Here is a 72,089-nt window from a genome sequence, read left to right as displayed (position 1 = left end):
ATCCAGACCACAGATTCAAGCCAGAACATTAAGAGTGTTTGCCAAAAATTATATATTTTTCATAAATTCTTTTTTTGTTTCTTAGGATTTTTGTGTGGTGCTGGTATTTTGAATAAAACCATGCACAATGTTTGCTTTCTACTTTAAACCCCTCTTTAGTGGGTTCACTTCATTTAATGTGTTTGGACCTCAGACTGTCTTGCTTTCCTTGTAGCACTAGAAAGCAGGGTGTGTTTGAAAAATATCTTTAATGCATCTGCTTGGATGGCTATTGTCCAAGTCTCTACAGAGGTCTACCTGAATGTAAGTAAAAGGGTGACTCAGGCTTCTGGTTTTTGCCCATTGTGGAAAACTAAAACTTTGGTGTCTTTTCCATATCCTTAATGTCACCTGTACACAGTTCTGCTAGTAATGTTTCCACCCATTATGTTTCTATTATAGGTGAAGGGCAACCACAAGCTTAAATGAAGACAAGTCAAAACAATGTAAACTGGTTTTATATTAGATATTTGACTTAAACTATCTCAATAAAGTTTTGCAGCTTTCACCAAAGAATTCTTCCTCATCTTTTGTTCACTTCCTTCCAAGGTATTTGATAATATTGAAAATCGTGGCTGGATGCAGTTTCCCATGCCTGTAATCCCAGCACTTTGGGATGCTGAGGCAGGAGGACTGCTTGAGCTCAGGAGTTTGAGACCACATGGGGCAACAGAGCAACACTCTCTACAAAAATAAAAGAGTGAATGTGAAAAGGGCCGAATAGGAACAGCTCCAGCCTCCAGCTTCCAGTGTGAGCAACACAGAAGATGGGTGATTTCTGCATTTTCAACTGAGGTACCGGGTTTATCTCACTGGGGCATGTTGTACAGTTGGTACTGGTCCGTGGGTGCAGCCCGACCAGCAAGAGCTGAAACAGGGTGAGGTATTGCCTCATCTGGGAAGCACAAGGGGGAAGGGAATTCCTTTTCCTAGCCAAAGGAAATTGAGACACACAACACCTGGAAAACTGGGTAACTCCCACCCTAATACTGCACTTTACCAAGGGTCTTAGCAAATGGCACACCAGGAGATTATATCCCACACGTGGCCCAGAGGGTCCCACGCCCATGGAGCCTCCCTCATTGCTAGCACAGCAGTCTGAGATCTAACTGCAAGGCGGCAGCAAGGCTGGGGGAGGGGTGCCCACCATTGCTGAGGCTTAAGTAGGTAAACAAAGTTGCTGGGAAGCTCAAATTGGGTGGAGCCCACCACAGCTCAAGGAGTCCTGCCTGCCTCTGTAGACTCCACCTCTGGGCACAGGGCATAGCTAAACAAAAAGCAGCAGAAACCTTGGCAGAGGTAAATGTCCCTGTCTGACAGCTTTGAAGAGAGCAGTGGATCTCCCAGCACAGAGGTTGAGATCTGAGAACAGACAGACTGCCTGCTCAAGTGGGTCCTTGACCCCTGAGTAACCTAACTGGGAGACATCACCCACCAGGTGCAGACCGACACCTCACACCTCACACGGCTGGGTACACCCCGAGATGAAGCTTCCAGAGCAAGAATCAGACAGCAACACTTGCTGTTCAGCAATATTCTGTCTTCTGCAGCCTCTGCTGCTGATACAGGAAAACAGGGTCTGGAGTGGACCTCAAGCAAACTCCAACAGACCTGCAGCTGAGGGTCCTGAATGTTAGAAGGAAAACTAACAAACAGAAAGGATACCCACACCAAAACCCCATCAGTACGTCACCATCATCAAAGACCAAAGGCAGATAAAACCACAAAGATAGGGAAAAAGCAGTGCAGAAAAGCTGGAAATTCAAAAAATCAGAGCACATTTCCCCCTCCAAAAGAATGCAGCTCATTGCCAGCAGTGGAACAAAGCTGGATGGAGAATGACTTTGACGAGTTGAGAGAAGAAGGCTTCAGTCGTTCAAACTTCTCAGAGCTAAAGGAGGAACTATGTAACCAGCGGAAATAAACCAAAAACCTTGAAAAAAGATTTGACAAATGGCTAACTAGAATAACCAATGTAGAGAAGTCCTTAAAAGAACTGATAGAGATCCCATAACATGAGAACTATGTGACAAATGCAGAAGCTTTAGTAACTGACTCGATCATCTGGAAGAAAGAGTATCAATGATTGAAGATCAAATGAATGAAATGAAGCAAGAAGAGAAGTGTAGAGAAAAAAGAGTAAAAAGAAATGAACAAAGCCTCTAAGAAATACAGAATTATGTGAAAAGACTGAACAAAGCCTCTAAGAAATACAGAATTATGTGAAAAGACTAAATCTACGTCTGATTGGTGTGCCTGAAAGTGACAGGGAAAACGGAACCAAGTTAACCAAGTTGGAAAACACTCTGCAGGATATCATCCAGGAGAACTTCCCCAACCTAGTAAGGCAGGCCAACATTCAAATTCAGGAAATACAGAGAACACCACAAAGATACTCCTCGAGAAGAGCAACTCCAAGACACATAATTGTCAGATACACCAAAGTTCAAATGAAGGAAAAAATGTTAAGGGCAGCCAAAGAGAAAGGTAGGGTTACACGCAAAGGGAAGCCCATCAGACTAACAGCAGATCTCTCGGCAGAAACTCTCCAAGCCAGAAGAGAGTGGGGGCCAATATTCAACACTGATAAAGAAAAGAATTTTCAACTCCAAATTTCATATCCAGCCAAGCTAAGTTTCAAAAGTGAAGGAGAAATAAAATCCTTTACAGACAAGCAAATGCTTAGAGATTTTGTCACCACCAGGCTTGTCTACAAGAGCTCCTGAAGGAAGCACTAAACATGGAAAGGAAGAACAGGTACCAGCCATTGCAAAACATGCCAAAATGTAAAGTCCATCAATGCTAGGAAGAAACTGCATCAACTAACGAGCAAAATAACCAGCTAATATTATAATGATAGGATCAAGTTCACACATAACAACATTAACCTTAAATGCAAATGGACTAAATGGTCCAATTAAAAGACACAGAGTGGCAAATTGGATAAAGAGTCAAGACCCTGGGGGGCGGAGCAAGATGGCCGAATAGGAACAGCTCCAGTCTCCAGCTCCCAGCGCGAGCGACACAGAAGACCGGTGATTTCTGCATTTTCAACTGAGGTACTGGGTTCATCTCACTGGGGAGTGCTGGACGATCGGTGCTGGTCAGCTGCTGCAGCCCGACCAGCGAGAGCTGAAGCAGGGCGAGGCATGGCCTCACCTGGGAAGCGCAAGGGGGAAGGGAATCCCTTTTCCTAGCCAGAGGAACTGAGACACACAACACCTGGAAAATCGGGTAACTCCCACCACAATACTGCGATTTAAGCAAACAGGCACACCAGGAGATCATATCCCACACCTGGCCGGGAGGGTCCCACACCCACGGAGCCTCCCTCATTGCTAGCACAGCAGTCTGTGATCTACCGGCAAGGCAGCAGCGAGCCTGGGGGAGGGGCGCCCGCCATTGCTGAGGCTTAAGTAGGTAAACAAAGCTGCTGGGAAGCTCGAACTGGGTGGAGCTCACAGCAGCTCAAGGAAACCTGCCTGTCTCTGTAGACTCCACCTCTGGGGACAGGGCAATAACAAACACAGCCGAAACCTCTGCAGATGCAAACGACTCTGTCTGACAGCTTTGAAGAGAGCAGTGGATCTCCCAACACGGAGGTTGAGATCTGAGAAGGGACAGACTCCCTGCTCAAGTGGGTCCCTGACCCCTGAGTAGCCTAACTGGGAGACATCCCCCACTAGGGGCAGTCTGACACCCCACACCTCACAGGGTGGAGTACACCCCTGAGAGGAAGCTTCCAAAGCAAGAATCAGACAGGTACACTCGCTGTTCAGAAATATTCTATCTTCTGCAGCCTCTGCTGCTGATACCCAGGCAAACAGGGTCTGGAGTGGACCTCAAGCAATCTCCAACAGACCTACAGCTGAGGGTCCTGACTGTTAGAAGGAAAACTATCAAACAGGAAGGACACCTACACCAAAACCCCATCAGTACATCACCATCATCAAAGACCAGAGGCAGATAAAACCACAAAGATGGGGAAAAAGCAGGGCAGAAAAGCTGGAAATTCAAAAAATAAGAGCACATCTCCCCCGGCAAAGGAGCGCAGCTCATCGCCAGCAACGGATCAAAGCTGGACGGAGAATGACTTTGGCGAGATGAGAGAAGAAGGCTTCAGTCCATCAAATTTCTCAGAGCTAAAGGAGGAATTACGTACCCAGCGCAAAGAAACTAAAAATCTTGAAAAGAAAGTGGAAGAATTGATGGCTAGAGTAATTAATGCAGAGAAGGTCATAAACGAAATGAAAGAGATGAAAACCATGACACGAGAAATACGTGACAAATGCACAAGCTTCAGTAACCGACTCGATCAACTGGAAGAAAGAGTATCTGCGATTGAGGATCAAATGAATGAAATGAAGCGAGAAGAGAAACCAAAAGAAAAAAGAAGAAAAAGAAATGAACAAAGCCTGCAAGAAGTATGGGATTATGTAAAAAGACCAAATCTACGTCTGATTGGGGTGCCTGAAAGTGAGGGGGAAAATGGAACCAAGTTGGAAAACACTCTTCAGGATATCATCCAGGAGAACTTCCCCAACCTAGTAGGGCAGGCCAACATTCAAATCCAGGAAATACAGAGAACGCCACAAAGATACTCCTCGAGAAGAGCAACTCCAAGACACATAATTGCCAGATTCACCAAAGTTGAAATGAAGGAAAAAATCTTAAAGGCAGCCAGAGAGAAAGGTCGGGTTACCCACAAAGGGAAGCCCATCAGACTAACAGCAGATCTCTCGGCAGAAACTCTCCAAGCCAGAAGAGAGTGGGGGCCAATATTCAACATTCTTAAAGAAAAGAATTTTCAACCCAGAATTTCATATCCAGCCAGACTAAGTTTCATAAGTGAAGGAGAAATAAAATCCTTTACAGATAAGCAAATGCTTAGAGATTTTGTCACCACTAGGCCTGCCTTACAAGAGACCCTGAAGGAAGCACTAAACATGGAAAGGAACAACCGGTACCAGCCATTGCAAAAACATGCCAAAATGTAAAGACCATCGAGGCTAGGAAGAAACTGCATCAACTAACGAGCAAAATAACCAGTTAATATCATAATGGCAGGATCAAGTTCACACATAACAATATTAACCTTAAATGTAAATGGACTAAATGCTCCAATTAAAAGACACAGACTGGCAAACTGGATAAAGAGTCAAGACCCATCAGTCTGCTGTATTCAGGAGACCCATCTCACACGCAGAGACATACATAGGCTCAAAATAAAGGGATGGAGGAAGATTTACCAAGCAAATGGAGAACAAAAAAAAGCAGGGGTTGCAATACTAGTCTCTGATAAAACAGACTTTAAACCATCAAAGATCAAAAGAGACAAAGAAGGCCATTACATAATGGTAAAGGGATCAATTCAACAGGAAGAGCTAACTATCCTAAATATATATGCACCCAATACAGGAGCACCCAGATTCATAAAGCAAGTCCTTAGAGACTTACAAAGAGACTTAGACTCCCATACAATAATAATGGGAGACTTCAACACTCCACTGTCAACATTAGACAGATCAACGAGACAGAAAGTTAACAAGGATATCCAGGAATTGAACTCATCTCTGCAGCAAGCAGACCTAATAGACATCTATAGAACTCTCCACCCCAAATCAACAGAATATACATTCTTCTCAGCACCACATCGTACTTACTCCAAAATCGACCACGTAATTGGAAGTAAAGCACTCCTCAGCAAATGTACAAGAACAGAAATTATAACAAACTGTCTCTCAGACCACAGTGCAATCAAACTAGAACTCAGGACTAAGAAACTCAATCAAAACCGCTCAACTACATGGAAACTGAACAACCTGCTCCTGAATGACTACTGGGTACATAACGAAATGAAGGCAGAAATAAAGATGTTCTTTGAAACCAATGAGAACAAAGATACAACATACCAGAATCTCTGGGACACATTTAAAGCAGTGTGTAGAGGGAAATTTATAGCACTAAATGCCCACAAGAGAAAGCAGGAAAGATCTAAAATTGACACTCTAACATCACAATTAAAAGAACTAGAGAAGCAAGAGCAAACACATTCGAAAGCTAGCAGAAGGCTAGAAATAACTAAGATCAGAGCAGAACTGAAGGAGATAGAGACACAAAAAACTCTCCAAAAAATCAATGAATCCAGGAGTTGGTTTTTTGAAAAGATCAACAAAATTGACAGACCACTAGCAAGACTAATAAAGAAGAAAAGAGAGAAGAATCAAATCGACGCATTAAAAATGATAAAGGGGATATCACCACTGACCCCACAGAAATACAAACTACCATCAGAGAATACTATAAACATGTCTACGCAAATAAACTGGAAAATCTAGAAGAAATGGATAATTTCCTGGACACTTACACTCTTCCAAGACTAAACCAGGAAGAAGTTGAATCCCTGAATAGACCAATAGCAGGCTCTGAAATTGAGGCAATAATTAATAGCCTACCAACCAAAAAAAGTCCAGGACCAGATGGATTCACAGCTAAATTCTACCAGAGGTACAAGGAGGAGTTGGTACCATTCCTTCTGAAACTATTCCAATCAATAGAAAAAGAGGGAATCCTCCCTAACTCATTTTATGAGGCCAACATCATCCTGATACCAAAGCCTGGCAGAGACACAACAAAAAAATAGAATTTTAGACCAATCTCCCTGATGAACATCGATGCAAAAATCCTCAATAAAATACTGGCAAACCGGATTCAGCAACACATCAAAAAGCTTATCCACCATGATCAAGTGGGCTTCATCCCTGGGATGCAAGGCTGGTTCAACATTCGCAAATCAATAAACATAATCCAGCATATAAACAGAACCAAAGACAAGAACCACATGATTATCTCAATACATGCAGAAAAGGCTTTTGACAAAATTCAACAGCCCTTCATGCTAAAAACGCTCAATAAATTCGGTATTGATGGAATGTACCTCAAAATAATAACAGCTATTTATGACAAACCCACAGCCAATATCATACTGAATGGGCAAAAACTGGAAAAATTCCCTTTGAAAACTGGCACAAGACAGGGATGCCCTCTCTCACCACTCCTATTCAACATAGTGTTGGAAGTTCTGGCTAGGGCAATTAGGCAAGAGAAAGAAATCAAGGGTATTCAGTTAGGAAAAGAAGAAGTCAAACTGTCCCTGTTTGCAGATGACATGATTGTATATTTAGAAAACCCCATTGTCTCAGCCCAAAATCTCCTTAAGCTGATAAGCAACTTCAGCAAAGTCTCAGGATACAAAATTAATGTGCAAAAATCACAAGCATTCTTATACACCAGTAACAGACAAACAGAGAGCCAAATCAGGAATGAACTTCCATTCACAATTGCTTCAAAGAGAATAAAATACCTAGGAATCCAACTTACAAGGGATGTAAAGGACCTCTTCAAGGAGAACTACAAACCACTGCTCAGTGAAATAAAAGAGGACACAAACAAATGGAAGAACATACCATGCTCATGGATAGGAAGAATCAATATCGTGAAAATGGCCATACTGCCCAAGGTAATTTATAGATTCAATGCCATCCCCATCAAGCTACCAATGACTTTCTTCACAGAATTGGAAAAAACTGCTTTAAAGTTCATATGGAACCAAAAAAGAGCCCGCATCTCCAAGACAATCCTAAGTCAAAAGAACAAAGCTGGAGGCATCACGCTACCTGACTTCAAACTCTACTACAAGGCTACAGTAACCAAAACAGCATGGTACTGGTACCAAAACAGAGATATAGACCAATGGAACAGAACAGAGTCCTCAGAAATAATACCACACATCTACAGCCATCTGATCTTTGACAAACCTGAGAGAAACAAGAAATGGGGAAAGGATTCCCTATTTAATAAATGGTGCTGGGAAAATTGGCTAGCCATAAGTAGAAAGCTGAAACTGGATCCTTTCCTTACTCCTTATATGAAAATTAATTCAAGATGGATTAGAGACTTAAATGTTAGACCTAATACCATAAAAATCCTAGAGGAAAACCTAGGTAGTACCATTCAGGACATAGGCATGGGCAAAGACTTCATGTCTAAAACACCAAAAGCAACGGAAGCAAAAGCCAAAATTGACAAATGGGATCTCATTAAATTAAAGAGCTTCTGCACAGCAAAAGAAACTACCATCAGAGTGAACAGGCAACCTACAGAATGGGAGAAAATTTTTGCAATCTACTCATCTGACAAAGGGCTAATATCCAGAACCTACAAAGAACTCAAACAAATTTACAAGAAAAAAACAAACAACCCCATCAAAAAGTGGGCAAAGGATATGAACAGACATTTCTCAAAAGAAGACATTCATACAGCCAACAGACACATGAAAAAATGCTCATCATCACTGGCCATCAGAGAAATGCAAATCAAAACCACAATGAGATACCATCTCACACCAGTTAGAATGGCGATCATTAAAAAGTCAGGAAACAACAGGTGCTGGAGAGGATGTGGAGAAATAGGAACACTTTTACACTGTTGGTGGGATTGTAAACTAGTTCAACCATTATGGAAAACAGTATGGCGATTCCTCAAGGATCTAGAACTAGATGTACCATATGACCCAGCCATCCCATTACTGGGTATATACCCAAAGGATTATAAATTATGCTGCTATAAAGACACATGCACACGTATGTTTATTGCAGCACTATTCACAATAGCAAAGACTTGGAACCAACCCAAATGTCCATCAGTGACAGATTGGATTAAGAAAATGTGGCACATATACACCATGGAATACTATGCAGCCATCAAAAAGGATGAGTTTGCGTCCTTTGTAGGGACATGGATGCAGCTGGAAACCATCATTCTTAGCAAACTATCACAAGAACAGAAAACCAAACACCGCATGTTCTCACTCATAGGTGGGAACTGAACAATAAGATCACTTGGACTCAGGAAGGGGAACATCACACACAGGGGCCTATCATGGGGAGGGGGGAGGGGGGAGGGATTGCATTGGGAGTTATACCTGATGTAAATGATGAGTTGATGGGTGCAGCACACCAACATGGCACAAGTATACATATGTAACAAACCTGCACGTTATGCACATGTACCCTACAACTTAAAGTATAATAATAATAAATAAATTAAAAAAAAAAAAAGAGTCAAGACCCATCAGTTTGCTGTATTTAGGAGACCCATCCAACATGCAGAGACACACATAGGCTCAAAATAAAGGGATGGAGGAAGATCTACCAAGCAAATGGAAAACAAAAAAAGCAGGGGTTGCAATCCTAGTCTCTGATAAAACAGACTTTAAACGATCAAAGATCAAAAGAGACAAAGAAGGCCATTACATAATGGTAAAGGGATCAATTAATCAGGAAGAGCTAACTGTCCTAAATATATATGTACCCAATACAGGAGCACCCAGATTCATAAAGCAAGTCCTTAGAGACTTACAAAGAGACTTAGATTCCCATACAATAATAATGGGAGATGTTAACACCCCACTGTCAACATTAGACAGATCAACGAGACAGAACATTAACAAGGATATCCAGGAATTGAACTCAACTCTGCACCAAGTGGACCTAATAGACATCTACAGAACTCTCCACCCCAAAGCAATAGAATATAACTGAATTGTGACAAGGCCAAATGAATGTCAGCAGTGTGTGCTGAAGATTTGTTTGCTGTGTGTGATGTAGGTGGATCACCTGAGGTCAGGAGTATGAGACCAGCCTGGCCAACATGGTGAAACCGCATCTCTGCTAAAAACAAAAATTAGCGAGGTGTGGTGGTGTATGCACATAATCTCAGCTACTGGGGAGGCCGAGGCAGGAGAATTGCTTGAACCCAGGAGACGGAGGTTGCAGTGATCCGAGATAGGGCCATTGCATTCCAATCTGGAAAATAAAGAGTGAAACTGTCAAAAAAAGAGAGAGAAATGAAGAAAGAAAGAAAGAAAAAAGAAAGAAAGAATGAAAGAAAGAAAGAAAAGAAAGTAAAGAAAGAAAGAAAGAAGTCCCTCTTTCCATATCTGCAGTCACCTTTAAAGGCACGTATGTGCCATGAACCTGGATGGGCAGTCATACTCTAGGTCTAAGAGGCAAGTCTGAAAGACATTTCCTGTTGACTTGACACCCTTCAGTCTTCTTGGAATGCATGCTCTCCCCAGGACACCAGCCAAACACCGAATGGCCTGACAGAGTTTGCATTTTTTTCTCATAGTTCTCCTTGGTCATTCAGATAATATAGGTTTTCTCTGACACACTTCTGTTGCAGAATAGAGAAGGTTGCATCCTCCCAGTTTTGACTGTTTTAGGTGCTGGAACCCTGAGAAGTTGCCATCTTGAGAGGATCAGCAGGCAGCAGTAGATTTTCAGGCGGGAGAGAGGACCCCCACAATCCCACCAGACACAGCTCTTCTTCCTGGTGCTGTTCTTGAGGCCCTGGGCAATTGCCTTTGACCACATATGATTCATCTTTCTTGTATCAAGGTGAATCTCACTTCCAAAGAATCCCCATTCTTGTAGGACACTCTGGGCTTCCTGGTCTCTCCAAGAACTGGCTAAATTCCATGTTTTTCCATCGGAATACTGAGACAGACAACCTTAAAGTGCAGTTTCTTTACAACTGTCTTCATCCGGCCATGGCATTAATTTCCCATTTGGTAGGAGGGTATGGTCTTATTTTCATCAGTATGTGTAGGGCCTGTTAGTGCACAGCATCAGCCCTACAGGAAGACTTCTACGTTGAGATGTGAAATGCATCAAAAGCGTATGTGGAGTTAATAAAACTACTCTACCTCTACGAGTGTCAGTTTCCTCACCCGTAAAATGAGGATCACAAGATGACTTCTTCAAGTTGTTGCCAGAGTTAAATTCGCCAAGATATTTAAAAGTACCTAGCTGCAAGGGTCCACATCATTAATAAAATAGCGTCAGATTTCAAAGTACACAAAAGGAATAAAGTACACATATCCTAAGATGAGATGAGCAGCTTTCTAAGTAGCCTGATGAACATCAGAATGAGATCTATATTTAAGCAGATTTCTTCGGAACCCTACGGAAGAGGACACACGTCGGGGCTCCAAGAAGGTAAGTACATGGCCATTGTAGAGGAACTGGTGTTGTGAGGGCGGAATCTGTAATGTCATTACACAACTGGTTCTCAGGGAGCACTGGAAGAAACCGTGAAACCCAGCAGATAATACTGGGAATTGGGTGAGCAGAGGAGGGTCATGGCCACAAATCTAAGTTAGAAGACACCAAACCACAAGGAGCTTCTGGCTCTGAAACAGCAACCGTGTTGGCATAAGGACAACTGAGATAGCTGCTGTGGGATTGCTGAGAGCACATGATTTTGCATCAATACACCCAAAAGCAGTGCATGTGAAAACAGATCAGAAAACTCTCCTCTCCATGCATCTTTGTTTTACGATGACCAATGATGGCTACCCTCGCGTTAGAACATCCCTACCAACACTTGTGGACAAGCCATTTAGAAACTCCCACCTAAATTGGGAACGCTCAGGAGTAGGGTGAGAATATTGATGGATGGGTAAGGGATGCAGGTTCTTCACTCCAACAAGAGAAGAGCCGTTGTGCTGTGGTCTCCCTATACTTCCTCATCTTGCCACATTCATAGGTGCCACATGGTTTTTTTCCCTTTATTTACAAAGGTGCTAATGAACCCATCAGTAATTAATCCTGAAGGAGGAAATTCTTCACAAAGTACAATAACAGGGTCTAACTTCCACGACCAGGTTTTTAATTTTTTTTTTTAATAGTAACCCACATTCAGGAATCACAAATAAAATGTGTTGGAATGTGTGATGTGAACAAGGTCTTATTTTCATGTAGACTAGCAATTAGGCTTTTATGGATTAGACATAAAAGCATGAAAGCTGGTACCATCCCAGGATCAAAGGAATGGTCCCTGAGGACATACGGAATTTAGGGTCATCAATTACTAAGAGGCTACGGAAAACCAGAAGTGCTCCCAGAAGTTTTCATTGTCTAGACAGAAAAATTCAACAGGTCAGCTCCAGTAGTAAAGTTACCTCCCTTACTGCCATGGATGATGAGCTTTCCATTCCAAGCAGAGAAGGGAAGCCTGAGGCATTTTGAAAGTACCCCAAGTGCTCCACACCTTGAAGGTCATTCCCATAAAGCTGGAACACCATCTGTTCCTGAGGGATCAGGTCATGGTATGTGTCTTTGAGACACTGGGCAAACAGACCCTGAGTCCTGCATAGGTCTTTACTGGATAACTGCATCTCTGTTCCTGCATTCTGAGATGGTTGATGGAGCCATGACTCACATACCTCACTTCTTTAGCAATCAATTGTCCGGCTACATCCTCAGCTGTGTTTTCACGGCATGCTATCTGAATAGGCTGAGAATCTTCCAAATCATAGCAGGCTGATTTCTTTTTCTTAGCAGTTCTGTTGTTGATTTATTTCTCATCTCTTGCATTTTGCTATCAGCAGCAGGGAGAAACATGGCAACATCTTCAATACTCGGCTAAGAAATCTTGAGTAAATACCCATGTTCATCACTTCAAATTCTACTTTGCATCTGAGAGTATGCAGTTTGGCTAAATTCTCTGCCATTTTCTCATAAGGAATGTGAGTCCATGTTTCCAACAACATGTTCCCCATTCGTGTCTGAGACCTCACCAGAAGCACCTTTAACATTCATTTTTCTAGCAACATTCTGTTCTTGATGTTGGATGTGTTCTCTAAGATGACAGAAATTTTCTGTATACCTCTCTGTTTTTTTTCTGAGCATTTGCCAGACTTTCTCTTAAGGTCCATATGTCTGCCAATTGCCCCATCAAGGAAGTGTAGGCTTTTTCTGTCATGTACCTCGAAACTCTTCCAGCATCTCTCCATGACCCAGTTCCAAAGCTAGTTTCACATTGTTAGGTATTTGTTAGAGCAGCACTTCATTTCCTATTACTACACTCTTTGAGAGTTCTCTAGGACTGCAGTAACAAATTACTGCAAACTCACTGGCTTCAACAACAGACATTTATTTTATCACAGTTCTGGAGGCTAATAGTCTGAAATCAAGATGTGGGCAGGGTTAACCCCTGAGGGCTGAATGGAAGAATCTGTTCCACGCCTTTCTCATAGTTTCTGTTGGCTTCCTGGCAATCCTTGACATTCATTGACCAGTAGATGCATTACCCCCATCTCTGCCTTCATGCTCATATGGTTTTTTTCCCTGTGTGCACGTCATAGTCCATATTGTGTTCCTAGAAAGAATACCTAGAACCGGGTAATTTATAAAGAAAACACATTTATTTAGCTCACGGTTCTGCAAACTGAGAAATTCAATGGAATGCATAGCCCTCTGGCTTTTGGTGAGGAATTCCGTTCCATATCACAACACGGTGGAGAAGGCCGAAGGGGAAGTGGACATTTGTGAAGAGGGGAAAACCTGAGGGGTGTCCTGGCTTTACAACAACCCACATTAAAGGGAATGAATCCATTCCCTAAAGAGCTACTCCAGCCTTGTGAAACTGAGAACTCACCATTTCACCCACAGATCAGCATCAAGTCATTCATAAGGAATCCACACCCGTAAACCAAACTCATCCTACTAGGCCCCACCTCCAAACACTGCCACGGGAGGGGCAGGGCAGGGGGCAAATTTCTTTTTTTCCTTTTTCTTTTTTTGAGAAAGAGTCTTGCTCTGTTTTCCAGTCTACAGAACAGTAGTGTGATCTCAACTCGCTGCAAGCTGTGCTTCCCAGGTTCAAGTGATTCTCCTGTCACAGCCTCCCGAGTAGCTGGGACCACAGGTGCGTGCCACCACTTCCGGCTAATTTTTGTATATATATATATTTTTAATAGAGACAGGGTTTCACCATGTTGGCCAAACTGATTTGGAACTCCTGACTTCAGGTGATCTGCCCACCTGCCTTGGCCTCCCAAAGTGCTGGGATTACAGGCATGAGCCACCGCACCAGGGCAAGAGGGTCAAATTTCAACATGAGTTTTCCTGGAGACAAACCTACCATACCCAAGTCATAGCAACGTCTGTGTACAAATTTCTCCCTCTTCTAATAACAGCAGTCATGTTAGATTAGGGGTCCACCCAACCTCATCTGAAATTAACTAATTATATTTGCAATAACCCTATTTCCAAATAAGGTCACATTCTGAGGTACCTGGGGTCAGGACATCAACATATGAATTTTTCAGGAAACACAAAATAAACTATGTGTATTTTGCCACAATAAAAAAATGTTTAACCTTCTCCCGTGCAGTAAACTGCTTCAAGGGCACCTATGGAAACATCTCCATGTGAACCTCACTGTCCAGGAGGCTTCTTTCACAATAAACACCATAGAAAGCTCTTGACAGATATAGTCTCCACAATCATTTGAACAACAGCCACTCCCATCTCCTCTGCTCTCCCCTGTATTGCTACTTGTTGCTGCTGCTGCTGCTGGAATGTTGATAATTACTCATCCTGGGATCCCTTACAGAGGGTTGTGTGCCACAGTTTACCAGGTGTTGCTAATAATATGCCTTATTATAAGGTTTGGGAATGAGAAGTAATGTTTTAGTTCTACCAAAAATGGTTGCGGTGTGAAGGGTGAATTAGGCAGGTGGGACTGGCGAATGTGGGAATTTTGGGCAGGTGCGCATGGTGAATGTAGGATGTTTAGGCAGGTGTGCATGGTGATTGTGGAATTTTTGGGCATGTGTGAATCATGAATGTGAAATGTTTGGGCAGGCGTGAAGAGTGAATGTGGGAATGTTTGGGCAGGTGTAAATGATGAATGCGGAATGTTTTGGCAGGTGTGAATGGTGAATGTGCAAGTGTTCAGGCAGGTGTGAATGATGAGTGTGCGAGTGTTTTTTATGGCTACGGGATTCCACTACTAATCACCTGCCTCAGAATTTCAGGAGGCAGAGACATTTGGCAGAGGTTTCCTCCAGTTGCCTGACCACCAGGTATATTTCAGTGGACTCCAAATCCAGTATGATTTCCATTAAGTCTGTAGGTTTTATGAGACCTGATGATTCTTCACTACTGTTTTCTGTACACATATACTTTAATAACACATGAATTCATGATAAGAAATGTAACAAATCTGACTTTCTCAGTTACACTCCACTCAAAAACACATGAGTTTTGTCTGTTTGATTAGTACTTCCATTCCTGGTAAGGTTCAGCAAGAGATGAGCTTTCTGGACTTCAGTGACTACATCCTACCTTGCGGGGTACTTGCAAGAATGAAATAAATGATAGTGATAAGAGTAGTAAAAATAGTAGTAAAAGAAGGCTAGATTCAGTGACTCACGCTTGTAATCCCAGCACTTTGGGAGGGAGGCTGAGGCGGGAGGATGGCATGAGCGCAGGAGTTCCAGATCAGCCTGGGGAACATGGCGCAACCCTCCACTCTTGTCTACAATAAGGTTAACAAAATTTAGTCCACTGTGGTGTCACACACCTGTACTGCCAGCTACTAGGAAGATGACATGGCAGGATCCCTTGAGCAAAGAGTTCCAGACAGTAGTGAGCCATGGCAAAGTCAGTGCACTCCAGCCAGGGTCACCCTGTGAGACTTGGTGTCAAAAACAAACAGTTTTAATATAAAACCAACAGTCATACTGTTATGGGCTGAGTTGTGTCTGCACAAAATTCATATGGTGAAGTCTTAACCCCTAGAACCTCAGACTGTAACTGTATGAGAGATAGATGGGGTCTTTAAACAGGTAATTAAGTGAAATGCGGTCATTAGAGTGGGGACTAAGGCAATGTGCCTGGTGCCCTTATAAGAAGAGGAAATGAGGACACAGACATGTTCAGAGGGAGGGCAAAGGAAGACACAGGGAGAAAAGAGCTGCCTACAAGGCAAGGAGGGAGGCCTTAGAAGAAACCAACTCTGCTGACACCTTGATCTCAGACGTGTAGCCTCCAGAATTGTGAGAAAATACATTTTTGTTGTTTAAGTCACCCAGTCGATGGTAGTTTTTGATGGCAGCCTTAACAAACCAATGGAAATACTTTTAGTGCCCCTCAGGAGGTGAGCATTATCCTATCTATTTTATGACTTAGAACTCCTGCTCCTCCTACTAATATAATGAGCATGTAATGATGCCTGTATCTGAGCAACTGAGCAGTGATGAGAAAACTTCAAACTTTGGGAATTATTTTACCTTAAGTCCATGACCACGACAGAATTGCTTCTCCCTTTCACACTCATCCTACTTCCACTACTACAATACTCTCACGAATTCCCAGGAACCCTCCTCCATTTGAATGACCTACCCTAATGATTCATTCAGAAGACAGACACTATCTGCTGGGAATTCTCAGAGCATTCAAAATCCAGTCTACCCCTGTCGGGCCTGGCATTCTCTGCCTCCCTTGTGCATACAATGCTCCTAATGGAAGCAAGCCCCTCACCTCAGCCCAGGATCCCATAACTCCCACTTTCCCAAGCGCTTTGCTGCTGCAATGATCATTCCTCTCTCCTGAACCATCAATGGTTCCCTCTGTATTGGATCACTCCCCAAGCTGAGGAGGGAACTCACTTTCTTCCCCCATGTCCTTTTATAGCTACAAATACATTTATCTGCTGCCCTTCAAAGCAAAACTGCCTCAACATATACAATCCACTTCATTGGAGTCATTTTCCAAAACTACCTGGAAAGGAAAATGAACCAGAACAGCTGAAACAATGCTGAATTATAACTTTGGGGAACTCACACTACGTAATATTAAGAGTGATGTTAATTCTATAGTAATCAAGAGAATGTGGTAATTTGGAAAAATCAACACATCAGAATGGAGTTCACCAATAGACTCACAGACATGATATATTGTTTCAGCATAGGTGGTATGTAATGGAGAAAGAGTGTGTTTTCGTGAAACAGTGTTATTTTCCTCCTGCCCCTTGGCCACTACATTGATTGATTTTTATTCCCCTGGGTCCCTTCCCTGTGTTTATCCCTTTGCACTTCAGCTGCTCTTCTGTTTAGTGGCCTCTCTGCCCCACCATAGTGTGACAGCCCCCACAGCAAGTACCAGGTGTTGTTGGTTGTTCTTCCAATTTCCAGCATCCCAAGTATTTCTTGTAACATGGCAGGCCACTCGTGCATGTCTACTGAATTGATGAATTAACTTTTTGTAATGATCCTAACAGAAAAACATCTCCCTTGTTTGGGAGTCTTTATTGGAGATATGTTTCTAGACACCTTACATATGGTCTTTGGTTTCGTACTGGACACTCTACGGTAAAGGCTCTGCATGGTGCTCTGGAGCTCCTGCAGGTACCACATAGGGGAAGTAGGCAAAGCTAGACTACAGGCTAACCTGAGTCTGGGCAGAATATCCTGAATGTCCTTGGAACAAGGAAAGATAGGCAGCATGGTGGGAACTGCCATAGGTATTTTCGCACCAGCTCCCTATCTGCCTTGAGGCTGACACCAGGCCATTCTTCATCCATCTCCCTAGTTGGAGGTAAGCACAGGCCTTTCTTCATCATAGGGTACAGTTGTGGAGTGTAAAATTGCTCACTGCCTTAGGGTATGGGGTGGACTCCCCACCGGCCAAAGACCAACCATCTGTGCCATCCATCACTGAGTACCTCCCATTCACTGTCACACTATGGGAATAGGGATATGGTGCTTATACAATGCTGATCTTGCTTTTGCTTTGTCTACGAGCAATCAACCACTTGGATCTGTTTGGGCTCATTGTCTCCATATTGGCCAAATTTAAGAATATGTGAAAAGGCAAACTAATGATTTTAGTGGTGATCCTCATGTCCCTGTTAGATACCACAGTGCTGCTTAGGGACTGCTTGAGCAATTGACACACTAATGTATTGAGTTGCGTGGTGTAGCATAGACAGAATATTGATTTATTCTTCATGGCATCACACACAGCAAATAAGTTTTCAGCACATACTATTAACTTACGTTTGGCCTTGTCACACCTCAGTTATTTACAAATTAACTTCAGAATCTATGCCGTGGGTGACACCAGCTACACTGCTATGAAACTAACATATTTAAATCAGATATTTATTTTCTGAATTCAAATGTATTTTAAAAGTTGACATTCTTACTTAAAATTCAAAAGCAGGTTATCACACACTAGAAATGCAGCTGTAAGGAAAAATGAAATGACAAAGTTTGAAATCTAAAGGAAAAAAGGAAATCTAAGTAGGAAGCCAAATTTATCTGCATGTAAAGCCTGCTTGATGTTATTTCCTTTATTCTTCATAGCAAGTATTTTTAGTTTACATATTGTAATTTCTACTTTAGAAATGGAAAAACAGTCCCAAAGGGTGTAAGTATCTTGCCCACCATATCAAGGGCACTGTGTGAGAGGCAGGATGGAAATCCATGGCTACTTCATGCCATAGCCTGTAAAGAGACAGTGTAGGTAAGACCCAAGCCATCTTGCTTCAGCAGGTTGCCCTGGTTGCTTGACCCTTTCTTCTACCTAGGCCCTAATTCTCTCATCTAGCTCTATAGCCCAGGGACTTCTCACATGTTCTGTGGCAAGCGGGATACCCTAGGAAAGGAAGGAGATGAGGAGACACAACACGGGGTATGGCCGAAGGGGCAGGGGGCTTCTGTGCCCACTAGGGGCATGCCCTCCATATGTTAAGCTAGCCAGAAGCTCTCTGAATCCTGTCCTTTTGATTTTGATGAAGATTTTCATTATGTAAGTGTGACTGATTAAACTGTTGTCCCGTCTTTGGGGATCAACTTAACCTTCTGTCCCTCTCCCTTCCTGAAGGTTGAGCAGAGGGCTGAAAGTCCCAACACTCTTATTCCCCAGCCTAGAGCTACCTAGGTGCTGCCAGCAACGCACTAGCATACAAAAAGAAACCACTTTGTGGAGATTCTAAAAATTGTAGGAGTTGTGTGCCAGGAAGCAGGGTCTAGGACCAAATATGTATTTCATAATATCATCCCTGTGCACACCAGCTCAATCAGAATACAAAATTTCAAAAATGATACTTAACTTTTTTAAAATAGAGTCTCTATCTCAAAAAAAAAATAATAATAATAACCTCTTCCTGGACCTCCTGGGCTCAAGGCATCCTCCACCCTTTGGCTCTAGAGTAGCTGGGAAGAGAGCTACATAGAGACATGCATACATTATGCATTCACTCTTTTATTTTTGTAGAGAGTCTTGTTCTGTTGCCCCATGTGGTCTCAAACTGCTGAGCTCAAGCAATCCTCCTGCCTCAGCATCCCAAAGTGCTGGGATTATAGGCGTGGGAAACCGCACCCAGCCACGATTTTCAATATTATCAAATACCTGGGAAGGAAGTGAACAAAAGATGAGCAGGCCTTCTTTGGTGAAAGCTGCAAAACTTTATTGAGATAGTTTAAGTCAAATATCTAATATAAAACCGGTTTGTGTTGTTTCAGCTTTTCTTCATTTAAACTTGTGGTTGCCCTTCACCTGTAACAGAAACATAACAGGTGGGAACATTACTAGCAGAACTGTGTTTAGATGACATTAAGGATATGGAAAAGACACCAGAGTTTTAGTTTTCTACAATGGACAAAACCAGAAGCCTAAGAGTCACCCTTTTGCTTACATTCAGGTAGACCTCTGTAGAGACTTTGACAATAGTTGTCCAAGCGGATGCATTAAAGATATTTTTCAAACACACCCTGCTTCCTAGTGCTACAAGGAAAGCAAGACAGTCCGAGGTTCAAACACATTAAATGAAGTGAACCCACTAAAGAGAGGTTTAAAGTAGAAAGCAAACATTGTGCATAGTTTTGCTCAAAATACCAGCGTCACACAAAAATCCTAAGAAACAAAAAAGGAACACATGAAAAATGTATAATTTTTGGCAAACACTCTTTTAATGTTCTGGCTTGAATCTGCGGTCTGGATGCCAAATGGGCTCCTGGAAACGGTCTGAATACTATCTTGAAAGAAAACGGTTAATGTCACCTTAGGAACTGCATAAGTGAAGTGAATAGAGAGAACAGCATTGCATTTGTTTTTACTCTATTGTGCAGAAGGGCAAAAACATTTATTTGGGCTCGTTCACCCTTCTGTGGTTTGTAAGGTACAGTAACCGTTTGTCCCCAGTGTTCTCCTACCGTGATGTCAATGTGAATCATGCCTCTTTTAACACTTGAAAGCATTCCCATTTGTACAATTAAGTATATGGCCGCATTACTCTTATGCTATCACTATCAGTTTTGTCATCAATATGTGATAGCGTTATGAACCCTGTCACACATGAAAAAATGGAAGGATACGGAAATGGAAAGAGTAGGACAGCTGAAAAACCCAAAATTTATTTCTAAAAGTAAATGTTTTTGAGGGACAACTGGAAAATTTCACAGTTTCTTCCACAGGTTTTGTGATGCTTAGATAATCGGGTATTCGAGAAATAAATAATGTATGCTTTCCTAGCTTATCAACCATTTTATCCACGCTCTGATCAAGATTGTATTCGCTTTCAATAAAGCCCTATATTAAATCACTCTGTCTTGTTCATATTCCATGTCGTGCTTTTTCCATTTTCTTCATGATTCTGTAAACGACTGAACACTCTATTTATAGCTAATTTTCAAAACAACAATCTTTTAAATTTATGACATTTGAACTACTTTTCCTTTTACTAATGATTCGTATCTGTCTTTTATTCATTACTTCTTTCTTTTTCCTTTAAGTTTATTCTGTGGCTCTTTTATTGTTATTTCATAGTATTCTTTTCCTTTATCATGTAAAATGCTGTTTATTTTAATAAGACGCGCATTGAAAGCTATGATCTCCCTAAGAATACAACTGAGGCTTGTTCAGTGGGTCCTGGAAGTCATGTGAGAACTATCTTTTAATGTAAATAGTGTAATGGAATGGTTCAGCAGAGTAGAGTAAAAACATGTAGGTAATTTCTCCCTTCAACATGGGGTGCTTCCTTTAACTTCAAGAGGTATTGTAATTAACAGTCACCAATTTGGAAAACATGTGCAAAACAGACTTATGTCAACTACTCAGGAATTAGCACCCTGCTGTTGTTGAACTACAAACCCTATCACATAATGTCTCAAGGCAGAAACCTGTACTATGTAACCTATACTATGGTTAGAGGTGACTCTACTATATGAGTCTTCAATCTAATTACACGAAGTAGCTCATGAAGACTGACAGGAGGGCAGGGGGCATGCTTAGCAGAAGCATCTTACACCCACCTTGAGCATCACTGACCTACATGCATTCTCCCTACTTCACTGGCCACAGAAACCTGATGATCTCTTGCCATTTTATCATTCAGTCATTCAAGGCTTCACTGAGGGAAGACTTTAAAACACAGTTATTCTTTAAGAGCCAGAGAATTCAGAATTTGACAAAATCCAAGAACACTCATACAGGACTCCATACAGGAAAACAAACATCAAGCAGAGTGCCCACTCATTTTCTTAGGAACCATGAATCTCAACTCAGACATTATAATTGGACGGAAGCTGACTGTTGTGAAAAACAAATCATGAAAATCAGAATATCTTGGTCTTCTACCCAACAGAACCAGAGCATGTGGAAATGAGCAACGAAATGGATTTTAATCTATCTGATGTGCATTCACTCTTCTCAGTAAGAGCAAAGATGGGTGTGGAATTTATACGATTCATCTAGAGTCTCACAAATTATGGTAGAGCTGGTACTAGAATCTGCTTCAGGGCTCAGCATACTTCACACAAACTCTTATTGCATATGCATTATGTATTTGTTAAAAGCAGAAATGAGAAAAGAATCTGAAAACTGTTAGCTGTTGGTTATACACCAAACTAAGAAAATGCTGCCGTGTTTGATGATTCAAAATGACTTTGACCCAATTTGTTTCTGCATCTGATTGTGTTTAAGTCTTGCAATCTGGCATTTGGGTCTGAACGGCATTTCAAAGAAAGTTTGCATTTGCACTGTGTTTTTAAAGTAGCAGTAATGTTATCTCTCTATTATCAAAAGTATAATATTGTGTAAATGAGAAAGCACATAACTTTGCATCTTGTTGGATAACATACCTGCTTCTGGCATTTTACAGTGTTCTCCCTTGGGTATAATCTTCACCTTGACGCCAGCACCCAAATCCAGATTTAACCCCGGTCTTTGACTCACGCAGCTCTTGCAGATCACCTTCCATGTCACGCACTTCAAAATACAAAGGATATCGATGTAAGCAATCTGACATGAAATATAAATAAGGAAATGATGATATTCTTTTCCTTAGCGTTATGAAATAAAGCCTGAGCCGGGTGTAGTGGCTCATGCCTGTAATCTCAGCACTTTGGGAGGCCGATGTCACTTGAACCCAAGAGCTGGAGGTGGCAGTGAGTCAAGACCATGCCACAGCAATCCAGACTGGCTGACAGATGACGCTCTGCCACATTAAAAAGAAAAAGGAAGAAAGAAAGAAAATAAAATGAAAAAATCTCTGTCAGCGTGGTAATTAATGTCATGCAAAGATGATACACCTTTGTTTCCCTGTTTTATGATACTTTATTGTTTTCTGAGTCAGGGTCTCACTCTTTCGTCCAGGCTGGAGTGCTGTGGCACAATCAAGGCCCAGTGTGAGCCCAACCTCTCAGGCTCAACAGAACCTCCTGTCTCATCCTCTGCAGTAGCTGAGCATATGGCTAACCCCACCACTAAGGCTAATTTCTGTTTGTTTGTTTTGTTTGAGACAGGACTTCTCAATGTTGTCCAGGCTGGTCTTCAACTCCTCAGATCAAGGGATTTGCCCAACTCAGCCTCCCAAAATTTTGGGATTACAGTCATGAGCTCCTGGCCCAATGTCTTATTTTGAATTACAATCTAAGAATAACTCATACGATACGTAAATTTCCCGCACTTTACCTTTGTGTATTATGAACAGCAAGTGTCAACTATCTATGAAATCTGAAGTCAGCCGCATGAATGCCACTTTAATCATAAGTGAAACGTAATTTTCCGAAGAATTAGATCAATGTTTTGGTGGGCCTCTGGCAAATCCTACAGTTGGGACACCCATCCCTTGTTGAGGTAACTTGGAGATTGTTTGGGTAGTTAATCAACGTTGTGGTATGCTTAGGACCAAGAACCTTATATGTAACTTTACATAAATGAATCCCATTTAGAATAATGTACCAAAAGTAACAGAAAAATCATTGTCTTGCAGTGCGACTACGGAAAGTAGGCCCAAATTCCGTCAATGTTTCGCTTGAAAATGCTACCTGTTGAGGATACATTTTCTGTTTCAGGATAATCTTATCCTACTGTGACTTTTCTAACTATGAATGTATTTAAACAACTGTTAAAACCCCCTTAAAATCACACTAATATAGCTCCCTGTATACTAGGGTCCAGAATTATCCAACTTTTCTCCCACATACTGTCAAAAAGACCGATCAAAGGAAACAGTGGCTGTCATTCATTGAGTAACTGTCATTCTGGAGTTACTATCCTGCTTCACTGAACTGTTTTGTCCTGAGCCAATACTGAAGTACCTTACAGTACAGACACAATCGAGTGTTATGCATCTTAGGCAAACTGCTCACTTTTTATTATTACAACACGGATTGTAGGAAGAACACAAACCTTTGAACATAATATGAATTCCTTCTCTATGAGTCAAGTGTTCTTTGCAAGCCTCAATCTCTGAGCCTCGGATTTCTTATTTATACAGTGGGGCTAACATCCTTTTGCAAAGGGACCTTATTCACGGTGTTTTAAGTTCGGGTGACTTGGCACTCTACAGTCAATTAATGGGTGCTTACAACACTGTGGACACCATGGGCTGAGAAGATCATACACCAACATTCTAAGAAGATCAAATTAAACTAGTGAAATAATGTACATTTTTATACACCAAATTAACTGTTTAAAGTGATTTAGTAGGGACTGTATTTTCAAGCATACAAAATCCATCTCGAAGAATAAAATAAGTTTCCTTATATCCAGGGACAGCATGAGGGTGCAAACTATACTCTCCCCTTTCCTGCCTAGTTTGAGCAAATGTTTGGTATCTTTTCCTAGTGTTCTCTTTCCTCCTGTTACTGCTCATGGCATAGGGCACGACACAAACATAGACCTTTTCCCGCCCCATAGACATGCTTTCTTTCCCTTCCCAGCACCTTGGATCTCAGCTCTATCCTGATCTTCTTCTGTCTTCTGAACAGGCGTAGGATCACGACTTTCAGCTGCTGTTTCCTCTTCTTGGGGCTCTCCATTACTGGGCTCCTGGGATTGGCTCTGTGTGTATGTGTGTCAGTGGGTGTGTGCAGATAAAAAGTTTTGTTATTAATACATGTCAATAATATAAATATACAGAATACATAGATATTTCTTATATAAGTACGTCTAGAGGCATTCCTCCAACACTATCCCGTATACCTATTCTTCATAACATTATTCTTTCCTCAGAGAGGTTACTCAAAGATAGATATCCTCAAGGAATTTGGAAGCCATTTTAATCTATGTTGCGATGAATGTGTGTAATCTGTTCTGAATAAGCATGAGGAGGAATTTATGGACAAAATCTGGGCACACACGATCATCCATCCACACAAAACCCAAATATCCTCTGTACTAATCTCTCCTTCATGGGATGCCATGATCATCTTTTATCAGCATGGGAGTCCATTATCAATGGGAGACCATAAACAATGAACCAGCATTCTGATAATCCAACAACACAACACTATCAGAAAAATAAGTTTCTGCTAAGACAAAACATCGATTGTTAAGACATTCACAAGCAGAGGCACAATGAGCTCAGGAGGTTGTGAACTTCTTCTTGGTATAGGCCTATACGCTGATCTTCCTCATCAACACATATTTCACTCTGCAAACAGAATACTGTGATTGGGAAAATGCACTTGACAGGACAGCTGTATTCGACCACTTTCATCGTCAAATGTTAACTTGGTCATTTTCTTTTCTAATTTAGAAATACTCTGAAAGTACCGGGGCAAGTATGAGTATGTGCATCTTTTGAATCGAATGCTTGCAAAGCCACTTAAGTAGGTCTGTCTAGCTGAGCAATGTCTGAAGGCTCCTGGCAAAAAACACAGGGTATTTCCCATGAGGTTGGTTTCACAACTGGACACTCCATCAGGGAGACAAGCAGGAAATTACAGCTAGAGAATTAAAATTGAGTGACCACGAATTTTGTTACATAATGATTTGCTAAGCCCCCGCTCCCCACCACCAACCCAAATCACTTTTTTAGGAACTCAGAACCCCACCCACTGGAATCTCCACAGTGGAGTTGGGAATTTGCTACACAGCAGTGGGCACTCCTCACAGGACACCTATACTCTACACACCTCGGGGCTGCGGTCACTAGCCCGCAGCGTTCCCCGTCCTAAGGACCCTTCCATACCGCTCATGCCATCCCTCCCCGGTCCCGTCTGGGGAGTCTAGAATCTTCTGTCAGGGTTCCAGGTGCTTTTGGGACTTGGAAACCTCCAAGAGCACCCCAGCATCGCCCCAGTTTCACCTGAGCCCCTCCACTCCTCAGCCTTCCTTTCTTCCTAGTTATGGCTGTGACGAGACAAGAAGGTCCATGGGCGTGGCGTGGCATCAAAGGGACGACGACTTCAAGGCCCTTCTCACTTTGAGTCACTGACCACGCCACGATCCAGAAGCCTGCTGACTCCTCCTCACTCTCACTCACACTTCAACTCCCAGTTGGATCGGCCTGTGGACCTACCCGCTGTGTCTCAGTAGGAGAGAAAGAATACAGACCTCAGGAACCGGAGTTGCCAGCTCACAGCTCCGCCGAGTTCCCCACACTGGCGAAAGGGCCGATGGGAGGACGCCTAGGGAACATGCGCACAAAGGCGGGCACCAAAGGAGCATGCGCAGTGAGGTCCCCTCTCGCCTTAAGGGCTGTGGTGCCCCTCCTTATCCCGCCTGGCCCTATCCTGTGCTCCTTCCCAGGTCCCCATGAACGACTTTGGAATGCCTCCTTTCTGTGTGTGGGCTGCACCCCACCCAGGACTCAAATACCCCAAATAATGTCACCCTTCACAACTCACCCCATGGCCCGGCCCGGTGGCTCACGCCTGTAATCCCAGCACTTTGGGGGCCCGAGGCGGGTGGATCATGAGGCCAAGAGATCGAGACCATCCTGGCCAACATGGTGAAACCCCGACTCTACTGAAATTACAAAAGTTAGCTGGGTGTGGTTGCGTGCACCTGTACTCCCAGCTACTCGGGAGGCTGAGGCAGGAGAATCGCTTGAACCGGGGAGATGGAGGTTACAGTGAGCCGAGATTGCACCACTGCACTCCAGCCTGGTGACAGAGCAAGAGCCCGTGAAAACTAACAAACAACGGAGAAAACAAACAAACAAAAAACCTCACTCCATGTTCACCTGACCCTCCTCCCCTCTCCTCTGTGACCCTCCTTATTCCCATGCTCGGGACCACACAACCGCAGACCTACTGGCTAAATTGAAGTCAGCACGAAAAAAGGAAGTCACCACCTCTCCTTTCACAGCTGTGCAGGGACAGAAGGCAGAGAACAAGGCGCACGGGCAGCAAGGAACTTTCATAGAAAGGGACATGCACATTGAGCCAGGGACTTTGCAGGACAGGGTAGGGTTTTCCGCTGTCCCCAGACCCACATCCCCAGGGCGTTTGTAGTAGAAAAAAGGAACTTGAGAGCTTTCGTTTCTCTTTGTCCAATCTCATGCATTCATAAACGTTGGGAACAGACAGCCCCTTACTGGAGGATGTGTCTCAGAAAGACTTTTTGTGGAAGAAATAAATTATTTTCATATCTTTATTTATCAATCCTTTTTTATTTTTATTTTTCCAGACAGAGTGTGGTTCTGTTGATCAGGCTGGAGGGCAGTGGCAAGACCACACCTCAATGAAGCCTCCCTCTTCTGGGCTCTAAGAATCCTCCCCAGTCCCTGCTACTACAGGTGCAGACACAACACCTGGGTAATTGGTTTCCTTAATCTTTAGATAGTGGTCTCACTGTGTTGCCCATGCTGGTCTCAATTTCCTGGGCTCAAACGATCCTCCCACCTTGACCAGTTTTATAAATGCTTTTATTAATCAGTTTGTTCTCTGGTTCTGGGTTTTCTGCCATGCTTCCAATAAACATAGTTGAATAAATTCTTCTGTAGACTAAATACATTCACACCTGTATACGTTTTTCTTTTTAGGTTGTGTTATTTCAAATTTAAATCTCTGGACTGGTAACTGATTTCCCTGAATATATCTGTAGGTCATTCAGACAGTGTATGTTTCAGAAATAGCCAAAGATTCTGATTGTACGCTCTAGGCTCAGTTCTGACCGGAAAACAAGTCCTGCCAGTCTCCTACCTCAAATATATGTTCGTATATTGACCTGATCCCTGGGACAAGCTTCCCAGACTGAAACCATGGTATCACAAAGCTGGATGCTTTCTTGAAGGGATAGAGTAACATCCATATTTTCAATCCTTGTGTAAATAAATTAATTAATGGATGAAATGATGTATGCCATAATGTGAAGCAGATTAACAGGTATTTGATTAAATATGTCACCAAATTTTCCTTTAATAGATCTGATCGTAATTATTTCAGTCTTTGTGGGTCATGTAGGTTCTGTGGCATATTGTTCTGTTTTTTAGAAATGATACTTTTAAATGGAAAAAATGTCCTTATCTCAATGGCTATGCAAAACAAGTCATGGGCTGTATTTAGATCTCAAACCATAATCAGCTAGCCCCTGGATTATGTTTTACTTCATATATTTAAATGCTGTATTTTTGTACCAGTACTCAAAATATTAACAAAGGAGAATTCCACCACCAGGTAAGATTTAGAAAGCCTCAAGAGAAAGTCACTTTAGCCCTGAAAATGAGAAAAAGCCTCATAATCTATGGCATTATCTTTTCTTTTGCTTTGTTTTTAGATCATGAGAGACCGGAGGTAATAAGGCAGCCATGGGAACCGATACAAAAGAATGACTAGCCCTCTGAGGAGGGATGACACACAAAAACTACACCACCTCTGGCAGAGCATGTGTGGAAAAAGTGACAGCCATAACAGGGGGTAAGAAGAAAACCACTGAAAATGTAACAAATTCATTAAGTTCAAACACAGGCATTTGAGAGAGCTGCAATCCTGGGAAGTCTCACACAACAGTGGAATTCAGGTTCACAGACAGAAAGAGATCCTGTCTCAAAAAACAGAGTCAGAGTCTGTAAGACTGGATAAAAAGCAAGAACAAAAATAAGAGATGCTGGTGAGTTTGTGTAGAAAAGGCAACGCTTACACCTGTTAGTTGGAGTATAAATTAGTTCAACCATTGTGGAAAGGAGTGTGGCAATTCCTCGCGGACTTAAGAACAGAAATACCATTTGGCCCTGCAGTCCCATTGCTGTACCTTTGGGTACAGTCCCTCCCTCCCTCCCTCTGTTCCTTTATCGCTCGCTCCCTCGTCTCTCACTCTTTCTCTTTTTCTTTTTCTCTTTTCCTTCCTTCCTGTTTTTGTTTTTTTTTTTTTTTTAATGGAGTTTCACTCTTTATTTTCCAGACTGGAGTACAATGGCCCGATCTCAGATCACTGGAAATCTCCGCCTCCTGGGTTCAAGTGATTCTCCTGCCTCGACCTCCCCAGTAGTTGAGATTTACATGCATACACCACCACACCTGGCTAATTTTTGTATTTTCAGTAGAGATGGGGTTTCACCATGTTGGCCAGGCTGGTCTCATACTCCTGACGTCAGGTGATCCACCCACATAACACGCAGCAAAGGTTTTCAGCCCACACTGCAGACATTCAGTTGCTTTTGTCCCACCTCGGTTATTTAGAAATTAACTTCAGAATGTATACCGTGGGTGACACCAGCTACACTGCTATTAAGTTAACATATTTAAATCAAATATTTATTTTCTGAATTCAAATGTATTTTAAAAGCTGACATTCTTACTTAAAATTCAAAAGCAGGTTATCACACACTAGAAATGTAGCTGTAAGGAAAAATGAAATGAAAAAGTTTGAAATCTAAAGGAAAAAAGGAAATCTAAGTAGGAAGCCAAATTTATCTGCAATGTAAAGCCTGCTTGATGTTATTTCCTTTATTTTTCATAGCAAGTAGTTTTCGTGTACATATTGTAATTTCTACTTTAGAAATGGAAAAACAGTCCCAAAGGGTGTAAGTATCTTGCCCACCATATCAAGGGCACTGTGTGAGAGGCAGTATGGAAACCCATGGCTACTTCATGCCATAGCCTCTAAAGAGACAGTGTAGGTAGGACCCAAGTCATCTTGCTTCAGCAAGTTGCCCTGGTTGCTTGACCCTTTCTTCTACCTAGGCCCTAATTCTCTCATCTAGCTCCATAGCCCAGGGACTTCTCACATGTTCTGTGGCAAGCGGGATACCCTAGGAAAGGAAGCAGATGAGGAGACACAGCACAAGGTTTGGGGGAAGGGGCGGGGAGCTTCTGTGCCCACTAGGGGCGTGCTGCCCTCCATATGTTCAGCTAGCCAGAAGCTCTCTGAATCCCGTCCTTTTGGTTTTGATGGAGGGTTTCATTATGTAGGTGTAGATTAAACTGTTGTCCTGCCATTGGGGATGAATCTAACTTTCTGCCCCTCTCCCTTCCTGAAGGTTGAGCGGGGGGGCTGAAAGTCCCAACACTCTTATTCCCCAGCCTAGAGCTACCTAGGTGCTGCCAGCAACTCACTGGCATATAAAAAGACACCACTTTGTGGAGATTCTAAAAATTGTAGGAGTTGTGTGCCAGGAAGCAGGGTCTAGGACCAAATATGTATTTCATAAAATCATCCCTGTGCACACCAGCTCAATCAGAATACAAAATTTCAAAAATGACATTTATTTTTTTTTTAAATAGAGTCTCTATCTCAAAAACAAACAAACAAACAAACAAACAAACAAAAAAAACCTCTTCCTGGACCTCCTGGCTCAAGGTATCCTCCATCCTTTGGCACTAGAGTAGCTGGGAAGGCAGCTACATAGAGACGTGCATACATTATGCATTCACTCTTTTATTTTTGTAGAGAGTCTTGTTCTGTTGCCCCATGTGGTCTCAAACTGCTGAGCTCAAGCAATCCTCCTGCCTCAGCATCCCAAAGTGCTGGGATTACAGGCGTGGGAAACCGCACCCAGCCACGATTTTCAATATTATCAAATACCCGGGAAGGAAGTGAACAAAAGATGAGCAGGCCTTCTTTGGTGAAAGCTGCAAAACTTTATTGAGATAGTTTAAGTCAAATATCTAATATAAAACCGGTTTGCGTTGTTTCAGCTTTTCTTCATTTAAACTTGTGGTTGCCCTTCACCTGTAACAGAAACATAACAGGTGGGAACATTACTAGCAGAACTGTGTTTAGATGACATTAAGGATATGGAAAAGACACCAGAGTTTTAGTTTTCTACAATGGACAAAACCAGAAGCCTAAGAGTCACCCTTTGCTTACATTCAGGTAGACCTCTGTAGAGACTTTGACAATAGTCGTCCAAGCAGATGCATTAAAGATATTTTTCAAACACACCCTGCTTTCTAGTGCTACAAGGAAAGCAAGACAGACCAAGGTCCAAACACATTAAATGAAGTGAACCCACTAAAGAGGGGTTTAAAGTAGAAAGCAAACATTGTGCATAGTTTTACTCAAAATACCAGCGCCACACAAAAATCCTAAGAAACAAAAAAGGAATTTACGAAAAATGTATAATTTTTGGCAAACATTCTTTTAATATTCTGACTTGAATCTGTGGTCTGGATGCCAAATGGGCTCCTGGAAACGGTCTGAGTAGTACCTTGAAAGAAAACGGTTAATGTCACCTTAGGAACTGCATAAGTGAAGTGAATAGAAAGGCCAACATTGCATTTGTTTTTACTCTATTGTGCAGAAGGGCAAACACATTTATTTGGGCTCGTTCACCCTTCTGTGGTTTGTAAGGTACAGTAACCGTTTGTACCCAGTGTTCTCCTACCGTGATGTCAACATGAATCATGCCTCTTTTTACACTTGAAAGTATTCCCATTTGTACAATTAAGTATGTGGTCGCATTACTCTTAAGCTATTACTATCAGTTTTGTCATCAACATGTGGTAGCGTTATGAACCATGTCACACATGAAAAAATGGAGGGATACGGAAATGGAAAACAAGAGTAGGACAGCTGAAAAAGCCAAAATTTCTTTCTAAAACTAAATTTTTTTTGAGGGACAGCTGGAATATTTCACAGTTTCTTCCACAGGCTTTGGGATGCTTAGATAATCAGGTATTCGAGAAATAAATAATGTATGCCTTCCTAGCTTATCAATCATTTCATCCATGCTCTGAAAATATTAGTGTTCAAGATTGTAGTCACTTTCAATAATGCCCTATATTAAATCACTCTGTTTTGTTCATATTCCATGTCGTGCTTTTTCCATTTTCTTCAAGATTGTGTAAACGACCGAATACTCTATTTATAGCTAAATTTCAAAACAACAATCTTTTTAATTTATGACATTTCAACTGCTTTTCCTTTTACTAATGATTCGTACCTGTCTTTTATGCACTACCTCTTTCTTTTTCCTTTAAGTTTATTCTGTGGCTCTTTCATCGTTATTTCATAGTATTCTTTTCCTTTATCATGGAATGCGCTGTTTATTTTAATAAGATGTGCATGTAAAGCTATGATCTCCCTAAGAATACAACTGAGGCTTGTTCAATGGGCTCCTGGAAAAAGTCTGAGAACTATCTTTTAATGTAAATAGTGTAATGGAATGGTTCAGCAGAGTAGAGTAAAAACATGTAGGTAATTTCTCCCCTCAACATAGGGTGCTTCCTTTAACTTCAAGAGGTATTGTAATTAACAGTCACCAATTTGGAAAATACGTGTAAAACACAATTACGTCAACTACTCACGATTTAGCACCCTGCTGTTGTTGAACTTCAAACCCTATCACATAATGTCTCAAGGCAGAAACCTGTAATACGTAACCTATGCTATGGTTAGAGGTGACTCTACTATATGAGTCTTCAACCTAATTACACGGAGTAGCTCGTGAAGACTGACAGGAGGGCAGGGGGCATGCTTAGCAGAAGCATCTTACACCCACCTTGAGCATCACTGACCTACATGCATTCTCCCTACTTCACTGGCCACAGAAACCTGATGATCTCTTGCCATTTTATCATTCAGTCATTCAAGGCTTCACTGAGGGAAGACTTTAAAACGCAGTTATTCTTTAAGAGCCAGAGAATTCAGAATTTGACAGAATCCAAGAACACTCATACAGGACTCCATACAGGAAAACAAACATCAAGCAGAGTGCCCACTCATTTTCTTAGGAACCATGAATCTCAACTCAGACATTATAATTGGACGGAAGCTGACTGTTATGAAAAACAAATCATGAAAATCAGAATATCTTGGTCTTCTATCCAACAGGACCAGAGCATGTGGAAATCAGCAATGAAATGGATTTTAATCTATCTGATGTGCATCCATTCTTTTCAATGAGAGCAAGGATGCGTGTGGAATTTATACGATTCATCCAGAGTCTCACAAATTATGGTAGAGCTGGTACTAGAATCTGTTTCAGGGCTCAGCATACTTCACACAAACTCTTATTACAAATGCATTATGTATTTGCTAAAAGCAGAAATTAGAAAAGGATCTGAAAATGTTAGCTGTGGGTTACACACCATCCTAAGAAAATGCTGCCATGTTTGATGATTCAATATAGCTTTCACCCAATTTGTTTCTGTATCTCATAGTGTTTAAGTCTTGCAATCTGGCATTTGGGTCTGAACGGCGTTTCAAAGAAAGTTTGAATTTGCACTGTGTTTTGAAGACAGCAGTAATGTTATCCCTCTAATATCACAAGTATAATATTCTATAAATGAGTAAGCACATAACTTTGCATCTTGTTGGATAACATACCTGCTTCTGGCATTTTACAGTGTTCTCCTTTGGGTATAATCTTCACCTTGATGCCAGCACCCAAATCCAGATTTAACCCTGGTCTTTGACTGACGCAGCTCTTGCAGATCACCTTCCATGTCACGCACTTCAAAATACAAAGGATATCGATTTAAGCATTCTGACATGAAATATAAATAAGGAAATGATGATATTCTTTTTTTTTTTTGAGACGGAGTCTCACGCTGTTGCCCAGGCTGGAGTGCAGTGGCTCGATCTCGGCTCACTGCAAGCTCCGCCTCCCGGGTTCCCGCCATTCTCCTGCCTCAGCCTCCTGAGTAGCTGGGACTACAGGCGCCCACCACCGCGCCCGGCTAATTTTTTGTATTTTTAGTAGCGACGGGGTTTCACTGTGGTCTCGATCTCCTGACCTTGTGATCCGCCCGCCTCGGCCTCCCAAAGTGCTGGGATTACAGGCTTGAGCCACTGCGCCTGGCCAGGAAATGATGATATTCTTTTCCTTAGCGTTATGAAATAAAGCCTGAGCCGGGTTTAGTTGCTCATGCCTATAATCTCAGCACTTTGGGAGGCCGATGTCGCTTGAACCCAAGAGCTGGAGGTGGCAGTGAGTCAAGACCATGCCACAGCAATCCAGACTAGGTGACAGATGACGCTCTGCCACATTAAAAAGAAAAAGGAAGAAAGAAAATAAAAAGAAAAAAATCTCTGTCAGTTAGTGTGGTAATGAATGTCGTGCAAAGATGTTACACCTTTGTTTCCCTGTTTTATGATACTTTATTGTTTTCTGAGTCAGGGTCTCACTCTTTCGTCCAGGCTGGAGTGCTGTGGCACAATCAAGGCCCAGTGTGAGCCCAACCTCTCAGGCTCAACAGAACCTCCTGTCTCAGCCTCCGCAGTGGCTGAGCATATGGGTGCACCCCACCGCCAAGGCTAATTTCTGTTTGTTTGTTTTGTTTGAGACAGGACTTCTCAATGTTGTCCAGGCTGGTCTTCAACTCCTGGGATCAAGGGATTTGCACAACTCAGCCTCCCAAAATTTTGGGATTACAGTCGTGAGCTCCTGGCCCAATGTCTTATTTTGAATACAATCTAAGAATAACTCATACGATATGTAAATTTCCCGCACTTTAACATTGTGTATTATGAACAGCAAGTGTCAACTATCTATGAAATCTGAAGTCAGCTGCACGAATGCCACTTTAATCATAAGTGAAACATAATTTTCCGAAGAATTAGATCAATGTTTTGGTGGGCCTCTGACAAATTCTACAGTTGTGACACCCATCCCTTGTTGAGGTAACTAGGAAATTGTTTGGGTAGTTAATCAACGTTGTGGTATGCTTAGGACCAAGAACCTTATATGTAACTTTACATAAATGAATCCCATTTAGAATAATATACCAAAGTAACAGAAAAAATCATTGTCTTGCAGTGAGACTACAGAAAGTAGGCCCAAATTCAGTCAATGTTTAGCTTGAAAATGCTACCTGTTGGAGATACGTTTTCTGTTTCAGGATAATCTTAACCTACTTTGACTTTTGTAATTATGAATGTATTTAAACAACTGTTAAAACCCCCTTGAAATCACACTAATATAGCTCCCTGTATACCAGTGTCCGGAATTTTCCAACTTTTGTCCAATATACAGTCAAAAGCACCAATCAAAGGAAACAGTGGCTATCATTCATTGAGCTCTTTTCTGGAGTTACTATCCTGTTTCACTGAACTGTTTTGTCCTGAGCCAATACTGAAGTACCTTACAGCACAGACACAATCGAGTGCTATACATCTTAGGCAAACTGCTCACTTTTTATTATTACAACATGGATTGTAGGAAGAACACAAATCTTTGAACATCATATGAATTCCTTCTCCATGAGTCAAGTGTTCTTTGCAAGCCTCAATCTCTGAGCCTCGGATTTCTTATTTATACAATGGGGCTAACATCCCTTTGCAAAGGGGCCTTTTTCATGGTGTTATAAGTTCGGGTGACTTCGCACTCTACACACATTTAACGGGTGCTTACAATACTGTGGAGACCATGGCTAGAAGATCATACACCAACATTCTAAGAGGATCAAATTAAACTATTGAAATAATGTACATTTTTATGCACCAAATTAAATGGTTTCAAGTGACTTAGTAAGGACTGTATTTTCAAGCACACAAATCCATCTCGAAGAATAAAATAAGATTCCTTATATCCAGGGACAGCATGAAGCTGCAAACTATACTCTCCCCTTTCCTGCCAACATTGGGCAAATGTTTGGTATCTTTTCCTATTGTTCTCCTTCCTCCTGTTACTGCTCATGGCATAGACCATGACGCACACATAGACCTTTTCCCGCCCCATAGACATGCTTTCTTTCCCTTCCCAGCACCTTGGATCTCAGCTCTATCCTGATCTTCTTCTGTTTCCTGAACAGGTGTAGGATCCCGACTTTCAGCTGCTGGTTCTTCTTCTTGGGGCTCTCCATTACTGGGCTCCTGGGACTGGCTCTGTGTGTATGTGTTTCAGTGGGTGTGTGCAGATAAAAAGTTTTGCTATTAATACAGGTCAATAATATAAATATGCAGAATACATAGATACTTCTTATCATAAGTACGTCTAGAGGCATTTCTCCAACACTACCCCGTATACCTATTCTTCATAACATTATTCTTTCCTCAGAGAGGTTACTCAAAGATAGATATCCTCAAGGACTTTGGAAGCCATTTTAGTCTATGTTGGGATGAATGAGTGTAATCTGTTCTGAATAAGCATGAGGAGGAAGTTGTGGACAAAATCTGGGCACACACGATCATCCATCCACACAAAACCCAAATATCATCCTCTGGACTAATCTTTCCTTCATGGGATGCCATGATCATTTTTTGTCAACATGGGAGACAATTATGAATGGGAGGCCATAAACAACGCACTACCATTCTGATAGTCCAACAACACTATCAGAAAAATAACTTTCTGCTAAGAGAAAACATCGAATGTTAAGACATTCATAAGCAGAAGCACAATGAACTCAGGAGGTTGTGAACTTCTTCTTGGTATAGGCCTATATGTTTATCTTCCTCATCAACACGTATTTCACTCTCCAAGCAGAATACTGTGATTGGCAAAATGCACTTCAGAGGACAACTAGATTCGACCACTTTGATGGTCAAATGTTAACTTGGTAATTTTTTTTTTTTTTTTTTTTTTTTTTTTTTAGAAATACTCTGAAAAATCCCGGGGCAAGTATGAGTGTGTGCAACTTTTGAAACGAATGCTTGCAAAGCCACTTAAGAAGGTCTAGCTGGCGGAGCAATGTCTTAAGGCTCCCGGCAGAAAACACAGGGTGTTTACCGTGGGGTTGGTTTTGCAGCTGGACACTCCATCAGGGAGACAAGTAGGAAATTACAGCTAGAGAATTAAAATTGAAGTGATGGCGAATTTTGTCACATAATGATTTGCTAGGCCCCTCGTCCCCCCCTGACCCAAATCACTTTTTTAGGAACTCAGAGCCCCACCCACTGGAATCTCCACAGTGGAGTTGAGAATTTGCTACAAAGTACTGGTCACTCCTCAAAGGACACCTGTACCAGGCAGTCTACAGACCTCGGGGCTGCAGTCACTAGCCTGCAGCGTTCCTGGTCTCCAGGACCCTTCCATACCGCTCATGCCATCCCTCCCCTGGTCCCGTCTGGGGAGTCTGGAATCTAATGTCGGGGTTACAGGTTCATCTGGGACTCGGATACCTCCACCAGCAGCACCCCAGCATCGCCCCAGCTTCACCTGAGCCCCTCCACTCCTCAGCCTGCCTTCCTCCCTAGTTATGGCCATGACAAGACAATGGGTGCAGCGTCGCATGAAAGGGACGACAACTTCGAGGCCCTTCTCACCCTGAGTCACCAAACATGCGACCCTCCGGAAGCCCGCTGGTTCCTCCTCACTCTCACTCACACTTCACTCCCAGTTGGATCGGCCTGTGAACCTACCCGCTGTGTCTCAGTAGGAGAGAAAGAATCCAGACCTCACGGACCCCAGCTGCTGGCTCACAGCTCCGCGGAGTTCCCCAGACTGGCTAACGGGCCGATGGGAAGACGCCCAGTGAACATGCGCATGGAGGCGGGCACTAAAGGAGCATGCGCAGTGAGGTCCCCTCTTGCCTTAAGGGTTGTGGTGCCCCTCCTTATCCCGCCTGGTCCTGTCCTGTGCTCCCCTTTAGGTCCCCATTAATGACTTTGGAATCACTCCTCTCTGTGTGTGAGTTGCCCCCCACCCAGGATTCAAATACCTCAAATAATGTCAGCTTTCTAAACTCACCCCATGGCCGGGCACAGTGGCTCACCCCTGTAATCCCAGCACTTTGGGGGGCCAAGGCGGGTGGATCATGAGGCCAAGAGATCGAGACCATCCTGGTCAACATGGTGAAACCCTGTCTCTACTGAAAATACAAAAATTAGCTGGGTGTGGTTACGTGGGCCTGTACTCCCCGCTACTCAGAAGGCTGAGGCAGGAGAATCGCTTGAACCCGGGAGGCGGAGGTTGCAGTGAACCAAGATTGCGCCACTGCCCTCCAGCCTGGTGACAGAGCAAGACTCCGTGAAAACAAACAAACAAACAGACAGACAAAACAAACAAACAAAAAACTCCATGTTCACCTGACCCTCCTCTGCTGTGCTCTATGGCCCTCCTTCTTCCCAGGCCCGGGATCCCACAATAGCAAGGCCATGGCGGTATCGCTGAGGTTTAGTAGAAAGATGACGACCTCAGAGGCCATGGACCAAGTGGCACAACGCACAGGAAGCCCGCCCGCTTCCCCTCACACTCACTCACACTTCAACTTCTGGGAGGACTGATCTGCAGACCTACTGACTAAGTCGTAGTCAACACGAAAGAAGGAAGTCACCACCTATCCTTTCACAGCTGTGCAGGGACAGAAGGCAGAGAACAAGGCGCACGGGCAGCAAGGAACTTTCACAGGAAGGGACGTGCACATTGAGCCAGGGACTTTGCAGGACAGGGTAGGGTTTTCCGCTGTCCTCAGACCCACATCCCCCGCGCGTTTGTAGTAGAAAAAAGGGACTTGAGAGCTTTCGTTTCTCTTTGTCCAATCTCATGCATTCATAAACGTTGGGAACAGACAGCCCCTTACTGGAGGATGTGTCTCAGAAAGACCTTTTGTGGAAGAAATGAATTATTTTCTTATCTTTATTTATAAATCGTTATTTATTTTTTATTTTTCCATACAGAGTGTGGTTCTGTTACTCAGGCTGGAGGGCAGTGGCAAGACCACACCTCAATGAAGCCTTCATTTTTGGGGCTCAAACAATCATCCCGATGTAGCCTCCCCAGTCCCTGCTACTACAGGTGCAGACACCACACCTGGGTAATTGATTTAATTATTTTTTAGATAGGGGTCTCACTGTGTTGTCCATGCTGGTCTCAATTTCCTGGGCTCAAACGATCCTCCCACCTTGGGCAGTTTTATAAATGCTTCCAATAAATGTAATAGAATAAATTCTTCTGAAGACTAAATACACTCACACCTGTTTACTTTTTTCTTTTTAGGTTGTGTTCCTTCACATTTATATCTCTGGACTGGTAACTGATTTCCCTGAATATACCTGTAGGTCATTCAGACAGTGTATGTTTCAGAAATAGCCAAAGATTCTGATTGTAGGCTCTCGGCTCAGTTGTGACCAGAAAACAAGTCCTGCCAGTCTCCTACCTCAGATATATGTTTGTGTGTTGACCTGTCCCTGGGACAAGCTTCCCATGCTGAGACTATGGTATCATAAAGTGGGATGCTTTCTTGAGGGGATAGAGTTACATCCATATTTTCAATCCGTGCATAAATAAATTAATTAATGGATGAAAAGGTGTATGTGATAATGCGAAGCACAATAACAGGTATTTGATTAAATATGTCACCAAATTTTGCTTTAGCAGATCTGATAGTAGTTATGTCAGTCTTTGTGGGTCATGTAGTTTCTGTGGCGTATTGTGTTTTTTAGAAATAATACTTTCAAATGGAAAAAAAACCTCTTATCTCAATGGGTATACAAAACAAGTCATGGGCTGTATTTAGATCTCAAACCATTGTCAGCTAGCCCCTGGATTACGTTTTACTTCACATGTTTAAATGTTGTATTTTTGTACCAGAAGTCAAAATATTAACAAAGGAGAGTTCTACCACCAGGTAAGATTTAGAAAGCCTCAAGAGAAAGTCACTTTAGCCCTGAAAATGAGAAAAGGCCTAATAATCTATAATGTTATCTTTTGTTTTGCTTTGTTTTTAGGTCATGAGAGACTGGAGGTAACGAGGCAGCCATGGGAACTGATACAAAAGAGTGACTAGTCCCTCTGAGGAGGGATGAGACACACAAACTACACCACCTCTGGCAGAGCATGTGTGGAAGAAGTGACAGTCATAACAGGGGGCAAGAAGAAAACCACTGAAAATGTAACAAATTCATAAAGTTCAAACACAGGCATTTGAGAGAGCTGGAATCCTGGGAAGTCTCAGACACCAGTGGAATTCAGGTTCACAGACAGAAAGAGATCCTGTCTGAAAACACAGAGTCAGAGTCTATAAGACTGGATAAAAAGCAAGAACAAAAATAAGAGATGCTGGTGAGTTTGTGTAGAAAAGGCAACACTTACACCCTGTTGGTTGGAGTATAAATTAGTTCAACCATTGTGGAAAGGAGTGTGGCAATTCCTCAGGGACTTAAGAACAGAAATACCATTTGGCCCTGCAGTCCCATTGCTGGGACGGTACCCAAAGGTACATAATTCCTTCTATTATAAAGACGCATGCACATCTATGGTCATTGCAGCACTACTTACGATAGCAAAGACATGGAATCATCCTAAATGCCCATCAATTATAGACTGCACTTTTAAAAATGTGGTATATATACACAATGGAGTACTATGCAGCCATAAAAAGTAGTGAGATCATGTCCTTTCCAGGAACACGGATGGAGCTGGAGACCATTATCCTTAGCAAACTAATGTAGGAACAGAAAACCCAATACCACATGAAGTCATTTATAAATGGGAGCTAATTGCTGAGAACACGTGAACACCCAGGGAGGGCCAACATGCTGGGACCTATCAGAGGGTAGAGGCTAGGAGGAGGGAGAGGATGAACAAAATAACGAATGGGCACTGGCCTTAATACCTGGGTGATGAAATAATCTGTACAACAAACCCCATGACATGAGGTTACCTATATTACAAAACTGCACATGCACTCCCGAGCCTAAACTAAAAGTTAAAAAAAAACTCGCAAAAAATCATGAACTCTTCTGATCTTTTCACTTCAAAAATATCAGTTCATTTCTTTTTATAAAAAGAAGGAAAGAAGGAAGGGAATGAGGCATGAAGGGAGTGAGGAAAGAAGGGAGAAAATAAGGACAAACGGAGCGAGGGAGGGAGGGTGGAAAGAAGTAAGGGAGGGAGAAAGAGAGGGAGAGAGGAATGCAGCAAGGGAGGAAGGGAAGAAGGAAGGAAGGAAGGAAGGTAGGTAGGAAGGAAAGATGGAAAGAAAGAAAGAAGGAAAGAAGGAAAGGGAGAAAAATAGGGCTGGACAAATGTTTCTGTGCCTAGCCAAACAGCTCTTGATGGGAAGTCACTTTTAGAAACTTGATTGAAAAGTAACATAAATCAGAGGATTTTAGTCATCTTCATTTACAGCCCTTTGGAAGTTATTCTGGCTGTTGTTTCTGAGCGATTCAAACCTGCCTTGGTCTCCACTATATCCATGTACTCTCCAGAAGGGCAACTCTTTCCTGGATTGAAAGCCCAACTGAGGACCAACACAAACTGGTTAGTTTAGGAAGAAAAAGAATAGAAAAGTGCAGGAGACAAATATTTCCTCTCCCATTTTTTTATATATATGTATACACACAAACACATATATATTTATATATACATTTACTTTTATATTTTATATATATTATAATATATATAATATATATATATACACACACACACACACACACACACACTTTTCCTCCTCAATCTACAGAGGGACATTTGAATCCCCAAATTTCAAAACTAAGACAGCTGTGTGAGATCATCCTATATAGTTGTTTTTCAAAGAATTTTTAGCAAAAGAACACTCTTGTGAGAGGAAATTTTATCCAAAAGACAACTGTAGAAAATAGGGGAATAAAATTATATTTTTCATATAGATATACCACTTAAATGTCAAGATATCTTTCTATGAAGGCTATCAAAGAGTTTGATTGAGGTTCTTTTGAAGAACCTAATAAAGTATTCTGTGGATTTCTGTGTAACATTTTAGTTGTATATTAACCTCTGCATCTAATTTTTTGGTACTTTTATTGTTGTTGCACAGTTGCAATATGATCTTGATTTTCACAGTATATTTATCAGTAATCTGTATCTTGAAAAAAAAAGAGCCCCACTCTAAAAATAAATAAGTTACAAATAACGCATGGAAGAAGATATTTCCTGCAAATATGAATCACAGAAACTCGAAGCGTCAAATTAATACCTCACAAAGCACACTTTGTAGCGGGGATTATTATAAGGTTTGACAAATTGGGACATTACATAAAAATCATAGAGAGTTGCATTGATTCAGAACACAGAAACACCATGAATATGTTGGCACCTTCAAAATACTTGAGGGAAAACTGATATATTACAAAGTAGAAATAAACACATGTGCATTTAGTAGAAGACTTCAACATCACTCCGAGCATTTGGTAGAAAAAGTGTACAAAAAATCAGGATACATAAATGCAGAAGGCTTGAACAACACTGTCAAACCACATGGCCTAATTGATATTCATAGAGCAACAGCAGAATGCACGTTCTTCTCAAGTGCTCGTGGAATGATCACCAATTCAGAGCTTCGCAGATGTTGACATGTGCTCTGCTTTCCTGGAAAAGTCACTCTCACCATCACCTTTTTCAAGGATGTGAACGCTGAGGCACGAAGGAGGGTAATTACTGGTTTACTCAGGGGATGCTAAGAACAGAGGAGAAAACCCCAGTGCTCAGGTGTGTGTCTGTCTGGTGGGCCATGTTCGCCAACCCATTTAAGTGGACAGGGCTCCAAATAGCTACCTAAAGATGAGGTTTGGGGAATTTTCCACTTTACACTTGAAATCACTGGCTTCATCTCAACTGAGGCCTGACTGCCCAGTGTCTCAAAGACACAGGTCATGACCTGATCCTTCAGGAACAGATGGTGTTCAGCTTTGTGATAGTGACTTTCAAGGTGTGGAACACTTGGGGTGCCTTTGAGACACCTCAGGCTTCGTATCTCTGCTTTGAATGAAAAGCTCATCACCCACGGCAGCCAAGGAGGTACCTTTACTCGGTGGGGCTGATCTGTTGAATTTTTCTGTCCAGAAAATGAAAACTTCTGGGAGCACTTCCAGTTTCGTGTAGCCTCTTAATAATTGATGCCCCTAAATTCCGTATGTCCTCAGAGACTGTTCCTTTGATTCTGGGATGGAACCAGCTTTAATGCATTTATGTCTTAACTATAAAAGCCAAGTTGTTAACCTACATGAAAATAAGACTTTGTTCATGTCACACATTCCAACAGGTTCCATTTGTAATTCCTCAAAGTGGGATACTGAAAAAACAAACAAACAAACAAACAAAACTAAAAAGCCTGGTCATTGAAATTAGATTCTGTTATTGTACTTTGTGAAGAATTTTCCTCCTTCAGTATTAATTACCACTGGGCTCATCAATACCTTTGTAAATAAAGGGACAAAAACCATGTGGCGTCTACGAATGTGGCAGTATGAGGAAGTAAAGGGAGACCACAGCCCAATGGCTCTTCTCTTGTTTCAAACAGAGTCTGTGGGGTGAAGTACCCACATCTCTCCCCCATCCCTCAATATTCTCATCCTACTCCTGACTGTTCTCTCTTTAGGTGGGATTTTCTAAATATGATTGTCTACAAGTGTTGGTGGGGATGTTGCTATGTGAGGGTATCCATAATCAGTCATCTTAAAGCAAAGATGAATGGAGAGGAGAGTTTTGTGATCCGTTTTCAAGTGCACTGCTTTTGGGTGTGTGGCTGCAAAAACACATGCTCTCAGCAATCCCACAGCAGCTGTCTCAGAAGATTGGCCCTGGTGCCACCACAGCTGCTGTTGCAGAGCCAGGAGCTCCTAGTGCTTTGGTGTCTTCTCCTTAAATTTGGGGCCGTGACCCCCTCTGCTCACCCAATTCCTGGTAGCATCTGCTGAGTTGCCTGGTTTGTTCCAGCGTTCCCCGAGAGCCTGTTGTGTAACAACTTTTCAGAGGGTCTTTAGGGATTCCACCCACACCACAGCAGTGACTCTGCAATGGCCATGTGCTTATCTTTTTGGAGCCCCCGTGTGTGTCCTCTTCAGTGGAGCTGTGAAGAATTCTACTTAAGTATAGATCTCATTCTGATGCTCATCAGGCTGCTTAGAAAGCTGCTCATCTCGTCTTTGGACACATGTACTTCATTCCTTTTGTGTGCATTGAAGTCTGATGTGATTTTATTAATGATGTGGACCCTTGTAGTTAGGTACTTTTAAATATCTTGGTGAATTTAACTCTGGCAACAACTTGAAGAAGTCGTTGTGTGATGCCCATTTTACAGGTGAGGAAACTGACACTCGTAGAGGTAGAGTAGGTTTATTCACTCCACACAGGCGCTTGATGCGTTTCACATCTCAACGTAGAAGTCTTTCTCTAAAGTTCATGCTGTGCACGAACATGCACTACACATACTGATGAAAATAAGACTATTGTCCTCCTTCCAAGTGGGAAATTAATGTCATAGCTGGATAAAGACCCTTGTAAAAAAACTGCACTTCAAGGTTTTCTATCTCAGTATTCCAATGGAAAAACATGGAATTTTAGCCAGCTCCTGGAGAGACCAGGAAGCACAGTGTCCTACAAGAATAGGGATTCCTTGGAAGTGAGGTTCACCTTGACTCAAGAAAGATGACTCACGTGCGGTGAAAGGCAATTATCCAGGGCCTCAAGAACAGCACCAGGAAGGAGAGCTGGGTCTGGTGGGATTGTGGGGGTCCTCTCTCCCACCTGAAAATCTACCGCTGCCTGCTGACCCTCTCAAGATGGTGACCTCTCTGGGTTCCAGCACCTAAAATAGGCAAAACTGGGAGGATGCCGATTTCTCCATTCTGTGCCAGACATGTTTCAGAGAAACATGACCAAGGAGAACTATGAGAAAAAATGCAACTCTGTGTCAGGCCGTTCAGTGCTTGACTGGTGCCCTGGGGAGCACATGCATGCCAAGAAGACTGAAGGGGGCCAAGCCTGCAGGAAATGTCTGTCAGACCTGCCTCTTAGACCTAGAGTATCACTGCCCATACAGGTTCATGGCACAGACTTGCCTTTAAAGGCAACTGCAGATATGGACAGAGGAATTTCTAACCCTGGTAGAACACGGCCAGTTGTTCTGCTGGGGAAAGTCGCATCCAGTAGTGAGATGCTGCTCAAACTAGCCCGGACCACACTGTACTGGCTGAGGAATAAGCCTTACATTTGTTCTTTCTGGGTGAAAGGAGAGGACTGTCTGCAAAGACATGAGAAGCCTGCAGATCCGGATGACCCCCCCTTGCGGGTCAGAATATTAAAGATCGATATTGTGGAAACAGTGACCCTGTAGCAGATAAGCTTCTAAAGCAGGCTTCAACCATGCGTCGTCTTGAATCACCAACAGAGAAGGCTGCCACCACACTGTATGTTGGTGATCTGGCGGATACCATTACTCAGACAGATTTAAGAAATTGTCTCTGCCTGTTGGTGACATCCGCATGGTCACTGTTGTGCACAGATAGCAGTGTGCCTTTCATCCAGCTTTCCACAGGGTGGTACGGAAGTGCGTACCGAGAAGTCCTCTAATGAACTGATTGTCCATGGCCACAGACTCCACGTAAAATCCCAGCCTAGGGAACTTCAAGAAACTTTATTGAATCCCTTAGGTAGCAAGACTGTCTGAAATATATCCACTCTTCCCAGGACAGACATGAGGTTGAGAAGAGTGACCTCAGAGCACACAGCAACACAGGACATGAGGAACACAGTGTGAGACTCACCATAAGGGTAAGGCAGTGCATCTTATGAGAAGACCTCACAACTCTTACTGGCCTTTCTCCCCAGAGGCCTCAGTTTATCTCAAATCCCTGCTCCTCATGGGTGGTGAATGGAGTTGTGTCAGGAAATGACCTTTTAGATCCCCAAAAGGCATGGGCTTCTCTCAGAGGCCACTGAACACATAGGATGGAACATGATGCAAGCTGTTGTCCCACTCCCATCAGCTTTGATATCCTTCTTGCACCATCATGTGCTTCCATGGGGGCCTAGAGCAATGACACGACCTAGGGCCAATGACTCCCCTTTTTAGGAGACCGGCCCCTCACCTGAGCAGTGCGTCTCTCCTCTCCTCCTTTCAGCTGTCCTTCTCCTGATCCCATCTGCCATTCCATAGCAGACAGGTGTCCCTGGTAGCCTGCTGATCTAGCCTGGCCCCTTCCTCCTGTGTCCCAGCCTGGAGAGGGCTGCTCTCGCCGAGTGGAATGACATCAGTCCCAGGATCCCAGAGCCATGACTACTACAGAGCCATCCATTGCATCAGTGTCCCATGGCAGTGGTTGACCTTTGAAATGAGGCTTCATCACCCATCGCAGCTGGCCCTGAAGCACTTTCTTTTCGTCTCATTTGAGACAGGCTGTCACTGTGTTGCTCAGCCTGTAGTGCAGTGGAGAAATCATAGCTCGCTGCAGCCTTGACCTCCCAGACTCAAGCAATCCCTCCATCTCAGCCTCACAAGTAGCTGGAATTACATGCGTGTTCCACCATGCCTGGGTATATACTTTTTAAGTTTTTTGTAAAGACAGGGTCTCCCTATGTTGCCCAGGATGGTCTTGAACTCTGGGGCTGAAACAATCCTCATGCCTCGATGACCCAGCATGCTGAGATTTGAGGTCTGAGCCACCTCACCTTGCCGTGAACCATTTTCTTTCTTTTAAAATTGTTACTATACTTTAAGTTCTGGGATACGTGTGCAGAACATGCAGGTTTGTTACACAGGTATACACGTGCCATGGTGGTTTGCTGCACCCATCAAGCCGTCATCTACATTAGGTATTTCTCCTAATGCTATCCCTCCCCTAGACCCCCATCTCCCAACAGGCCCCGGTGTGGGATGTCCCCCTCCCTGTGTCCACGTGTTCTCATTGTTCGACTACCACTTATGAGTGAGAACATGCAGTGTTTGGTTTTCTGTTCCTGTGTTAGTTTGCTGAGAATGATGGTTTCCAGCTTCATCCATGTCCCTGAAAAGGACATGAACTCATCCTTTTTAATCTTTTTAATGGCTGCATAGTATTCCATGGTGTATATGTGTCACATTTTCTTAATCCAGCCTATCATTGATGGGGCATTTGGGTTGGCTCTAAGTCTTTGCTATTGTGAATAGTGCTGCGATAAATGTACGTGTGCGTGTGTCTTTATAGTAGAGTCAGGCACAGGCAGGGTCGACCAGGGTGTTCCTGCTGTCCCCACACCCGAATTCCAGGGTGTTTGTAGTGGAAAGCAAGGGATGCGAGAGCTTTTGTGTGTGTATGTTTGTGTGTGTGTGTGTGTGTGTTTGTGTGTGTGTGTGTCTGTGCATGTGTGTCTTGCCCAGCCATTCTCGTGCATCCAGAAACGTTGGGAACAGAGAGTCCCACGTCTCCCTTAGTGCAGAGTGTGTCTCAGAAAGACATTTTGTGACAGAAATAAAGAATTTTATGTCTATATTTACACATGTCTTTTTCTCAGGGTGTTTTTCTGTTGCTGAGGGTGGAGGGCAGTGGCATGACCATGCCCACCTAATCCATTTAATTTTTTTTTCAGATGAGGTGTGTCAGTGTGTTGCTCAGCCTGCCTTCAAATACACAGCCTCAAGTGATCTTCCCATGTTGGCCATTTTTTAAAAAATGCTTTTTATACATGCTGTAAACTCAATCAATCCACACTTCTGTGCTTTGTTAAGGCTGTGTTATTCCACATTTAAATCTGTCAACTGGTAACTGATTTCCATGAAAACCTGTAAGGTGATCATGGCTCATCAGTCAGTGTGATTTCAGCGTTGACTCACAGCAGCTTGGAAAGCCTGCATGGGAAGTATTTCTTGAGGAAAACTGGAGAGTTTCCAGGAACAGTTTTGAAAAACAGAGACAACCAACGTCTTCCTTCCCTCTCTTGCCTCTCCTCATGTGCCAGGTTTTCTGCTTTCTCCAATTGTTAAAAAATCAGCATGGAGTATTCTGTGATGAAAAGCTTTTATCTCTTTCATCATCCCGTTTCTTCCTCAAAACTTTTTTGTTTTTTATTCTGGAAGGGTTGTAAGCAGAAGGCACTAAACATGTTCAGAAAAACACATTATAATAGAAATGTGGTGAAAAGTCATCATATTTATGAAATGGTCATGATGAAATCCTGAATTTGTAATAATTGTAAAACTCAGTTTGCATAACCTCCATCCCTTTTGTCTCTATCACTTATCCGGTGACAAGTGTAGAAAAGATGAATTCCTTGCTTGTGACAGCTGCGTTAATTAGTCAAACTGCTGGATCCCGTCCATTGATATCACACATCCAGATTTAATAGCCATAAAATGCAAAGGCATTTTTACAACTGTGGCCGTTTTCTTTATCTCATTGTAATTTCCATCAAACCCCTAGCACTAAATTCAACATTAACACACTTACAAGTACCATGGCCAAGAGAGATCCTGCCTCAAATGTTGAGAGCAGGCTGCAGCAGTGGCAGCCCAGCTGAAGACAAGGCTGGAATGTGTCTTCACAAACCAGCATTCCCCTTTTGAGGCAGGGTTTTTCTCCTTTGCCCAGGCTGGAGTAAACAGGACGACTTATAGTGCATCACAATGTAGGACTCCTGTGCTCAAGCGATCCTCCTGCCTTACCTTTTTGAGTAGATGGGACTACAGACACGTGCCATGATGCCCAGCTAATTTTAAAAATTGTGTAGAGCAGGGGTCTCACTATGTTGCTCAGGCTGGTCTTGAACTCCTGGCTTCAAATGATTCTCCTCCCTCAGCCTCTCAAAATACTGGGATTACAAGCACGAGCCACTGCCCAGGGCCGCCTTCTCACTTATTTTTCCTTTATCTAAGGTTTAAGGTTTATCTAAGGCTTTGCTGAAGTCCAGGAAACTGATTTTTTTCCCTCCCACTTGGAGGAAACAGCAATTCAAACGTTCAGGATTTTTGACCTACTGAAAGTTCATTGGCAACAATTGTGTCCTGTCTCTACCTGCCTGCAGGGGAAAACAAAACTTAAAGTCAGCACCAGGCTGCACTTTTCCTCCATACATTATCCTGCACAGAACAGCAGTTGAGGGATCCAGTGAGCCAGTTCTCTTCCAGTTGGAGAGATTATTGTTAAATGCTGTGAGGACATGTGTTTTTCATAATAGACAACAGCTCGGCTGTTGCTTCATACTATGGGGAAATGCATAGTCTCCCAGGAGCGACAGCTTCATCATCTCTACCCCTTCACTCTTCCTTTACTCAAAGAAAGTTTCACCATGTTGTAGTGAGTCAGGGTCCTGCTGGTGAATCACACAGTTGCTGACAGTGTCAGGAACCCCCAAAGCCACCCTCACCTTCAGTGATTCATGGACATTCTCTGCTGCCCTCCTGCATACAATACTCCTAATTGAAGCCAGCCGCCTCACCTCAGGTCAGTATACCATGCCTCCCACCTTGTCACGGGCTTTGCTCCTACAGTGATCACTCTTCTCTCCTGAACCATCAACTGCTCCCTCTACATTGGATCATTCCCCAAGCTACGGGAAAACTCACCCTCTAACCCCATGTCCTTCTGTAGCTACGAACACATGTGTCTGCTGCCCTGCAAAGGAAAACTGCATGAACTCATGCAACACACTTCATTGGAGTCCATTTTCAAAATTTTCTACAAAGGAAAATGAACCAGAATATCTAAACCAATTCTGAAGTGTAACTTGGGGGAATTTACTCTACGTGATGTTAAGATTCACATTAATTCTATTTTATTCATTGATTGATTATGTTATCAGTGAGTTGGAAGAATGTGACTTCTCCCTTGGCTTGGGGACTGATCCAATATAGAGGGAGCCATCGATGGTTCAGGAGAGAAGAGTGATCAGTGCAGGAGCAGAGCCCCTGAGAAGGTGGGAGGCATGGGATCCTCAGCTGAGGTGAGGGTGCTGCCTTGAGTTAGGAGCACTGAATGAAGCTATTCATTATGATTTTTAATCATCCAGCCGCATATGGCAATTGTGTTACTTCTGCGATATTCAAGACAGTGTGGTATTGGGGGAAAATCTACAGATCAAAATCCAGTAGAGTCCAGCTATAGACTCACAAACCTAATAAGTTGATTTTCAGAAAAGAGGCAAAGGCAATTGAGCAAGATTATCTTTTAAGAAATTGTGTTATTTTGTCCTGTCTCGTGGCAACTACATTAGTTGTTTTTTATTTTTTTGGTTTCCTTTCCTGTGTTTCTCCTTTGCACTTCAACTGCTGTTCTCTTTGTCTGTCTGCCCCATCACAGTGGGATATTTCCCACAGTAAGGAACTAGTGTCTTTGTGATATTCGATATGTCCATCCCTTCAATGATAAACCGAATCAAGCAAATGTGGTCCATATACACCATGGAATACTATGCAGCCATAAAACGAATGAGCTCATGTCCTTGGCAGGGACATGGGTGGTGGTGGCGGCCATTATCCTTAGCAAACTAATGCAGGAACAGAAAACCAAATACCGGATGTTCTTACTTATAAGTGGGAGCTAAATGATGAAAACACATGGACACACGGGAGAAGCATCACACACTGGGGCGTACTGGAGGGCAGGGGTGGGAGGAGGAAGAGGATCAGGAGGAATAGCTCATGGATGCTGGGCTTAATACCTGGGTGATGTGATGATTTGTGCAGTAAATCACAGTTGCACACATTTACCTATGTAACAAACTTGCACATCCCGCACATGTACCCCTGAACTTAAAGTAAAATTTGGAAATTTAAAAAGAAGTCAATATCTCAGAATCCGGCCTTTTATGTTTTGGTCTTTGTGTCATTTATCTAAGCATTATGGTGACATAAAAGCTGAGGCGTAACAACAGTTAGTATGATTAGCGGTTTAGCAGGATTATAGCTCAGTATGATCTAACATCAACTACTAATATTGAATTGCATTCAGCTCCTTGACCCACTTAAGGAAAGTTGGTAAGATAAAGTATTCACGCTTGAAAGTAAATTTCACGTGAAGTGGATCAACACTAAGTATCACAGATGTCCCTGTCACGATACTAATGAATTACATAATAGTAACCATAGGACCCAGTCAATAATAAAGGGGGAAATAAAAGAAGACATATCAAAGCATCATCAGATGAGTGCAGAAGCACACACGTGAACACACCCTGCAGTCAAACTGACCAACTTAAACATCACCGAGTGCCATTTCAAGCATTATGTAGAAAGCTACAGACAACTGTGAACTTATTCTGAGCACATCTTAATCCATCATCTTCATAGATGGCTACAGAAATGGCCTGTAAACATTTTGTCTGATACCCCCTAAAATAGTGACGTTCAAACTCTTTTATGACACTGTGTGAGAAATACACAGTTTATATATAGTCGACTAGGCAAATAAATATATGTATGTTCATGGGGATGTGCAGTGTATTTGTATATTCTATATGCAGCGAACGCTATTTAGTAATTTATTTTATCTCCGTTCTTTTAAATGCTGTTTTTGGCTGACAACATTAATCTTATGAGTGACCATGGATTAAAAACCAGTTAAGAAATAATTAAAGCCTTTTCAGAGAACATCTCGAATGGTTGATAAATGTTGCTGTAGAATATATGCAAAAACACATTAGAACTCAGTTTTGTCCGCCTCCTTAGCAATTCAGTATTTTTAGACAAAAACGTCATCTTTGATGTGGATCACCAAAGCTACTACAAAATATACTATTACTGATGAAGTGTGTGTTTCATCTGCAGATATCTGTGTCTCTTTTCCACAGGTGAAGTCTTATTTGGACAGATGGGAACTCACAGGCAAAAGGGACAGAAAGTACATGTGACCTCTTGTCCTCTTGGTATCATGTGGAGGCTTTGCTTGGGCTGCAGCATAGGTGAACGCCATGCATTGCCTGCATTCACGGGGACCTCCTTGTGAACGCACAGGGACCTCCATTCCCCTACTGTGCTCCAATTTTAGGAGGCAAGTGGGAGAGTTGCACTGAACATGGTAGGTAGTAAATAATTTGGCCTCAACCACCAAGCAATCTGAGCTCAGGTGACAGTGTTTACTCTGGTACCCTGAAACTTGCCAGCTGCTCGGAATCTGTAGACTTTGTCCCACCCACCCACCATCCTGTGGAAATCTAAGTTTGGTCATAGATTCCCGTGCATGGAGGATGGAAAGCTCTGGTCGTGTGGGAAATTGAGCCCCCTCATAGGTAGACTGGTTGTGTTGGTCCCAGCTCTGTTTCCTCCCTTAACAGCTAGAGAGTTGCTGTAGGGTCACGTATCAGGCAACTCTTCTTGTCTCTACAATGTCTTTCATACTTTCCGCTGCTTCCTGTTTGTCACAAGGGTTCCTTCACAACTTTCCCAATCCCAATCCTAATATGATCCTTTGAACTCATCCAGCAGGTCTGGAGTTATTGAGTCTTCCAACCTCCAGCTTTCTCCCGTGCTGCATGCCTCCTATCCTCGAACAACAGACTCCAGGTTCTTCCACTTTTGGACTCTTGAACTCACACCAGTGATCTGCAAGGGGCTCTCAGGCCTTTGGCCACAGACTAAAGGCTGCAATGCTGGCTTCAATACGTTTGAGGTTTTGGAACTCAGACTGCCTTTCTTGCTCCTCAGCTTGCTGATAGCCTATTTTGGGACTTCGCCTTATGATTGTGTAAGTCAATACTCCTTAATAAACCCTGCTTCACATACACATCTATCCATCAGTTCTGTCCTTCTACAGATCCTAACTAATACAGTGTGAAACAGTACCGTCCAGTCCAGCCATCTGATGACATGACCATTTGCTAACCAGTTGCTCACAGAAAGTTTGAGTCTAGAAATCACTGTCTCCCATTCTTTGAGCACTTCTGAGTGCACTATATTAAAACCTGGGGTTAATAAGAAACAAAATAAAGTAAAAATTAATAATGATACTGCCCTTGCCAAGAAAGAATAAAAAGATAAAAGGTAAATTAAGTCATCATGATTACAACTGCTCTCACCGTTTAAAAAAATCTTTGAAACACCACAATTCCTACTCACGTTGCTTTTCAGAGAGAGGCAGGGAGATTGAGCAACCTTTCTTTTCCAACTCAAGGTGTTTCCCTAAAAGAAGCCCAGGTGAATGGAATATATAGGAGTCATTTCAGCAATACATCATAATTTATTTATAAAAGGTTGCATTCTGGTCAGGGCCCCGTTCCTATCCTTCTGTTCCATATACTATTTCCCACATTAAGCTGCTAAGTAATACAAAAGTAGTGAGAACAGGAATCATGCACACAGCTTACTGTCTACACTGAGGAGAGCTTATATGCCACTGGCTTCATCAACATAACTTTACTAATATAGGAATCTCTTGCCTAGGAAAATAAAAGTTGCAATGAACTTTCCTGTTCATTTCAGCAACTGCCTGAAAGATCCATCAAATCTTCAGTCAAAAGTGTCAAATGACATTTTCAACCCCAAAACAAATTGAACCATTGCCTAAAAATCTTTGTCTTCTTGGCTCCGCCAATCCTAAATCATTATGATTCCTACCTAACTCCAACCAAACAGTCCCCCACTTTAAAAGACCCACTTTACACCAGATTTCAAAGTGAGAACAAAGATACTTGTCTCTTCGTCTGACACACTAGTGCCTTTGTTGAAGTAGTGCTTTCTTTTACAGCATTATTTTTGCCTAGATGTGTGAACTTGTGTTCCCCAGATTTGACTAGTGATTTCCTCCTCATGCTTATTCATAGCACTTTACACCCATTCTGCCCAACACAAATTAAAATGGCTTCCAGCGCCACTGAGGGTAACGGTCTTAGAGTGACCTCTCCATGGGAAGAGTAACTAATGAAGAATAAGTATGTGGAATAGTGTTGGGATAGTGTTGCAGCATGACTTTAAATATGCATATGATCAAAAGTATCTGTGTGATCTCTGTATTCATATTATTGACATGCATTGATAAGAAAATTTTTTATCTGCACATGCACACACCATGTCCCCGCCCTTGTCCCAGGAGCCCAGTGTACCAGAGCCTCAACAAGAAGAACCACCAGCTGAAAATCAGGATCATACACCTGGTCAGAAGAGAGAAGATCAGGGTGCAGCTGAGATTCAAGGTGGTGGGAAGGGAAAGAAAGAATGTCTATGCGTAGGGGGAGGCCTATATGTACATCATGCCTTATGCCATGACCAGTAAGAGGAGGAAAGAAAACAGTAGGAAAGGATCTCAAACATTTGCTGAGGGTTGGCTGGAAACGTGACGGGTATAGTTTGCAGCTTCCTGCAGCCCCTGGATATGATTAATCTTCTCTTTTTCTTCGAGGTGCACTATGTATGCTTGAAAATACAGTGCTTCCTAAATCAGATGAAACCATTTAATTGATTGTATAAAAATGTCCATTATTTCACTAGTTTAACTTGATATTATTAGGATGTTACAGTGAGATCTTCTCAGCCATGGTGTTCACAGTGTTGTAAGCACCCTTTAATAGCATGTTGAGTGCCAAGTTGCCCTACCTTATAACACCCTGAATAAAGCCCATTTGCAAAGGGATGTTAACCTCATTTTATAAATAAAATTGAGGCCGGGTGTGGTGGCTCATGCCTGTAATCCCTGCGCTTTGGGAGGCCAAGATGGCCGGATCATTTGAGGTCAGGAGTTCGAGACCAGCCTGACCAATGTGGTGAAACCCCATCTCTACTAAAAGTACAAAAATTAGCTGGGCATGGTGGCACACACTCGTAATCCCAGCTGCTAAGCAGGCTGCAACAGGAGAATCGCTTGAGCCGGGGCGGCATTGGTTGCAGTGAGCCAAGATTGCACCACTGCACTCCAACCTCGGTGACACAGCGAGACTCCGTCTCCAAAAATAAAAATAAAAATAAATAAGAAAACTGAGAATCAGAGGTTGAGACTTATCAAGAACACTTGACTCATGGAGAAGGAATTCATATTTTGTTCCAAGGTTTGCATTATTCCTGCCATCTGTTTTAGAAAATGTGAATGATTTTGATTAAAAATGCTTAATACTCAAATGTGTCTGTACTATAAGGTAATTCGGTATTGGCTCAGGGCAAAATGCAGTTCAGTGAAGCAAGATAGCAACTCCAGAAAAGAGGCCAATGAATGACAGCCACTGTTTCCTTTGATTTATATTTTGACCGTATGTCTGGTAAAAGCTGGATAATTCAGGACAATGGCCACCCACCAAATATAGGTAACTATATTTGTAGGATTTTGAAGGGGCTTTTAAAAGTTGTTTCAATATTTTTATAATTAGAAAACTCCAAGTATGATAAGATTATCATGAAACAGAAACTGTTTCCTCAACAGACAGCATTTTCAAACTACTCAGAGACAGAATTTGGGCCATGCGTTTTTTTAGCAATTCCCTGTTAAGATGTTTCCAGAATATGACTGTCAACAATGCCCATTAATTTCTTTGCACTTCAGTTCCCGTACTCTCTCTGGAAGACAGTGATTTTGCTGTTATATTTCGTACTTTTTTTCTTAATGACATTCGTGTATGAAAAGCCACATATAGGGCCTTTCGACCTAAGAATAACTTTAATTAAGTTTAACCCCAACATTTTCAAGATACTCAACAGGGGATGAGTGTCAGGACCATAAGATTTTTCATAGGCTCACCAATACATTGATTTAATCCTTCAGAAAATTACATTTAAGTTACGATTAAAATGCTATCCATGAGGCTGTCTTCAGTTTTCCTAGGTAGCTGTGTGTTTATAATACACAATGGTAAAGTATGGGAGATGCAGGTGTGCTGAGACTTATCCTCAGATTGTCATTTAAGATAAGATATCATAATTCAGGAAAACAAAGGTGGGACATCTTTGCATCACATGTATCACCACAGTAGCTTATAGGCTTTTATTGTATAACACTGAGGAAAAGAATAGGATCAGTTCCTTATTTATCATTCCTGTTTGGCTGCTCCAGTCGACATCCTTGGTATTTTTTAGTGCCCTACCTGGAAGCTGATCTCCAGGAGCTGTCTCAGTCAAAGACTGGGGATGAATGCGGAGATGGTCCTGATGTTCAGGGAAATATTCTGCCAAAATCAGAGCAATTTAAAATGCCAGAAGGAGGTATGTTATCCATTAAGATTCAAAAGTACGTGCTTTCTGCTTTCTGTATTCCACAATATTATAGTTTTGATAATAAAAAGAGAGAATATTACTGCCCCCTTAAAAACAGAATTCAAATGCAGACTTTATTTGGAAGGTAGTTCAGACCCCAGAAGCCTGACTGCAAAACTGAAACACTATCAGACACAGACACAAATTGGGTCAAAGCCATATTGATTCATCAAATAGCAAGGCATTTTGTTACTTCTGAGTATAACCAACAGTTAATAATTTTCAGATTATTTTGTAATTTCTGTTTCTTTTTTTTTTTAAATTTATTTATTATTATTATACTTTAAGTTGTAGGGTACATGTGCATAACGTGCAGGTTTGTTACATATGTATACTTGTGCCATGTTGGTGTGCTGCACCCATCAACTCGTCATTTACATCAGGTATAACTCCCAATGCAATCCCTCCCCCCTCCCCATGATAGGCCTTGGTGTGTGATGTTCCCCTTCCTGAGTCCAAGTGATCTCATTGTTCAGTTCCCACCTATGAGTGAGAACATGCGGTGTTTGGTTTTCTGTTCTTGTGATAGTTTGCTAAGAATGATGGTTTCCAGCTGCATCCATGTCCCTACAAAGGACCCAAACTCATCCTTTTTGATGGCTGCATAGTATTCCATGGTGTATATGTGCCACATTTTCTTAATCCAATCGGTCACTGATGGACATTTGGGTTGATTCCAAGTCTTTGCTATTGTGAATAGTGCTGCAATAAACATACGTGTGCATGTGTCTTTATAGCAGCATAATTTATAATCCTTTGGGTATATACCCAGTAATGGGATGGCTGGGTCATATGGTATTTCTAGTTCTAGATCCTTGAGGAATCGCCATACTGTTTTCCATAATGGTTGAACTAGTTTACAATCCCACCAACAGTGTAAAAGTGTTCCTATTTCTCCACATCCTCTCCAGCACCTGTTGTTTCCTGACTTTTTAATGATCGCCATTCTAACTGGTGTGAGATGGTATCTCATTGTGGTTTTGATTTGCATTTCTCTGATGGCCAGTGATGATGAGCATTTTTTCATGTGTCTGTTGGCTGTATGAATGTCTTCTTTTGAGAACTGTCTGTTCATATCCTTTGCCCACTTTTTGATGGGGTTGTTTGTTTTTTTCTTGTAAATTTGTTTGAGTTCTTTGTAGGTTCTGGATATGAGCCCTTTGTCAGATGAGTAGATTGCAAAAATTTTCTCCCATTCTGTAGGTTGCCTGTTCACTCTGATGGTAGTTTCTTTTGCTGTGCAGAAGCTCTTTAGTTTAATGAGATCCCATTTGTCAATTTTGGCTTTTGCTGCCATTGCTTTTGGTGTTTTAGACATGAAGTCTTTGCCCATGCCTATGTCCTGAATGGTACTACCTAGGTTTTCCTCTAGGGTTTTTATGGTATTAGGTCTAACATTTAAGTCTCGAATCCATCTTGAATTAATTTTCGTATAAGGAGTAAGGAAAGGATCCAGTTTCAGCTTTCTACTTATGGCTAGCCAATTTTCCCAGCACCATTTATTAAATAGGGAATCCTTTCCCCATTTCTTGTTTCTCTCAGATTTGTCAAAGATCAGATGGCTGTAGATGTGTGGTATTATTTCTGAGGACTCTGTTCTGTTCCATTGGTCTATGTCTCTGTTTTGGTACCAGTACCATGCTGTTTTGGTTACTGTAGCCTTGTAGTATAGTTTGAAGTCAGGTAGCGTGATGCCTCCAGCTTTGTTCTTTTGACTTAGGATTGTCTTGGAGATGCGGGCTCTTTTTTGGTTCCATATGAACTTTAAAGCAGTTTTTTCCAATTCTGTGAAGAAACTCATTGGTAGCTTGATGGGGATGGCATTGAATCTATAAATTACCTTGGGCAGTATGGCCATTTTCACGATATTGATTCTTCCTATCCATGAGCATGGTATGTTCTTCCATTTGTTTGTGTCCTCTTTTATTTCACTGAGCAGTGGTTTGTAGTTCTCCTTGAAGAGGTCCTTTACATCCCTTGTAAGTTGGATTCCTAGGTATTTTATTCTCTTTGAAGGAATTGTGAATGGAAATTCATTCCTGATTTGGCTCTCTGTTTGTCTGTTACTGGTGTATAAGAATGCTTGTGATTTTTGCACATTAATTTTGTATCCTGAGACTTTGCTGAAGTTGCTTATCAGCTTAAGGAGATTTTGGGCTGAGACGATGGGGTTTTCTAAATATACAATCATGTCATCTGCAAACAGGGACAATTTGACTTCTTCTTTTCCTAACTGAATACCCTTGATTTCTTTCTCTTGCCTAATTGCCCTAGCCAGAACTTCCAACACTATGTTGAATAGGAGTGGTGAGAGAGGGCATCCCTGTCTTGTGCCAGTTTTCAAAGGGAATTTTTCCAGTTTTTGCCCATTCAGTATGATATTGGCTGTGGGTTTGTCATAAATAGCTGTTATTATTTTGAGGTACATTCCATCAATACCGAATTTATTGAGCATTTTTAGCATGAAGGGCTGTTGAATTTTGTCAAAAGCCTTTTCTGCATCTATTGAGATAATCATGTGGTTCTTGTCTTTGGTTCTGTTTATATGCTGGATTATGTTTATTGATTTGCGAATGTTGAACCAGCCTTGCATCCCAGGGATGAAGCCCACTTGATCATGGTGGATAAGCTTTTTGATGTGTTGCTGAATCCGGTTTGCCAGTATTTTATTGAGGATTTTTGCATCGATGTTCATCAGGGATATTGGTCTAAAATTCTCTTTTTTTGTTGTGTCTCTGCCAGGCTTTAAAATAAATGCATTTGTAATACCACTTTGTCCCTGATGGAGATTGTAGTACCAGCTCCAACATAATTTGTGAGATTCTGGACAAATCGCATCAATCCTACACCCATTTTTGCTTTTATTGAAAATAGTGAATGCACATCAGTTAGACTAAAATCCATTTCAGTGCTGATTTCTGCATGCTCTGGTTCTGTTGGAGAGAATACACAGATAGTCTGATTTTCATGATTTGTTTATCATAACAATCAGCTTTAGTCCAATTAAAATGTCTGAGTTGAGATTTCATTGCTCCTAAGAAAATGGGCAGGCACTCTGCTTGATGCTTGTTTTCCCGTATGGAGATCTTCATGAATGTTCTTGGATTTTGTCAAATCCTAAATTCTGTCAGGCTCTTAAACAATGATTGCATTTTTTTTTTTTTTTTTCAGAAGGGGTCTCACTCTGTCGCCCAGGATAGAGTGCAGTGGTCCCATCTCGGTTCACTGCGACTTCTACCTCCTGGGTTCAAGCAATTCTCATGCCTCAGCCTCCCTTGTATTTGGAATTACTGGTGCCTACCACCACACCAACCAATTTTTTTATTTTTAGTAGAGACGAGGTTTCACCATGTTGGTCAGGCTGGGCTCGAATTCCTGACCTCAAGTGACCCACCTGCCTCGGCCTCCCAAAATGTTGGGAGTGATTACAGGGGTGAACCTCCTCCCTCGCCGGACCCAATGATTACATTTTAAAGTCTTCCCGCAGTGAAGCCTTGAATGACTGAGTAATAAAATCGATAGAGACAGTCAGGTTTTTGTGGCCCATGAAGCAGGGAGCACGCATGTAGGTTAGTCATGCTCAAGGTGGTTGTAAGATGCCTGTGCTAAGCATGCTCCCTGCCATCCTGTCAGTCTTCATGATCTACTGTGTGTAGATTGAAGAATCAGAGGTTATGTATTACAGGTTTCTGTCTTGAGTCATCAGATGATATGATTTAAAGTTCAAAGTCTATAACGTACTAAGTCCTGAGTATTCCACATACGTATTTTTCACACATATTTTCCAAGTTGCCGACTTAATTAGAAGAACTTCTGAATTTAAAGGAAGCACTACACGTATAGGGGAGAAACCATCTAAATGTTTTTACTCCACGCTGCTGAACCACTCCATTCTACTATTTACATTAAAAGATAGCTTGTAGACGATTTCCAGGAGCCTATCGAACAAGTCTGAATTGTATTCTTAGGAGAGTCATAGCATTATATGCATATCCTATTAAAATAGACAGCAAATTACATGATACAAGAAAAAAAATACTAAGAAATAAAAAAAAGAGTCACAAAAGAAACTTAAGGGGAAAGGAAACAGGCAGTAAATGAAAGGTACAAATCATTAACAAAAGTAAAACTAATCCAAAAGTAATAAATTTAATAGATCGTTCTTTTGCGAAATATCTAGGAAGAGAGCATCCAGTAGCTTAAACAGTCTTGAGGAAAATGGAAAAAGCACAACACGGAATATGAACAAGACAGAGATATTGAATGTAGGGCATAATTGACAGGGAATACATTCTTAAACACTAATATTTTCAGAGTATGGATGAAATGGTTGACATGCTAGGAACACCTACATTATTTAATGTATCCCTTTAATACCTAAATATCTGAACATCACAAAGTGTGCATGAGCTTGTGAAATTTGCTGGTCGTCCCTCAAAACAGTCACTTTTAGAAGCAAATATTTAGCTTTTCCAGATGCCTTACTCTCCGTTTTCCTTTCCCTCTCTATTTTTTTTTCTGCCACACTGGTTATGATGTATAACTCTTTCACGTTTTATTATCAATAATGATCCTGATACTTTAAAACTTATATGACCATTTAATTAATTATAGAAATGGGAATACATTCCGGTGATTAAAGTGTCATTATTCATATCGTCATGAGGACTATATGTGAAAGCTGGATGCAAATGTTTATGTTAAAAAAAAAAAAACACAGAAGGGTAACCTAGCCCAAAGCAATATTGTTGCACTTCTGTACAATAGAGAAAAAACAAATGCAATACTGGCCTTTCTATTAATTTCACTTATGTATTTCCTAATGTGACATTAACTGTTTTCTCAAAAGATAATTTTCAGACTTTTTGCAGGAGCCTATTGAGCATCAAGACCATAGTTTCAAGCCAAAACATTAAATTATACATTTTTCACAAATTCCTTCTGTTGCTTAGGTATTTTTACGTCTTGGTCGTGTTTTGAGTAAAACTCTACATAATGGTTGCTATCTACTTTAAATAGGTCCATAATGGTTGCGATCTACTTTAAATAGGTCCACTTTAAATAGGTCCTTTTAAATAAGTCTACTTGATTTAATGTGTTCTGACCTTGGACTGTCTTTTGGTTTCCTTCTAGCACTAAAAGCAGGGTGTGGTTAAAAAGTGTTGCTAATATGTACCCTTGGAAGTGTATTTTCAAAGTCATTGAATGTTAGCTGTAGGGTGACCCTGAGGCTTCTGGTTTTTGTCCATTGTATGAAAGTAAACGTTGGTGTCTTCTGCATACCTTTAATTTCATCTAAGTACAGTTTTGCTAGTAATGTTCCCTCCTGTTATGTTTCCATTGCAGGGGAAGGGCAACCACAGGTTTAAATGAAGACAAGCTGACAGAGTACAAACTGAATGTATCTGAGATACTTGACTTTAAAAATCTCAATAAAGTCTTACAGTTTTCTTCAAAGAGGTCTTGCACATCTTTTGTTCATTTATAGTCACATATAAGACACTATTGGAAATTGTACCCAGGTGCAACAGCTCATACCTGTAATCCCAGGACACTGGGATGCCGAAGCATGAGGATGGCTTGAGCTTGGGAAATTGAGACGTGTCTAGGCAACATGGTGAAACCCTCTGTCTACAAAAATAAATGAATGCATGCATGAATGTATGCATGTATGTATGTAGATGTATACTCCAGCTACTCTGAATGAATGTATGAATGTATGTTTGTAGGTGTATACTCCAGCTACTCTGGAGGCTGAGGTGGGAGGTTCCCTTGAGCCTAGGAGGTCGAGGATGCAGATAGCCATTTTCACGCCACTGCAACTGCAGCCTGGGTGACTGAGACTGTTTTAATAAAAAATAGTATCATTTTTGGAAGATGGGCGAATAGGAACAGCTCCGATCTGCAGCTCCCAGCGAGACTGACGCAGAAGATGGGTGATTTATGCATCTCCAACTGAGGTACCTGGTTCCTCTCATTGGGACTGGTTGGACAGTGGGTGCAGTCCACGGAGGGCGAGCCGAAGCAGGGCAGGGCGTAGCCTCACCCGGGAAGCACAAGGGGCCAGGGGATTTCCCTTTACTAGCCAAGGGAAGCTGTGACAGTCTGTACTTGTGCTTTTCCCACAGTCTTCAAAGCCGGCAGACCAGGAAATTCCCTCCTGTGCCTGGCTGGTCGGGTCCCACACCCACGGAGCCTTGCTCACCGCTAGCGCAGCAGTCTGAGATCGACCTGCAATGCTGCAGCTTGGCAAGGGGAGGGGTGTCCGCCATTGCTGAGGCTTGAGTAGGCGGTTTTGTGTTCACAGTGTAAACAAGGAGGCTGGGAAGCTGGAACTGGGCATACCCACCACAGCTCAGCAAGGCCTACTGCCTCTCTAGATTCCACCTCTGTGGGCAGGGCATATCAGAACAAAAGGCAGCAGACAGCTTCCGCAGACCAAACGTCCCCGTCTGACAGCTCTGAATAGAGCAGTGGTTCTCCCAGCATGGCACTCGAGCTCTGAGAACGGACAGACTGCCTCCTCAAGTGGGTCCCTGGCCCTCGTGTAGGCTGACTGGGAGCCCCCAGTAGGTGCCAACAGATACTTCATACAGGTGGGTGGCCCTCTGGGACCAAGCTTCCAGAGGAAGGATCAGGCAGCCATATATGCTGCTCTGCAGCCTCCCCTGGTGATACCCAGGCAAACAGGGTCTAGAGTGGATGTCCAGCAAACTCCAACAGACCTGCAGCTGAGGGTCCTGACTGTTAGAAGGAAAACTAAGGAACAGAAAGGAATAACATAAACATCAACAAAAAGCACATCCACACCAAAACCCCATCTGTAGGTCACCAACATCAAAGACCAAAGGTAGATAAAACCACAAAGATGTGGAGAAACCAGAGCAGAAAAGCTGACAACTCCAGAAACCAGAGTGCTTCTTCTCCTACAAAGGATCGCAGCTCCTCGCCAGCAAAGGAACAAAACTGGATGGAGAATGCGTTTGACCAGTTGACAGAAGAAGGCTTCAAAATGTCGGTAAGTTCAAAAGGCTTCAAAAGTTCTCTAAACTAAAGGAGCATGTTCTAACCCATCACAAGGAAGCTAAAAACCTTGAAACAAGGTTAGACGACTGGCTAACTAGAATAAACAGTGTTAAGAAGACCTTAAATGACCTGATGGAGCTGAAAACCACAGCACGAGAACTTCTTGATGCATGCACAAGCTTCAGTACAGATTCGATCAAGTGGAAGAAAGGATATCAGTGATTGGAGATTAAATTAATGAACTCAACAAGACAAGATTAGAGAAAAAAGAGTGAAAAGAAATGAACAAAGCCTCCAAGAAATATGGGACTATGTGAAAAGACCAAATGTACGTTGGATTGGTGTTACTGAACGTGACGGGGAGAATGGATCCAAGTTAGAAAACACTCTTCAGGATATTATCCAGGAGAACTTCCCCAACCTAGGAAGGCAGGCCAACATTCAAATTCAGGAAATACAGAGAACACCACAAAGATACTCCTTGAGAAGAGCAACCCCAAGACACATAATTGTCAGATTCACCAAGGTTGAAATGAAGGAAAAAATGTTAAGGGCAGCCAGACAGAAAAGTCGGGTTACCCACAAAGGGAGGCCCATCAGACTAGCAGCGAATCTCTTGGCAGAAACCATACAAGCCAGAAGAGAGTGGGGGCCAATATTCAACATTCTTAAAGTAAAGAATTTTCCACCCAGAATCTCATATCCAGCCAAACTAAGATTCACAAGTGTAGGAGAAATAAAATCCTTTACAGACAAGCAAATGCTGAGAGATTTTGTCACCATCAGGCCTGCCTTACAAGAGCTCCTGAAGGAAGCACTAAACATGGAAAGGAACAACCAGTACCAGCCACTGCAAAAAACATACCAAATTGTAAAGTCCATCGATGCTATGAAGAAACTGCATCAATGAACGGGCAAAACAACCAGCTGACATCACAACGACAGGATCAAATTCACAAACAAGAATATTAACCTTAAATGTAAGTGGGCTAAATGCCCCAATTAAAAGACACAGACTGGTAAGTTGGGTAAGAGTCAAGACCCATCAGTGTGCTGTATTCACGAGACCTATCTCACGTGCAAGACACACATAGGCTCAAAATAAAGGGATGGAGGAAGATCTACCAAGCAAATGGAAAGCAAAAAAAAAAAAAAAAAAAAAAAAGAAAAAAAAAAAAAAAAGAAAAAAAGCAGGGGTTGCCATCCCAGTCTCTGATAAAACAGGCTTTAAACCAACAAAGATCAAAAGAGACAAAGAAGGCCATTACATAATGGTAAAGGGATCAATTCAACCAGAAGAGCTAACTATCCTAAATATATATGCACCCAATACAGGAACACCCAGATTCATAAAGCAAGACCTTAGAGGCCTATGAAGAGACTTAGACTCCCTGGAAAACATTTTGAAGAAACATGAAAGCACGCTGAAATAAGTGGAGAGACACACAACGTTAATGGATCCCAAGACTCAAGATTGTCAATGTGTCAGTTTCTCCCAAATAATCTATACATTCAATGTAAACCCAGTTAAAACACTTGCAGCCTCTTGTTTCTATAAATTGACAAGCTGACTTCAAAATTTATATGGGAAAGCAAAGGGACTAGAATAGCCTAACAATGTTATAAAGGGCAAATAATATTGGAGTACTCACATTACCTGATTTCAAAATGCATTTGACAACTATGCTAATCAAGACACTGTGATATTGGCAGAAGAAAAGGCACGAGAGTCCGAAGGTAGATCTATATATGCAAGTTAAATGGATTTTTCCATACAGTGCCAAGATAATTCAGTAGGGAAGGATGTTTTATTCCAGGAATGGTGCTGGAACAATTGGACACTGATATGCAAACAAATAAACCTCAACCTTTGCCTCACACCATATACAAAAGTGAACTCAAAATACATCACAGAACTCAATGTAAAAGCTACTGCTACAACACTTGTAGAAGAAAATGTAAAGGAATCTGCAGCATCTTGTAAGACAAAGATAGACAGGATACAAAAAGCACTAACTATGAAATAGTACATGCATACATTTTTAAAATTCTATATAATTATGTGCTACCCTTATCCAGTGACTACTTACTTGCCCAAGAATTATACAAATGACATGAAGAGGTCACTAGAGTTCTAATTTCCTAGAAAGTTTTCATTCAAATTCTCCATACAAGCTCATGAAGATAAAACCCCAGCTTTGAATTTAGGCTTTAGAATAGCCCCATGAGGAGCATTGATTATTCATTTTTCGAAGAAAAGTATGCCCTCCTGCCAGCCACACAGACTCATTTCTTGAGTCCCGAAAGAGCTGAAGTGATAACAGAAGGATCATCCAAGGGGTCAAAGGTATTCATGACATAGTCTCTCTGGATCATGTTCCAGGGAAATGTGGACACAGCAACAATCTTGGCGAAAATAACAGCTAGAATTGATTGGAAATTTATGATATGGCTGGCAATGTCCTGACAAGTGTACATGTCTTAATATACGCAATGCTCTAAACTACCCCAAGAAATAGATGACATTACCAGTAGTATTTCCATGATACTACTGGAGAAAGGAGGCACAGAGATGTTAAGGAACTTTCTCAGTGTCACCCAGCAGTGAGTGGTGGAGCCAAAGGCCACAGGCATGGCAAAAACTCTACTGAGCTGCATATTTGTGTAATCAAGAGTAAGATCCAAAGGCTACTGCAAAACCTTAGAATTTTAGGGCATAAAACTGCACAGGCAAAAGACATTTGATTTCTTCAGAAATATTTAAGAGATGGAGACTTGAAAGGACTGGTCTGGGTATCATTTGGAGATGGTATCCTGAGAGCGTCATTAGAATAACAGCCAGCATGTGAGTGCTGGTCTCCTTACCTGAAGGTCTTGAGTTCGTCCATCAGAGAAGGCACCAAACGTGTCTCTTCTACACTTTTACGAAGGAGAAAGAGGTGTGTAGCTGGGAAATGAGACTATTCCCCTGCTCTAGTAGTTCTCAGACAAGTTTCCATGAAAGTTAGACTCCAAGATCTGTTAAAAGTGCAGATTCCAGGAATCATACCCAGGGAAGCTCATTTAGTGTGGCCACAACTGTGTCCTAGGATTTGGAAATTTACTTCCCAGCCTAGGGAACTTTCAGAAACTTTCTTAAATCCCTCAGGTAGCAGGACTCTCTGGAATATACCCAGAAAAATATTCCCAGGACAGACATGAGATTGAGAAGGGCGACCTCAGCACATAGGAACACAGGACATGATGAACGCAGTGTGAGACTCACCATAAGGGTAAGGCAGTGTATCTTATGAGAAGACCTCACAAACCTTATTGGCCTTTCTCCCAGAAGACCTCAGTTTACCTCAGTTCCCTGCTCCTCATGGGTGGTGAATAGAGTTGTGTCAAGAAATGACCTTTTAGATCCCAAAAAGGCATGGGCTCCTCTCAGGAACCATTGAACACATAGGATGGGGCATGATGCAAGCTATTTTCCCCCTCCCACCAGCCTTTGTTTCCTTCTTGCACCATCATGTGCTTCCACGGGAGCCTAGAGCAATGACACGATGTAGGGCCAATGTCTTCGCTTTTTAGGAGACAGGTCCCTCGCCTGAGGAGTGCGTTTCCCCTCTCCTCCTTTCAACTGTCCTTCTCCTGATCTCAGCTGTCCTTCTCCTGATCTCATCTGCCATCCCACAGCAGACAGGTGTCCCTGGTAGCCTGACTACCTAGCCTGGCCCCTTCCTCCTGTGTCCCCACCTGGAGAGGGCTGTCCTCACCAAGGGGAAGGACACTGGTCCTAGGATCCCAGAGACATGCCTACCATAGAACCATCCTGAGCATCAATGTCCCATGGCAGTGCTTGACCTATGAAACAAAGCTTCACCACACACCCCAGCTGGCCATGAAATACATTCTTTCTTTTTTGTCTTATTTGAGACAGAGTCTCACTGTGTTGCTCAGCCTAGAGTGCAGTGGAGAAATCGTGGCTCACTGTAGCCTTGACCTCCCAGACTCAAGCAATCTTTCCATCTGAGCCTCCCAAGTAGATGGAACTACATGCACGGTCCACCATGCCTGGGTATATTTTTAAAATTTTTTTTAAAGATGGGGTCTCCCTCTGTTGTCCAGGCTGGTCTTGAACCCCGGGGCTGAAGCAATCCTCACAACTGGATGAACCAACGTGCTGAGATTTGAGGTCTGAGCCACCTCACCTTGCCGTGAACCATTTTCTTATCACAGAAAGCAAGACAGAGGAGGAAGGTTCCTGCAACTCCTCCTGGGGAACACTGTGTCCTTGCCCTTGCTACCGAGCTGTTTCCTCTGTACTGACTGTGACATTGCTATGTTTTTGATGTAAATAAGAAGTTTAAGGGTACTCCTTTGCATTCCTAAACTTGTGGTTTATAGCCAGAACATCATTGCCCATCTTGGGGCATTTTGGAAATTTCTGAGGGTAGCTGTGGTTGTTGGAATTATTCTCAGAGGTTACTGGCATTTGGGGATTAAGTTTACGGGGAGGCACAGTTCTTTTTCCTGAGTCTCAAATAAACTGGATTTTCCATACATGTCACTTCCCTGTAAACTGAGGGATACTTGTATATTGCTTCATCTGGGGACTTATACAGACCTATTGACTGCTTTGAAAAATGACATCACTGCAGGGCATTTCATTCTTGGATTCCACTCTGATATGACATTCCAATATCAGTGTGCTTTGCATCTATGCATGCCTGGGAAAAACAGAATGAGGGAAATACAGCTTGTCTACCAACAGTATCTTTTCCAAGATAAGTTGTTAGTTGTTGGGGAAAATGAAGCGGGAGATGTTCCCAGTGTAATCTCCCTTGAGTTGGTGAACACACCAGCTATGCTCTTTGCTGTTACTGCACTGAAAGTTCTCTTTGCAGGTGTATCTCCCTCACCAGGTTCCCAGGTCCTTCGTGAGAGGTTGAAAATTTACCCAGTAGACCCCTATGTCTTAAGGATGGAACAGAGGACCTCACAGGCAGAAGGAGGGTAGGGAACACTTGTGGAATTGTAGTGATCTCTACATGGTTGGATGACCAAACCCAGAGTAACAGTGATGAGCCACATGGATGTCAGTCTGCAGAGGGTGGGAGGGGAACGCCACAGGCGTCTGCCTTAGGAGCCCTGCAGCAGAGTGAGACCAACTTGCAGTACTGATCTCAGTGATGCCCTTTAAGGGTCCCAGATGTAAGCAGCCTATTGGTTAGGGCTCCTCTGTGTGTGTGGATGTTGAGGGGAGTGAGTGCAGAGATGAGAGAGAGAGAGAGAGAGAGAGAGAGAGAGAGAGAGATGAGATTTTGAGAAATTGCCTCAGGCAACTATGGGAGCTGGAAAGTGCAAAGCTTGCAGAGCAGGATGACATGCTGCAGTCCCATGGCAGAGGTGATGTGATAGCTCAAATTTAAGGGCAGTGTGGAGGCAGAGGTTTTTCATCTTGTGGAGGACCCCAGTCTTTCTTTGAAGGCCTCCAAGTGACTGGATGAGGCTCAAACACATTGTGGAGGACAATTAGCTTTACTCAAAGTCTGCTGATTTAAATGTTACTCTCAGATCAGAACACCCCTTCAGAGAGACAGCTACATTGATTAAAGTGAAGAATTTACTGCATAGTGTAGCCTGGTAAAGTTGACACATCAAATTTCCTATCATAGCCATCGTACCCAAAAGCTATTAATGATGAATGTCTATCTTAGATAGGCAGGGGACTTCCTAGCTAAGATTCGGCATTAACCACTTTTGTCCAGTCCAAGCCACCATTTCAGGCTCAGCTCAACTCTGGCCAGTAAGCTGTAGCAGACATGAATGCCTTCCAGGGCTCAGGCAGGGTTCGGATAGTCAGGGGACACATGCAAGTGCATTTCCAGAGGGCACACGTGATACCCCTGGGCACCAACAGTTTACCCTTGTGAGGGCACCCCTCCAGGACGTACATTAGTCAGGCAGAAGTTGGCCAAGGCCCCAACATGGCCTCCTTTTGTGAGACCTTTCCCTCTAGGGTTCCTCGTCCAGTCCAAACAATGCATCTGCATCTTTGGCTTAGGGGAACTGTCAGAAGGCAGTCAGTTGAGTGTAGTCATTGACACCAGTACTTCATCTTCACAAGCATGAATGACTTCCATAGGTCTTCTGTGTTGAGGAGCTGGATTGCCCCTCCTGTCCCAGCTGATGTCACAGCTCTGTCAGGTATGATCCTAAGCTGAGTATTCAGTGCGGTTTCAACATTGGTCTTAGGGTACAGCTGTGGGTTCCTCACAGAAAAAGAGCCTCTCCATCTGTGCTGTCTGTCATTGAGTACCTCTGATTCACTGTCATACTGTGGGACTAGGGACATGGTGCTGACACAATGGTGATCTTGCTTTTGCTGTGTCTGCAAGCAATCAGTCACTTGAATCCATTTGAGCTTACTGTCTTCTTACCGGCCAAATCTATGGATATGTGAGAAGCCAGACTAACAACTGTATTGGTGGTCCTTGTGGCCCTGTTAGCCACCATGGGGCTGCCTATGGACTGCCTGAGCAATTGACACACAATTGTACTGAATTGTGTGGGGTTGCCTGACCAGAATGCTGACTTATTCCTCATGGCATCACACAGAGCAAGGAGCACAGTTTTCAGCACATACTACTGACTTAGGATTTTCCTTGTCACAGTTGGGTATTTACAAAAGTGTTTCAGAATTCATTCCATGTGTGACACCATTAATGAACATGTATATTTAAATCAAATAAGCTGTGGAAGTCAAATGCATTTAAAAAGGTAACTTCGTATCTTTACTTGCATTTCACACTTAATAGAGATGTAGTTGTAAAGGTAAATCAAATGAAAAGAGTAAATTTTAAAGAAAAAAATGTATAACTTGTAAACCAAATTTATGTGCAATGTAGTGTCTTCTCGGTATGTTAATTCTTTTATTCTTCATAACAATCATTTAGTGTAAATAATCTAATTTCTAATTTAGAAATGGGGAAACAGTCCCACAGGATATAAGTACTTTGCTCACCATCTCAAGCCAGTGTGTCAGAGCCACGATGGAAATCCATGGCTAGTCCATGTTATAGTCTGTGAGGAGACAGTATAGCCAGGACCCAAGTCATTTTGCTCAGTGAGTTGCCCTGATTACTTTCCCCTTTCTTCTACTAGGCCCTAATTCTATCATTCAGCTCTACAGCCTAGGAACTTCTCACATACTTTGTGGCAAATGGGATCCCCTACATTTAGACTCACTTTTTATTTGAACCCTAGCTTTTCAGTCCTTTGGAACAAAAATACTTATAATCTCTGTAAAAGAGAGAAATCATTGCTAATTATAATTCCCTTGCCCTCTCTAAGCAGTGTGGATTCTGAGAAGGAGCCTTTATTGCAGAATTATCTTTTATGGTGTGAGGATACAAATGGAGCTCAGAGGTGTCAGTCGTGTATTATGTATTAGTAAGAGGGATATCAGGCTGGAACCAGGCAGCTGCAGGGGCTTCTGAATGAGATGTGGTGACTGTGAGGCTGATGGATTTCATATAGATGAAAAACGAGGTTTGGTGCTTCTCCTTCCCTGACCTTAATAATTTTAAAGAAAGATCAGACATGTTTGCATGAGATGTTGTGGTCTTGCTCCATAGGGATTGAGACATCATTTCTTCTCTCCGTGTTTCTGCTCACTGTTTCAAATGGCTTTAGTATTCTAGTTACATGTTTCTGTACCAAAGTAAAATAAGTGTGTTCTCATAAATTTTTAAAAAATGTTTTTGGACCGGCCGGGTGCTATGTGACTCACACCTGTAATCACAGCACTTTGGGAGGCTGAGGTGGGCTGATCACCTGAGGTCAGGAGTTCAAGAGCAGCCTGGCAAACAAGGTGAAACTCTGTCTCTACAAAAATTAGCCAGGCGTGGGTGCATGCGCCTGTAATCCCAGCTACTCAGGAGGCTGAGGTGTGAGAACTGCTTGAACCCAGGAGGCAGAGGTTACAGTGAGCCGAGATGGTGCCGTTGCACTCTAGCCTGGGCAACAGAGTGAGACTGCATCTCAAAAAAAAGAAAAAAAAAAAAGTTCTGGGACCAGTGGTTTCACTTGGGAACGTCTGCTGTTAGGTCCATGTGCCATATTTTGGGAAACCCCTCCTTCAAGAGAAGAGCAAAGCCTTTTATCTTGAATAACAAAAAAATATATTTACTATATTATCCTAGATTTATATGAAATCATGTGATTACCACGAAAGTCAACATGTACAACACCAGTTCTACATTCAACACTGTCAGAAGCAGTTGCTTCAAGAAAGCGCAGACTGTGAACTTAGAACTTGAGTCACCATATCTGCTTCTTACTAGAGTCATTTATTGTTAATTTTAGGAAGTTCTCTGACTCACCTTATTAAAGGATTAAATGAGGTCAGAATCAATGAAACGTAGCTCAGAGAAGTGGCTAATGGATAACACACACTCTATAAATGTGAGTTATTATTATTCCTGTTTTTCTTAGAGAACCCAATAAATGGAGCTATTGTAATTATAACAGCTTTGGGTTTGTCAACCCATTTACAAGCACATACAAGCACAGATCAAAATCATGTAGGCAGGGAAGGCACAGTGGCTCTCACCTGTCATCCCAGCGCTTTTGGAGGCCAAAGAGGGAGGACTGCTTGAGTCCAGGAGTTCAAGATAAGCCTGGGCAACAGAGAGAGAACCCATCTCTTAAAAAAATTATGTAGGCAAAATAATAGAATGGAAAATTCAACTTTCTGTGTACAGAGGGTAATATCAGTACAGAAACAGGAGCACGTTGTTTTCAGAGTGACAGTATCATTATCAGCATCATTGTAGGGAAGATAGGCACCTCACAATGTTTAAAGGCATGAGATCCTGGAGCTGTCCCATCTGTCTCTTTAAGTAGGGTCCAAAACTAAAAAAAAGAGATGCAGTCTAGAAACAAATGAATGTGGAAAAGGTTATCGCTAAGTATTCAGTCTTGAAGAGATTTCACTTCCAGAGAATAGAAAGAGGTCTTATATCCCAATTCATTTCATGAAGCTAGAGCAACCTTGGTAGCAAAGTCCATCAAAGAAAATACAGATGGTCCTGACTCATGATGCTTCCACTTAAAATTTTCTGATTTTAGGATGGTGGATAAATGAAATGCATTCCATAGAAACGGTGCTTCAACATGCCATGTAAGCATTGTGTTTTTCACTTCCAGGGCACTATCCAATAAATTACATGAGATATTCAACATATTACAGATATTACAGAAACCTGTAATGTGTAACCTATGATATGGTTGGAAGTGATTCGATCATATGTGTCTTTTATTTAATTGCACACAGTAGGTCATCAAGACTGACAGGAGGGCAGGGAGCATGCTTAGCACAGGCATCTTACACCCACTTTGATCATCACTGACATACATGCATTCTCTCTACTTAAAGTTATTATAAAATCAACTTTGTGTCACATGATTTTGCACAGCTGTAGGCTAATGTAAGCATTCTGGCTACGTCGAAGGTGGGCTAAGCTAAGCTAAGCTGTTTGCTAAGTTAGGTGTACTGAATGCGTATTCAACTTACAAAATTTTCAATATATGATGGATTTATTGGACAAAATCCCATGATAAGTTGAGGAGCATATCTACATAAAATAAAAATATAGGCTAATGTCACTTCTGAGGACATGCATAAAAATCCTAAACAAATCAGTTATACATAGATTATCCAAAA

General features: G+C 42.2%; 3 protein-coding genes across 3 annotated transcripts; 1 reads left to right on the top strand and 2 right to left on the bottom strand.

Annotated features, from left to right (window-relative positions):
* Positions 1-19,343: 19,343 nt before the first annotated feature.
* LOC114674730 (X antigen family member 1-like) lies at positions 19,344-25,794 on the bottom strand. The gene is made up of 4 exons (XM_077988492.1): positions 25,740-25,794; positions 24,125-24,242; positions 22,037-22,163; positions 19,344-19,454 (listed from the first exon to the last, which is right to left on the bottom strand). Exons 2-4 carry the CDS (start codon positions 24,218-24,220, stop codon positions 19,432-19,434), a joined length of 246 nt encoding a protein of 81 aa, XP_077844618.1. The 5' UTR covers positions 24,221-24,242; positions 25,740-25,794; the 3' UTR covers positions 19,344-19,431.
* A 4,391-nt stretch (positions 25,795-30,185) lies between these two features.
* Positions 30,186-36,995, bottom strand: LOC144338563 (X antigen family member 1-like). The gene is made up of 4 exons (XM_077988491.1): positions 36,873-36,995; positions 35,279-35,396; positions 32,898-33,024; positions 30,186-30,299 (listed from the first exon to the last, which is right to left on the bottom strand). Exons 2-4 carry the CDS (start codon positions 35,372-35,374, stop codon positions 30,277-30,279), a joined length of 246 nt encoding a protein of 81 aa, XP_077844617.1. The 5' UTR covers positions 35,375-35,396; positions 36,873-36,995; the 3' UTR covers positions 30,186-30,276.
* Positions 36,996-53,183: 16,188 nt separating this feature from the next.
* LOC698799 (X antigen family member 5-like) lies at positions 53,184-60,720 on the top strand. Its single transcript, XM_015129277.2, has 3 exons — positions 53,184-53,307; positions 55,175-55,300; positions 60,698-60,720. The coding sequence occupies exons 1-3, from the start codon at positions 53,184-53,186 to the stop codon at positions 60,718-60,720; spliced, it is 273 nt and encodes a 90-aa protein (XP_014984763.2).
* Positions 60,721-72,089: the final 11,369 nt, after the last annotated feature.

The sequence above is a fragment of the Macaca mulatta genome, chromosome X (genome assembly GCF_049350105.2).
Source record: "Macaca mulatta isolate MMU2019108-1 chromosome X, T2T-MMU8v2.0, whole genome shotgun sequence".
Classification (NCBI taxonomy): domain Eukaryota; kingdom Metazoa; phylum Chordata; class Mammalia; order Primates; family Cercopithecidae; genus Macaca; species Macaca mulatta.
Note: the sequence above shows the minus strand (reverse complement) of the source record. Positions and strands in the feature narration are given on the sequence as shown.

What these genes read in the sequence shown, in the direction of transcription:
- LOC114674730 (XM_077988492.1), bottom strand. Translation starts at nt 24,220, where the DNA reads ATGGAGAGCCCCAAGAAGAGGAAACAGCAGCTGAAAGTCGTGATCCTA. An exon ending in GGATAGAGCTGAGATCCAAG is followed by an intron (nt 22,164 to 24,124) that starts GTGCTGGGAAGG and finishes TGTATTTTGAAG; the next exon opens with TGCGTGACATGGAAGGTGAT. An exon ending in CTGTAAAATGCCAGAAGCAG is followed by an intron (nt 19,455 to 22,036) that starts GTATGTTATCCA and finishes TTTCTGTTACAG; the next exon opens with GTGAAGGGCAACCACAAGTT.
- LOC144338563 (XM_077988491.1), bottom strand. Translation starts at nt 35,374, where the DNA reads ATGGAGAGCCCCAAGAAGAAGAACCAGCAGCTGAAAGTCGGGATCCTA. An exon ending in GGATAGAGCTGAGATCCAAG is followed by an intron (nt 33,025 to 35,278) that starts GTGCTGGGAAGG and finishes TGTATTTTGAAG; the next exon opens with TGCGTGACATGGAAGGTGAT. An exon ending in CTGTAAAATGCCAGAAGCAG is followed by an intron (nt 30,300 to 32,897) that starts GTATGTTATCCA and finishes TTTCTGTTACAG; the next exon opens with GTGAAGGGCAACCACAAGTT.
- LOC698799 (XM_015129277.2), top strand. Translation starts at nt 53,184, where the DNA reads ATGTCCCCGCCCTTGTCCCAGGAGCCCAGTGTACCAGAGCCTCAACAA. An exon ending in GGGTGCAGCTGAGATTCAAG is followed by an intron (nt 53,308 to 55,174) that starts GTGGTGGGAAGG and finishes GGTATTTTTTAG; the next exon opens with TGCCCTACCTGGAAGCTGAT. An exon ending in ATTTAAAATGCCAGAAGGAG is followed by an intron (nt 55,301 to 60,697) that starts GTATGTTATCCA and finishes TTTCCATTGCAG; the next exon opens with GGGAAGGGCAACCACAGGTT.